General features: G+C 29.6%; 3 protein-coding genes and 2 pseudogenes across 4 annotated transcripts; 1 reads left to right on the forward strand and 4 right to left on the reverse strand.

Moving 5' to 3' along the window:
• Positions 1 to 8,787: 8,787 nt before the first annotated feature.
• On the reverse strand, positions 8,788 to 9,588 carry LOC110264810 (uncharacterized). Its single transcript, XM_021107089.2, has one exon. It carries the CDS (start codon positions 9,393 to 9,395, stop codon positions 9,075 to 9,077), a length of 321 nt encoding a protein of 106 aa, XP_020962748.1. The 5' UTR covers positions 9,396 to 9,588; the 3' UTR covers positions 8,788 to 9,074.
• Positions 9,589 to 26,363: 16,775 nt separating this feature from the next.
• On the forward strand, positions 26,364 to 31,024 carry LOC107609143 (cyclin-dependent kinase C-2). The gene is made up of 12 exons (XM_016310989.3): positions 26,364 to 26,735; positions 27,357 to 27,438; positions 27,611 to 27,701; positions 27,778 to 27,807; positions 27,990 to 28,099; positions 28,181 to 28,253; positions 28,334 to 28,454; positions 28,559 to 28,676; positions 28,836 to 28,975; positions 29,071 to 29,128; positions 29,728 to 29,798; positions 29,995 to 31,024. Exons 1-12 carry the CDS (start codon positions 26,626 to 26,628, stop codon positions 30,539 to 30,541), a joined length of 1,551 nt encoding a protein of 516 aa, XP_016166475.1. The 5' UTR covers positions 26,364 to 26,625; the 3' UTR covers positions 30,542 to 31,024.
• Positions 31,025 to 32,420: 1,396 nt separating this feature from the next.
• LOC107609658 (putative serine/threonine-protein kinase PBL3) lies at positions 32,421 to 35,946 on the reverse strand. Of its 2 annotated transcripts, none has more exons than XM_016311666.3 (5): positions 35,751 to 35,946; positions 34,675 to 35,124; positions 33,977 to 34,113; positions 33,761 to 33,884; positions 32,421 to 33,111 (listed from the first exon to the last, which is right to left on the reverse strand). In XM_016311666.3, exons 1-5 carry the CDS (start codon positions 35,803 to 35,805, stop codon positions 32,699 to 32,701), a joined length of 1,179 nt encoding a protein of 392 aa, XP_016167152.1. In that variant the 5' UTR covers positions 35,806 to 35,946; the 3' UTR covers positions 32,421 to 32,698. The 2 variants fall into 2 exon arrangements, with proteins under 2 accessions (XP_016167152.1, XP_088350036.1); XM_088493910.1 differs by lacking the exon at positions 35,751 to 35,946 and adding an exon at positions 35,356 to 35,509.
• A 13,012-nt stretch (positions 35,947 to 48,958) lies between these two features.
• LOC148550218 (uncharacterized) lies at positions 48,959 to 49,930 on the reverse strand (annotated as a pseudogene).
• Positions 49,931 to 62,911: 12,981 nt separating this feature from the next.
• LOC148550219 (uncharacterized) lies at positions 62,912 to 65,484 on the reverse strand (annotated as a pseudogene).
• Positions 65,485 to 72,089: the final 6,605 nt, after the last annotated feature.

The raw sequence follows: 72,089 nt of genomic DNA on the forward strand, positions 1-72,089 counted from the left end.
ATTTGTTATAATCATTTAAAATGATCTGTTCAAATAATGTTTTAATTTTAATTTTTGATTTAACACCCAAGTCAATCACCTACTTCGAAATTGGTGTACATGTAGCAATGTTATCCACTCTTATAAGTTATAATAATACTTGTTAGAATTTTAAATCTTATAGCATCACCAAATTTTATTTAAATAATTCTTTTTTTTTTTGATAAATTATATGAATAATTCAAATATGGTAACATTTTAATGAATTCAAACAGATTACCTAGCATTTTAAATTACCACAAATATCTGGCCTCCCTCGTAACTCCTTTTTTATGAATATTATAAAACTTATGGTATATTTAGTTTTAGAGTTAAAATAAAATAAAAATAATTCGTCTAAATGATTTTATTAGTGGAATTGTATAAAAATTATATCCAACACAAACACATCCTTAAGTTAAAATAGAGAAATTAACACAACAAAAAGTAAAAAACAACAAAGAATATACTAATAATAGTTTTAAAAAATAGGGGTAAGGTATTTAAGAGCTTTAATAATAGCATGTGTTGTAAAAATATTTGAAATTTTTTATTTTTATCTCAAAAATTTTAAATAATGTAAAATAAAATATTTTAAACATTAGGTATGAAACTAAAATTTGATTCAAAGATTTTTTTTCCAAACATAAATGTTATTTTATTAATATAAAATAAAAGTGTTTTCGCAAGAAAGTACAAAAGAATTGTGTATTTTTATTTATCACCAATTGTGACTGAAAGACTAAGAGTTTAAAAAAGAATAGAGTAAAAGTAAAGAAAATTAGAAGTGTTCCAACACAGCGCCGCTATGAGGAAGGTCTTTTGTCTAACGTCGAATTGAGCCGTTGCCTAGGATAAGACTCGTTGCCACCAATTGAAAAATGTCTCTTCTTCTCTCATCCATAGATCAGGGTTATTAAGTTTAGACTCCATATTATTGAAGACAGGGGGCATTGGAATGAGAAATTGATTCAGCCTTCAACATGCATCTTGGACAAGTGGCAGGAGTGGATGCGAATCGGCTGTGAACTTGTTGCAACACCGGAAGTTTTTCATGAAGATTTTTCCATAGAAAAATCTTAATTTTATGTGATAATTTCAACTCTCAAATGCTATTTCAGACTCTGTTGTGTATATGAAGTAGGAGAATGAAAAAATCTATAAGTAATTTTATATTCTGACCCAACTTTATATATACCATATTTTGTCCAACACCAATTAACTTCATCCTCCTCTTTTGTTGATTTGATTGAAAAAATTTGATTCAAAGATTAAGAACTAAAATATAAAACTAAAAATAAATAACTACGATTTGGTTGGTTGTGTTATAAGCAACATATGGTTATTTGCTAATCCACGTATGCAAGGGACTTAATTATTATAATTAAGAACATATTCTGTTTGTGCTTAGTCATGACCGTTCATTTTCTTCATTATTATTATTTTATTTTTCAGTTATTCAAATGTGTGATAATATGTACCGCGTGAAGAACATAAACAACAACTCAATTGAAACAATATCATCATCACTAACTATTAAGACCATCCACATTTTCAATCAACATTATTATTTTATTTATGACAATAGATAAAATAATTAATAAACATAACGTAACCCAATTATTAATTAGTTATACTACTATACTATATTATACGGGTAGCAGTTACCACCACTATAATTTCTAATGCACGTTGGCTCCAATATCTTCATATCAAAAAGAACATATTAATCAATTTAGGTCGATGGAGTGATCACAATTCATTCGTCTATTTAAATAAATGTCAAAAATTTGAATTATGTTTTGTGTATACAGTAATTTATTGACCAATAATAAACCTTTAAATAAATTTCAGATCTACGACGAATTAGTATTTAATTTGTTAGACTAAAAAATACCGTAAACAAATAAAAAATTCAAAAACACACCATATATAGCAGTTGACTATTTTACATTGTTTCCCACTTTTATTGTTTTGTTGACAAACCAATGTCTAATCATATCACTTCTTTCTTATATTCTTCTCCATTTTTCTAAAAAATTTTTTCTAATTATTTTTTAATAAATCTACTACAACAATATAAATTTTTTTTAGGGTTATATGTGTAAAAAAAGAATTAAAATTTATTAAAAAATAAATTTTGACACTATTTTAATTATAAAAATATGTTAATAAAAATTTTGTCAAAAATAATATTTTTAATATATAAGTAATTGTGAAAAAAGTTTAAATTTTATTTTGATAAATATTAACGGTCAAAAATAATTTATTAGAAAAATTTGAGAATATATTTTCTGTGATACTTATTAACCGTCAAATATACTATTTATTTTGATATTTATTGACCATAAAATATTCTCAACAAAATTTTTTAACAAAGAATGAGATGAGATCTTGAAACTGAAGAATAAATTGAGATTTTAAAGATAAAGAATGAGTAGTATGATCTCAAACTGAGAGCAGTGTGATGTCAAAATTGACAGAGCCCAGAGAAAAAGAGAAATAGCGGAGTAAATTGAAAACAAATGAGTATCAAAATTGAGAAATAATTTTCTATAGTCAAATTATTTATTAAAAAATATAAAAAATTTAATATTTGTGATATTTGTCAAAAATATATATTAATTTTAATATTTAATTATGATGTTAAAAAATAAAATATTAAAATAGCTCTCTTTTTTTATAGGGACCTTTTTCTCAAATTAGTAGTTCTATTAATTATATCCTGTTCGAAACTATATATTATATAAGAATTTCCTCTCCATCAAGTATTTTTTTATCTTTTTTTTAAATTACGTCTTGTCTATAATAACTATCGTTACAGTGACTATAATGATTATGTAATTTTGACAATATTTATAAAATATTGTTAATTTTTAGATCATATCTTTTATTATTTGACAATATTTTTTACATTTTTTTTCAAATTAAAAATATTTTCAAGTAATTAAAAATTATTATTTTAATTTTAACAATATTTTTTAAACGTTGCTAAAGTTATATAGTCATTATAGCTACCATAATGGGTATATATACTACTAATCGAGCTTCATAAGACCATAATTTTTTTAGACTAATTTAAAAAAAAAATCTAATTATTTATATTTCTCTATGTAATTCTACATTACACCAATTAATTAAGAAAGTAGTGGAGCTCAACAACCATGACAATAATAATAGATTATATATCTGCTTGTAAATTGAAATCATGGTGCTTTGATATAATTATAGCAACTTGAATCAGCATTATAATTAATAATTAACAATCTTATTCCAAAAAGCTTATAATTTAAAAAAAATAAAGGTCATGAAGTCAAGGTATCATTCTTTAAATTTATCATCACTGTATTCTTATTAGGCGACAGATTGTTCAATTAAAGTATTAAAAATGTTATTCGTATATTAAAATCAGCCACTAATATATTTATTTATAAATATATGTATAATTTAATTTATTTTTAATGTGTATTTATATTTTAATATATAATTTATAATAATAATTAATTTTAATAACTAATTTTGATATACATGTAACATAATTATTAAATATACTTGGTGTAATCAATAATTATATGAAGTAGAAATTAGTTAGATATTAAATTAATCATTTTAGAATGTTTGTTAGAAGTTTGTTAGAAGAATTGTACAGCTGGCTCTCCTCTGTTGGTTGATTAGTCTAGATCTCAATTTGTTAGCCAGTGATATAGAAAAAGAGGAGTGTTAGGAGGCAAGTAAATTTTGTGATTTGTAGTTATTAATATAATTGGTTATTATTAATGTTTTTAATGGTGTGAGATTTTATTCAATAGTGTGAAATTACTCACTTTTCTTTTATTGATTAAATGTTGATCGAATTTTAATAAAAGTGTAAAAAAAATTTTGGTTTACTTATACCCTTGGTCCTTATAATTACTAAATTGGTAATTAAATTTTTATATTTTTTTCTTTTAATTTAGTCCCTTTATTATTATTTTTAATTTTGTAATTAGATCTTTTATAGTGTAAAAAATATTAGAGTTAACTAAATATTTATCCGCAAATAGAAGATATATATAGATAAGAATCTAATTAGATATTTTACTACATATTTTTTTAGAGAAATATTATGTTAATTTTAACGATTTTGACATGAAAATGACTTAATTATAAAATTAAAAACAGTATAAAGATTCGGTTGAAAAAAAAAATATAAAGACTTAATTATAAATTTAATAAAACTATAAAGACTAACAAAATAATTAAATAAAAAAATTTAAATATTTCTCAGTATTTCGGTAATTTTAATTGTTAATTTCAATTTATATATATGTATGCTCTTTGTAACTTTATATTTTTTGATTGACTATTATACAGTGATGAATTAATCTCTCATTTTCTCTTTTCGCTGCTTCTCTTCTTCATTCAATTTTCTTCTCGTTCTCAATTGTCATGCATTATTCTTCACTGACTCACATGTGGACAATCGTAACAAATACGTTGTATGTAACATTATTGCACATTGAATCAAATTGAAATTAAAGCTATCTGGAAAAAAAAAAAAGAAAAGAAAAAAAGGTGCATGTCTTAACTCTTAGCACTATATCGGATATAAAGTTATTGCAGCAACTTAGACAGAAGAGGAGGTAGTTGAGGATAGTGGATTTATGAGTAGGTCATTAGTTTTTGGTAATGATAATAATTAATGGCTCTCACCATGCCCAAATGTAATTAATTAGATTAGTTAGATTCTCCTTCTTCAAATTATTTTTATCAAGTTGTATATTTTTCTTATGGTAGAATTAATTAAGCATACATATTTGTAAAGTATTAAATTAGTTCTTACATTTAAGCGTAATTCTGTTTTGGTTTTTAAAATTTAAAGTGTCATATTTGAATTAAAAAAAAATTCATTTAATTTTAATGTAGTCCCACTGTAAAGTCAAAATTAAATAACTAATGAAATGTTCAATATGACAGCAATACAAGAACAAGATCGATAATTTGAAAAATAAATACAAATTTCAAAGGCATAAAATTAACTGTGATGCATCAATATATTTATTTATTATTTTTATTACAATTTAAATAAAATATTTTTTATAGAATTAAGAAAGATGATAAATAAATGTATTGATGTATCAACGGTTGATTTTGTATTGTACTTATTCTCCAGATTATCGACCTTATTCTTGTACTGCTTTTATGTAGGATATTTCATTAATTATTTAACTTTGACCTCACGGTGGGACTACATTGAAGCTAAATGAAATTTTTTGGATTCAAATACGAGACTTTAAACCTTAATGACCAAAACAGGACGCCCAAACGTATGAGACTAATTTAGTACTTTACCCTTAATCTATTGCAAGGGTTTTTTGTGGTTACAATTAATCTATCAGGAACATTTGAAACAGCTTACTAATAAATCATGTAAAACTGTTACTAAAACTCTTTAATTAATACTTAATGTATTTTTTATTGATTAAACTACTAAAATAGTATCCAAAAATTCACATCGCTTACAAAAATAATTTTAAAAGATGTTAATGACAAATAGGTCTCCAAAAGATTCAAAAATACGACAAAACAATTAGATATTAAATATATATTCTAAAAAAATTTTAAAGATCATATTTTGATACAACATTTTGCAAGCATTATTAGAAAAATAAAATCTTTTCATCTTCAAAATTTGTAATTTTATGTCAAGTGGATTTTTTTAATTATGAATTATTAAATTTTTTTACAGATCAAATTTTGCTCTAATTTTTTTTATTCACCTTTTAAATATTTATTAAAATGTTGATCCAACATTTGAATTAAATAGATAAGTCATTTGCTAATAAATATGAAAGTTTTTTGTTATTTAAAAAAAATAATATTTATTCATTATTTTTGTCACATTATTAAATTATTCAAAGATTATGTTGTTAATAATATCTTTTAAGGATCTTTTTGTCAGCATTTGAACTTTTTAGATAACAAATTAATAGTTAACTCCTTTATTTTATAAGAGTAATATTAAACACTACTAATGATCTTTTGTTATAAACTTTTAAATTTTTTTAAACTAGAGTATCATATGTATACTAGCTACCATCCAAATGCATAAATCAACCGCATAAAATTACTATGTGTAGTGCTAGGTAAATAATGACTATTTTAAACAATATGAACAACCACTAATCAAATAAAAATACATTACACCTTCAAATTAACTATCTAAATCTTAATATTAAAATAACCATCCGTTAACCTAATGAAATGAACATTTAATATATCTATTATTCACATTGTTTAATATTTCCATTATCTACCTATACTTTTCCAATTACTATAAATATGATTTCATCAAACGTAAGTATGATTTACTTTAATAATCTATATGATTTACCTTAATAATCTATATCATATGAGTTACCTTAATAATTTACATCTATATATTATATATTAAACTCGGATACACGCCAATGAGTAATAGCTCAAATGGCATAGACTCCCCATACTCAATTAAGAGATTGCGGATTCGAGTCTCCTATCTTTCCAAATTTGCCAATGAGTTATAGCTCAAATGGCATAGACTCCCCATACTCAATTAAGAAGTCGTGGATTCGAGTCACATATTTTTTCAAATTTTGCCACCATACTCAATTAAGAAGTTGCGGGTTCAAAAAGTTAATAAATTATAATGTAGGTGTGCAAGAGTGGGATTGTACTAACCTCTAGAATATAATCTATTATTCCCATATCTTGGAAAATGATAATTTGGTAACCTAAAGATCAAAGGTTCTCTTTTAGTGATAACTTTAATTTGGAGAATTGTTGATGGTGACTGGGCTTTGTATCCATTAAACTGATAGAAAATCTTTAATTTCCCTTAAAGAGTAAGAAAGAAAATAAAAAAAAAATAAAAAAATTCAGAAGATAATATTTGGAGATTCCCAAAAATCAAATACACAAATTAATAACCTTTACATATATATACATATTTAGAATAGTTTGAAGGTTATATATGAAAAATGTGAAATTCTGTGGACACTAATAATAATGGATCAATTGGTTAATTTTCTACTATAGATCACCAACTCCCTTTAATTTGTATAATAATTAATTAATCTAAATATTATACATGTTAATGTTTCCTGCGCCGCCCACACACTTCGACCATGATCTTAATAAAATTGAGAAATTATATTGTCCGTACTACTAATATAGAATGGGATGATTTACACTGCAATATCATGAAATTCATGATTTAAGAGAAGCCAAGGATTATTTATTAGCCAATAGAATTAAATTTATGTTACTTATTCTGGAATAATTCTCCAGGTACAAGCGTTTTTTAATACAAATCTTTACAAGTCATTTATATTAACGCGTTTCGAATCGTACTGTATGTTTTCACTGCATCTTCTTCTTCTTCTTGCTGCACGTTCTTCTTCCTCTTCCTCTTCTTCTTCTTCTTTTCTTTCGTTTCTTACCTTCTCTTTCTCCTTCTTCATTTACGTATTTTTCTCTCTGTTTTCTTTCTTCGTTATTCTCGATTTCCATTGTTTTTTGACATCAAGCTCTGAAATCGTTTTTGAATAAGAAGAAGAAGCAGAAGATGAGGAGGAGAAAGAGAAAGAGTTCTAAATTATGCATAAGGTGTACTTCAACGAATTTTGTGTGTATTTCTTAAATCCTTTTGGTGTAGTTTTGTAATCTTTTGGGTGTATTTCTGTAATTCTTTAGGTGTATTTCTGTAATCGTTTGAGTGTATTTCTGAAGTTTCATTATCTTCAAATTTGGCAAGAAACTCGTTTTCATGGAGGAAGAAGAAGAAGAGTCGTTCATAATGTATGGTGAGTAGTGCGCTTTGGAAACAGTAAGTGGTTGAATAACGTGCGTTTATTTACTCTTGAATGTGAGAGTGTAATGCATGTGTTTTGTTGGACTTGTGCCAACTTGTAAGACTTGTAAACCAAAAAGACTTGTATATGTAGCAGCCCTCCTTATTCTGTAGGTTAATAGTTAAATTAATTTTTAAAAGATTACAAATTTATTAATTTAATTTTTGAAAAATATAATAGTGATCATTTTGCTAATTAGATGATAATGTATAGTAGTAGAATAGTTATGTCATATATTATAATTTTTTTTTCTCTTTAAAAAGCTTTATAGCTATTAAGTAGAATTACATAATTCATATCCTAATTCCCAACTATTTACTTTACTTTTTTTGGAGGACTATATTAAAATAAAAATCAAAGGAGAATTCTATGACAAATTAAATAAATATTGTTTTGCATCAAAACATACATGATGATGCTACGCCATTGTATATTTTAACATAATTAAAAAGTTAAAATTATATATGATCAAAGCTAGATTTAGAATATTATCTTGATCCCACTTAATTAACCTAATTTATTTGGCTAAAGTGAAAACAAGTTGAAAATTCTACCAACCCATATCTCCTATTTTATATATTCAATTTGTTCATTTGGATTATTACTTCGCTTTTTCATATTCATTTCCATTAATTTATGGCATTCTTTGAAGCCCCAACTTGACAAATATTTCAGACACCACAAACAAACAAAAATAAAAAGACCCTTTCCATATAACATAACTACCTTAACTTTATTATTACAATAATATATATATATATATATATATATATTCACTTTTCACCATTTAGTAAATGTAAATAAGGAAGCCATAGCTATTTATAATTTGAGAAAAACAAATATGTGCATTAATATTAAGAAAGATAAATATAAATTAAGAAATGGAAGAAGAGAGAACTTCATTTAATTTCCAAACATATATATACCTTTTTATTAATGAACAATGGTGTATACTTCTACATCTAATAGCAAGAAAAACAAGCAATAATTTTTCTATAATAACATATATTCAAATATTCAATCACCTTAATTAAGTATTTCATATATCTTCCTAATTATAACAAAAACAAGAAAAAGAAAATAAGAAAAAAAAAGTAGGGACAAAAGAGAGGAAGATAAGAACACAACAATTATTAATTAAGCTACTATATTCACATCTTTTTTTTTTTCTTTCTTTTTTTTCCCCTACATCAAAATTGCATATCTCATGCTATCACTTACCATGAGATGATTCATCTCAGAAATCTGAGAGAATTCACCAGTAGTAACCCAAATCCCATCAGAACCATTAACCCTAGGATGAGAAACACATGATAGTATTGAAATTGGTGCTTGAAGTATGCTATGTATAATTGAGAATCCACCATGCCCTCTTCTTCCATTTTCATGTCCAAAAACATGAATCTCAACTCCATTCGCGCCCTCAAACATGCTCTCATCGGCCACTTTCGAACTCTTTTTCGTACTCTGGAGATTTCTCGCCACAGCGGCCAAAACGCGCCACATCTTATATCCTAAACCCTAAATTCTACGAATATGTGTACAATAAATGTTGTACTATATGGTGTAGAGCTCTTGTTTAGTATTTAGTAGGATTTTGAACTCTTAAAAGAGAAGTTCAAAGGGTTCAAAGGATATAGAATAATGTTGTACTACTTACTAGTGCTTGTGTTTATCTCACACAAAAAAAAGCTTGTTGGTGCCTTTGAGTTTTAAAGTGGCAACTAGGATCAATTGCAAACATTTCTTCTTTTCCCATTAATCAAAATGTGGGGCCTATTAAGCCCAACTTGCCGACAAAGCTGCCTAATTGTACAAAAAAGTTGACCTTTTTATGTTAAAATGCCACACATGTTCTCATATTTTTGTACATTAATTAATTAAATAAATTGATTCATTCACTTTTATTATTATTATTATAATTAATTAATTAATTAATTAATTAAGATGGAGTGTTAGATTAATAGGATCTTGAAACCTATCTTATAATGGATGAAGAAGTAAATTAAAATGAGGATATGTTATATATATATGACTCTATTTGATAATTACTTTAGAGAATATAAACATAGAAGTATTTAAAAAATATATATAAATCTATTTAAACATAGAAATGAATAAATAATTAAATAGATAAAATATTTGTTTTGAGATAAAATTTATTTTAACTTTTATGCACAAGATCATTTTTTTTTAAATAAAAATTCCAACATTTTCTGCTTTATTTTTTTTATTTAAATTATAGTAGTGTTGATCAAATACAACTTATATGTAAAAATTAAAGAAAACAAAAAGGTGAACACAAGAACATTTCTCTTTTATTTTTCAACATTGTTTTGGATTTGAGGGGATTTGCTTGCTTTTCCCAAGTTATTCTTGTACACCAATTTCTTCATATATATATATATATATATAAAACTTTGTTTTAACAAGGCATAAAAAGAAGGAATTTGAAGGTATAGCTTTTTAACACTAGAGATAGAATTGATCATTCAGGTATGCAACTTGATTATTAAGGGTCCCCTCATCACTTGAATTGCCTTTGATCACTAAAAAATAAAGTTAAGTTGTTGCTTCAGATCTTATCGGAATTGGGTATCATAATCAATCATTTGATTAAAAACTTCATCATACAATCATAACCGTAGATGATGATCACAAATATTATCTATCTATATATATTGGTTTTTAGTTGTTTTACTAGAAAGATCAATTAATTAATAATCAAAATAATGCAAAGTAGTTTTTCTACTTTTTCTTTGGTGTGATCCCCACAAATGGTAGAGTCAATAGAGGTACCAAAATTGTGATGGAGACCCATGTGGTGGTGGGTATGTCAAATGTGTGTACTATTGCTCCACTAAGGAACATAACCCTCAAATACTTTATTTTATTTTATTTTATTTTATTTATCAACTTTAATTTGTGGAAAACCTAATTAAATATGTAGATAGATAGATGAAAATTAATAATACATACATTATTGATAAATATATTTCTTCTAACAAAGAAGAAAAAGTCTTCTCATATTTATATAGGTTAAAGTCAATGATAAAATATATTTGATATGATGATTGTTTTTAAGTAAATGACACTATAATATATCATTTTTTTTTAGTATATTTCATTTAAATTTGTTAAAATTAATCATTCATATACGTCTTCCTATAACTTAAATTTTTTTCTGAGAAATAATTTTATCATATGATATCGAAACTTTTATAACTAAAAGATAAAAAATGTAATTATTGTTGACCAAAAAAATTAGCATAAGATCAATAAAAAAATGAAAAATATATATACAAAAAAGTCATACAAATCCAAAAAAAAAAATTGCATGAGAGAATGTATTAAAATTATAATTTAATTTTGATACACTGTCAATGTAAAATAACATGCATCAAATCACGTAACGCCGCATCATAAAAAACAACTACTATTTTTATTGACCGCGTGAATGATTATCCAAAAAAACGGATGTAATTGCATGACTATGTAAAATATTTTACACTCTTAACGGATCAAAATTAAACTCGTTAAAATTATAGTCATCCATATACCTTCTTCTATAATTTAAACTTTTAGAAGGAGTAGTTTAATGACATCATTCTAATTTTGATACTCTCCTACATAATTAATATTACAAATAATTTTATATGAAACATTAAGAAACTTAATTAATGCTATGTGAGTCATGTAACTCAATTAAGACCACAATTTAAAAGGTTCATATTTGTGAGTTCAAGATGCGACTATATATACTATAGAGTATCCTTAAGTAAACCACAAAACCCTTTTTTTTTTTTTCTTTATCACTATTAAGTTAATTAGTATATATATATATGTCCCTACTTGACTATAGTTGGATTTTGAAAATTATAGTTCATATGATGATACATCCAATTAACATGCTGATCACGATTCCACACTATACATTTAAATCATAAATAATATATACATGATTGACTATGCTTAATTGATTAATAGGGTCATCCCAATTAGGGTGACATAGCACTAATATAACATTATTCCATTTATGCATAATAACACATATAAGATAGAGGTCTTTAGTTTTGTTTTTATGGGACTTTCCATTATTGGCTTTGAATGGCATCATAGTCTTCACGCCAAAGACCTTAAAATTCCTTCAACATATATACTTTCGTCATACCAATTACTAATTACCAAACTAAAACCAATCATTAAGGCAGGCTTGTTTTGGATGGAGGTGATAAAATAGGAAAAAAAAAAAAACAAAAGTTTTATACAGGGTTAAGTACTATTATAATCTTTAAAATTTTTTATTGAAAATTAAAATTGTCCATGATATTTTATTATTTTTTTTTTGTTAAAAATTGTTCTTAATATTAATTTTAATTTTAAAATCATCTTTTAGTTCCAAATCTTTTTTTAAAGACAAAATTGTCTTTCGTTTAGGTTTTTTTTTTATTCCTGCAAAATTTTTCATTCATTATTCATTATTCATAAATCATAACATAATAAAAGAAAACACTTATTAAGATGATTGTTTGAAAGTCTGGCATCAACACAAGTTTAATAGCAAAAAATTTATGATGAGGCTTTAAGCTACCATCTTAATAAGTGTTTTTTTTTTTTTTTTTTGTTACATTGTGAGTGATTAAATATAGATAAAAGATAGATTTTGCGAGAATGAGAAAAAGAAAAAGAAACGAATGGAGAATTTTGTCTTTAAAAAAAATTTAGAATTAAAGATAATTTTAAAACTAAAATTAATATTAAAAACAATTTTAAACAAAAAACTAGAGACGACTTTAATTTTTAGCAAAAATCATAAGAATTAAATTAGTACTTAACCCTTAATTTGTATATATATAATCTATGTATTTCATACATAAACAGTATAAAAGGATTTTACAGAATGATTTAATTATACATTGCTATATTATCATAGATAATTAATTTTTAAATTCACTACTTAAAAAATCATCTGAATACATAAATTTAATTGGATAATTATATGAAATTACATATATTATCAATACATTAAAATTAAAATAATATGTTTATCTCTTTTATTATGAGGCATTTATATCAAAATACAATATTAATATGCTGATTTCTTTTTCATGTAGTCATTATAATCTTATGAACTTGAAACCATAATATGATTGAGTGTGAGATTTTTGAGAGATCCTGTAAAGTCATAAGATAAAATCATATAAAGTAATAATCATATAAATAAGGTGAATTCGATTAACTATATATAAAACGTGGTTAAATTATAATAATAGTATAATATAAATCTTCAAAAAAAAAAAAAAAAAAGCCCACTACCTCATCACATACATAAAGCACTTTATTGCAATCCACTATTATTCTCGTGACTATATAAATTTTAAACATTGTAAAATGGCCAATAATGAAGTTTAAATTTCCTGTGGGGGTTTACCATTTTATATACATATATAGTCCCTCTTTAATTTGGACTTTTTTTTTTTTTAATTATCCGCAAAAAGTTTCACTTATTTAATTTGCATTGAAGTATATATAAATTAAGGAAGAAAAAAAAATTTACGTGTTATTTTTATAAAATAAATTGTGATCTATCAAGTTAATAAGTATTTTAATTTTGATATAGCGACGGTATAAATAGTTCTAATAAACACTGTTATTTAATTAAATTTATATATTTAGATTTTTTTATATAATAAATTTAACAATTAATTATTTTAATAATGTAACAATATACAATTAGATATTTATATAAAATTTAATCATGAAAATTAAATTCTTTTCATATAATAGTTTCTTTAAACATAAAATGTATCGATTGATAAAAAAAAACCGTCATGTTTTATGTTAAGATTGAACATAGTCATAAACTACTTAGAAGAAAAGGTGTTGACCAAAAAGTGCTGAATGGCTGGATCCAAATTCAAAAATGTATGCAGACATATTCTGTGGACGAAGAACTTTCTATATACTTACCTCCTTTTTACCTACCAACTACCTCAGCACGCGTTAAAAATTGTATTATTTGAATAGACTAAATTATTAAAATGGTACCAAAAGATTTTCATGGCTGATCAAAATAACTTTACAATACATAAATAATAAATAAAATTTTAAAAAATTTAAAAATATGATAAAAAAAATTAAATATTAAATATATATTTTAAAAAAGTATTTTAGAGATTAGATTTTTATCTAATTTTTTGTGGATATTATTAAAATAGAAGTTTTTTTTTAATTTAATAATTTTATGTCAAATGAATTTTTTTAAAAAAAATTATTGTGAATGATCAATATTTAAAAAAAAATTAAAAAGAAAAATTTTAAAATCAAATTGTGTTTTAATTTTTTGTGTACCTTCTAAATATTTATTCAAATATCACTACAAAAATTCGGATGAGATGAATAAATTATTTACTAAATAGAAAAATTTTTCGTTACTTATAAAAATATAATGTTTATTAGTTAGTTTTATAGCATTTTCAAATCATTTTAAGACTAATTTATCGTACATATTTTTAAGAATTATTCTTGTCAACAGCATAAATTTTGGGTATTATTTTAGTAGTTTATTCTATTTGAATTCAAAAGTATATTTATTGTTGGTGTTTGAAAATATTATATATTAATTAATTATTTTATTAAAATTAGGTTATAATTTTATATTGAATAAATATTTATTTAGACAAATATTTTATAGATTGTATATTAATAAAATTCTTACAATAACTTCAAACGTCCTATTTCAATTCCAAAAAGTTTTAAATTAGTTCAATGTGGTTCTACCATTAAATTTGACATTAATAGTTAATGAAAGACGATAATAATAACGTTACTAGTTAAGTCATATTTTAAAAAAATATAACAAAAACCTTCTTGTAAAACTTTTTTTTTCTCAATTTTCTTGTTGTATAAAACTGCAAATCCTAACAATCAATCATCAACACTTCAAAATTAAAGGAAAAACTTTTATATTAGTGATAGTTAGTTCATCGATTTTACTTATATACTGAAATCAAATGCTATTGGCTCTTTAATATGCAAATTATTTGTGTCAAATTTAATGGTGGAACAATATTAAATCTGCTTAAAAATTTTTTGAGATTAAAATAAGATGTTTAAAATATTAGAGACTAAATTAAAATTCAGCGTATGTTGAGGACTAAAATAATATTTTATTACCTTATTTTTAATTTCAAAATTCTTTGACATATATATATATATTAAAAATATGACAAAACTATCAAACTGAACCTAATAAAAATTTTCAATAATGTATCAAATGAATATTGATACAAATATGATAAGATAATAAAAAAATATTTTATATATATTAAAAATTAACTACTAAATTAATTACTATATATTTGTATATATATTAATTCACACATTTTTTAAACAATAATTAAAATAATCAAATATGTCATAGTATAATACTCAAACTTGTTAATAATAATATAATAAAATTTCTTATAAAATATTAAATAAATATGTCCTTTTATACACAATAATTAATTAATGGTTGGTTTTTTGTGTATATATAATATGATTAATATAATTTAGATAAAACCATTGTTCCATTAACTAAAGAGATAATAAAGTTGTGTAGCAAAGAACGAAATTTGTTTAATTAAGGTGGGGAAGAATAATAATCTATTAAGTATTAATAGTAATTAATTATTAATGAATATTATCTTGATACAGTTGCACGCGGTAATGTGATGAGCACACTGGTTTGATGGTTCAGTTTAAATCTACTTTTCATTAAGGCTTTACTTTACTTTAAATAAAAAGAAAATAATGATGATAGCATTGCATTGCTCCATTCATAATTGACATTAGTGCCATAACCACCTTAAAACAAATGAAGATAGGGTTTCAAAGTCAAAAGTCAACTTTCACAGGCAGGCCAAGTTTGGGGGAAAAGTTTCTATTTTATTTTATTTTATTTTTTTTAAGTATTTATTTTTATTTATTATTAAATTCACCATAACCGCCGCCCTCCCTTTCCTTAAATACTAAATTCCACCTATTATTCCGACAAATTTCAGGTATTTATGAAACACTAAGCTAGGATATATTGTAATCAAATTATATATGGTTTTGGAGAATAGTACTGTTCTGGGGGTTATTATCTGAAATCGGTGGATTAGGCTTTGGATAGGAAGTCCAAATGTTTAAGAAAGGTGGTTTTTGACGCTCTGTTCGAGTTGTATGTTTTGAGAAATAGGGGGTGGTACCTACAAAGATATTCTGATGTTTAAGTCAACAAAGAATTAAGTAAGTTTGAATATATTAGAATTTAGATATATCTTAGTGTCTCAGCATATTTATAGGAGATGAGCCAATAATTACTGTTGAAATAATTCCACTTCTGATGGTGGATAGTCGTCCCTTTATCTTAGGGTTGTTGATATCTCCCTTTTAGAAATAAGAGAGAGATTTACGAAGACAGTTACTTAGATAAATGTTAGGTTTCTGCTTACGTTGACTCCGACCTCTTTGAAGAGGTCGGATAGACAGTGAAAACCAATTTTATAAATTAGACCTTTTAGTTTAGGAAATTTATAGTGTACAGATCGATGAGCATACAGAGAGCGTACAGAGATTCCATTATTCCTTCTGCTTGAGTTCCTAATCGACACGTGGTCATGGTGTGGAGGCATGGGGATGCGGGCTGAGAGGGCTGGCGAATAGGGGGCTCTTCAAGCGCGATGGCTGGCTTGCAGCAACTGTAACAGCGCCACCATAAAGGCCGTGGAAACGTGATGGGTCTTTGGGCTGGACGTTGAAATCCCGAGAAATGGGCTCATTCATACTCTTGCTTGTCAATCTTTGCTTCCTGTGGACTGAGAAATGAATTTTTGGACTGAAAATAAATGGGGTCGAAAAAAAAATCGATGGAGTGAAATAAACGCCGGAGGGAGATGGCCCAAAAGGGTAAATGTCCGTAGAGTGAAATTGCAACCCCATGGTCTTATGATAAAGTTACCAAATTTAAAAGAAAAATACAATAGAATAAAAAATAATCCAATGGAGATAAGTGCGCCATTACATCTAGCAGGTTTAGCAATAACCACCTATAAGTGCGGACCTCCTCATCCTCCAACAATGCGAACCCAAATATAGTTGTTTGTTTGTGGTGATTTGATCCAGAGAAAACCACCAGTGGCTTCTTGTACTTTTTAGATCGGTACGTCGAATCAAAGGCCAAGACGTCACCAAAAAGCTGATAATCCGTCATCATCTCACCGTCAGTCCAAAATAGGCTGCCCAAACGATTGTCCGGGGTTCGTGTGTATCTCGCCACGCTCCTCATGTCAGCATTTGCCTTTCCCTCCAAATAACTGATAGTCGCCACGGCGTCACCGTCGATTATTCGTGCAACCCTTTGCCCGTGAACATAATTATACACATCCCGTTTGGTAAATCGGAGCATGCCATACCCACCAACTTGCCCCGCCATGTAAGCCATTGTTTTCGACGTTGCGATCCCAAATTGCTTCCAACTATCCACCTGTGCCTTGTCACCCTCACTCATCTTCCGATTACTAGGAAGGAGACGTGCGAACACTGCTGGGGCAAGCTCGTGGTTGTGTTCGTCTACGATGGTGCTGACCCTCCACACACTATGCTGCATATCATAGTAAATCTTCAACTTTGCCTTGCAGTCCGTGCGACTCTCCAACCTCTCCTCCCTTACTCGCTCATGACGGTCGTAGTGCTTTGGATGTCTTGTACCTTGTCGATGACAGAAAAAGTCTCTCCTAATCAACACCCCATTCACACGAGCTACATCTCCCTTCCGAACTCCGAAACCCCTTAATTTAGCGAATTCCTTGTAGGCAGCGTAAGCATCCTCCTTAGTTGCAAACTCTTTTCCCAAGAAGTCCTTCGCAGCGACTGGCCGGCGGAGACAACCCTCTGCCACATCATCTGCATCACCCGACCCATCACCATCATCGGCACCACCTTCACTATTTTCCCCGCTAGCGCCACCCGCACTGCATTCGAGGTTCTCCTCGTCGTCGTATGTATCACCACTAGGACAATAATGTCCACAACTATCATCGGAGGCACTCCCAACCGAGTCTTCGCCCTCACTGTTAAACGAATGACTGAAATCCATTGGAAACAACTTGGTAACCTTCTAGCCTGGTCACATACAAAATAGACAAATCATGCTCACAACCACGCCGTTAGTACAGTCAAAACATTGACCAATGCTATCATAAACGGACTATATCTTACTCCACAAATAAGGCAAAACCAATGGGTCTAAACATACCTCACCAACTTTAGTGCATATTAAATAAGTTAAATTTCGAAAAAATTAATAACCTACCCGGCACCGTAACTTTATCTGCGTTCCCGGCAGAATTGTAGCCAAAAGGATAAAAACCCTATCCAAATTTTATCGCCGCGAATTAAAAAAACAAAAAAAGCAACCGGTCATATAATATAAAAAAAATCACGATCTAATAAGAAATCGGTTACAACCATCTTTTCGTCTTATAGTCCATGGTTTCTCGCTATGAAACAAAACATTGAAATTACCATGTCGATGTCTCTAGTGTCTATAAAGGTGTCCTTCCTTAGTAGGTTGATACAACTCCTTACTTTCACAAAATCACCCTAGCAAAAGTCCGAGACATCAAACTTATTACTAAACCACGACAACTACCTATGGGGCGGTAACAGGAACTGACCTCTCAACAGCCATGTATAGATTATGTTGCCTAGATTGCTAGCAGTACCTGTTGCATTAACAATTTCCCAAACCCACAATACATTGAACTTACTAATTTCTCACTATATACTATTTCTAAAGAATCTACCAATTTGTTCATACCAGACTTCGTCGAATGCTAACAATGATCTAATTTAGCTTACTCTTTTACCAACTACCCTAATCCTTTAACCACAACATCACAATTCAGATTTTCACCTCCATGCCAATACCAGAACATACAATTTCACAAAACAACTTTCAGACGCAATACTCAAATTCAACCTAACCTGATAGTATTTCGAGACCCGAGCTCAAAGCTGATCCTTCACTGGGCAAACCAGCTCCAACCTTCGACTGACAGGCACCGTGGATGACGAGCAATAACACCCACTACAGGACAACCACACCTCAGAGGCATGGCGGCTGTGATCACCACCGATCCTTTGTTTCCATCGATCCTTGGGTACCACGCATGCTCTGGAGAATGGCGTCGGTGGAGAGGTCTTTCACCGGGAGGGCGCAGCCGTGACAGACGAGGAAGCCAACCGCCGGAGATAGCAACAGTCACCAGACCCGCGGCGGCTATCTTGGTGAACGCTTCTAGGGTTTTTCCGAGTGACAGGGAAAGACTGATCCACCCACACCAACAACTCCCTTGGTTACCCCAACTTGTTTTGCGAACAAACCTGAAGGTCCAACAACACCACTAACGGGACACTCTACAACGAAAATCCCGTTCTGAATGGCGCTATAAAGCCGGCTCACCAAGCCCTTGAATGAGTCTCCCCAGCTACTTGAGACAAATCTGCTTTCAGCCATACATAGACAACACGTGTCCACAGCAGATTCAATAAAAATAAGAATATGTAAATCTATACAAATATGCATCTTTACAGTAGATCGACCCTTTAGTTTAATTTAGATCTAACTTATCATTTGGGTCAGGATATGAATAAATGCTATTTTAATAACTAAATTATTTGAATTAAGACAAAAATGTGAATATCACTTGACTAACATTACTTTGATGCGTGCAAAGACTAAAGTCAAACAAAATAATCATAGAAATTAAATCTAAACCAATAAATATTTTTGTGAATGTTTGAACTTCAACCAAAGTAAAAAAAAACTTACAATATTTTCAGGATAAACAAAAATATGGAGAAATTCTATTTAAACAACCAAATCCTACTACTACAAACAAATAAGTTATACATTAATTTTGTTGTCTTTTTCAAATAAGCTTTTATAATTCTCTCCATGTATATATAAAAGCACCATTAACATAATTAGTTGAAATTGACCTTTCAATAAAAAATATTATAAAATTTTATATATACACAATATCAGTGATAAATTTAAAAAATTTTGTAATCAACTTATGTTAATAGAGTGATTAGTAATATAACATTGAGAGCAAAGTTAATAAAATAATAAGACAAATAAATATTATTATTATTATTATATATTATTTAAAAAATATTCAAATTTTAGTGAAAATATTTGTTCTTATTATTATGATTATGATAGGTGTATATTAAAATCAGTTACCAATATAAAATATATATTAAAATATAAATACATATTGAAAATAAATTAAACTACACAAGTAATTATGCACAAATACATTTGTAGCAAATTTTAGTGGATAAACAATATTTTTGATTTACTAAACAATCTAGACACCTGTCACTTAGGCTGTGTTTATTTACAGATACTGAGATAAGGATATAGAGATATAAAATTATATTTAATAGATTAGATATAAATAGAGATATTGTATCCAGCTGAATTAGTGTATTTTGTGTTTAAAAAAGACACAAAGACACTAAGAGACAAAATTTATTTTTCATTTTTTTCTATTATTCTTGTAAATTTTTTATAATTATATATTTTTCTCAAGTTTTTGAATTAAAAAAAAGAATAAATTGGACTTTCATAATTTATTCTAATTTATCACCAAACAAAATATAAAAATACTAATTTTTGTATCTTTATTATTTATATCTTGTTTTTAGTATCTTATCTTGTCATGTTCTCCCAACCAAACATAATCTTATAACTTCCTATTTTTGGTCTTGACCTATAGCTTCTATTGTTTTTTTTTTTTTTTGTCATGGGCTAAGCCCAAAAACTCTACCCAAACCCTAAAACAACTCGCCCACCCAATTCCAATTTCATCATCTCCCTAACGGGAGTTATGTTGTGGCCGAGAAGTGAACTCGAATCCATGGCCTCAATAAGAAGACTATGTTATCCACTTTCGGACTGAGCCAAGATCTGAAAATCAAGTTGCGAATTTGTTGATGAGGTCTGAATCAGGTCACTCTGCTGGCTTTACTTCGGTATAAAGCTCCATCGCAGAGGTAAGGATTCCTCTTCTAGGATGACACCAGGCTTGGCCGCCCAGATAATGATATTGGTGCTTCTCTCCGAAGAATGCATACAACACTGCGTAGTAGATCAATGCACCACTTTTGACTCAATTTATCTGATTTGTAATTGATAAATTTGCTATGATATGTACTAATTGGTTAGCTTCTCTTCGAATCCAAGTGAATCCACATTTGTTAAAACTTTTCTATAGTTCAAAGATATCTTGCAAAATCGGATCAATCTCTTGAAGGCTATTTTTTTATTTAATTGCCTGCACCAAAGGTAAATAATCAGATTCAATTAGTATCATATCTGGCTATAGATTTCTTGCCAAAATTAAAGCATTTTTTGTTGCTAATGCTTCTGCTGCAATACTGGACAGTTGTGATTCTATCTGTGTTTCCCACAAGAAATCTTCCAAAGCTGTCCCTTGTAGCTACTGGCGTTGCTCCATCACCAGAAGCTTTCTGGAAGGCTGCATCAACGTTCAGTTTCAACCAATTTCTTGGCAGGGGTCTCCAAGTAACTTTAATTCTTCTATTCTCTGTTTGTTTCTGAACTGCTTGATCAATAGTTGCTCTGTACTATTTTTCTACTATTCTAGCCTTGACAATAGCCTCCTTAGGATTGATCTTTTTAGTGTTGAATATGGCTTGGTTCCTGGTTTTTCATATCTCCCATATTAAAAAATCATCTTTCCTATCCTTTCCTCTTTGTCAGTTTTTCCTTCCTCCTTAATTCTTCTAATTTTCTGTAAAAGCCATTCTCCAAAGCTTGTGATGTGATCCTGATAGGGACAATATTGGCATTGGCTACCAAACCAAGCTACCCTCTTCCATGGACATAGTAACAATGTATGTTTGATAGTCTTAGACTCCACGAAACAAATCTGACACATAAGGAAGTTGACTATATTCCTTTTAAACAACCTTTCAATAACCGGTACTATATTATGCGCTGCTCTCCAAATAAAACTTTTAATCTTTTGGGGAGTTTGGACATTCCATATCTCCATCTATAATTCTTCTAAATTTATACTCGATGAAGCTTCTTCCATTTTGTTTCCTTAGCTTTCCTTTTTAGCTATGTGATATCCAGTTCTGACACTGTAGTTTTCATCCTTTCTATATGGCCAAATAAGTCTATCTTTTCTTTTCAAAATGTTTGTAGGAGTCTTCAGAATTTTTTTTTTTAAATATCAGTAAAAACCCCTTCAATCTTCCTCACATTCCACCATTCCCCTTCCTTCAAAAGTTCACTAACATAATTCAACTCTATTCCTTCTTGTCTTTGAATTTTTCCTTCGCCTACTACCCACTTATCATCCCAAACATTAATTCTTGACCCGTCATCCACACTCCATCTCCCATTTCTGTGAAGAAAAACTCTTCCTTTAATTATACTTTTCCAAGCCTAAGATGCATTAATATAGCATTTCGCATTCTAAAAATCTCTATCGGAAAAATAGACTACCTTTAAAATACGTACCCATATTGAATTAGAATTTTCTATGATTCTCCAAGCTTGTTTTGCTAAAAAAGCTAAATTTTGGCCATGAAGATCCTTGAAGCCTAGCCCTCCATTTCTTTTACTTGCACAAATCTTGTCCCAACTTTTTCAGTGTATACCTCTTTTTTTTCAGAATTGGCCCACTAAAATCTTGCAATCATAGCGTTTAATCTCTGACGGAATACTTTTAGAAATTCAATAACTGTCATACCGTAGCTAGGAATAGCTTGTATAACAGCTTTAATAAGGACTTCAGGCTTGGTTTAGGAGCTTTTCTTTCCATCCTTCGACTTTTTTCATCACCTTCTCCTCTATCCAATTTAGAGCTTTAATTTTTCACCTGTCCCAAATCCCTGGCAGCCCTAAATACATTCCTGAATTATCCCAATACTTCATTCCTAGGATTTTCTCTATGTTAACTCTGGTTTGTATGGGTATTTGACTACCAAAAATAATCTCCGATTTATCTAGATTGATCATTTGACCTGATGCCTCTGTATACTTATTAAGAATCAAAATGAGATTGTAAATTTTCTCCTCTTTTGCTTCTATAAAAATAATACAATCATCCGCAAACAGAAGATGAGTAATTGGAGGGGCTGTTGGTGCGATTTTGAACCCTGAAATTTCCTTTCTTTCTCTTGCTTCCTCCATGAGAATAGTGAACACTTCATCCACAATTATAAAAAGATATGGGGATATAGGATCGCCCTGTCTCAGCCCTCTTTCAGGTATAATTTTACTAGTGAGCCTCCCATTCATTCTAACCTTATACGTAGCACTTCTAACACACTTCATTATTAAGAAAACCCACCTCTGGTCAAAACCAAAAGCTGTCAATGTAGACTCCAAAAAAATTTACTCTAATCTATCATAAGCCTTATTCATATCTATCTTAATAGCTAGACTTTCCAATCTATTCCTACTTTTTTTTATTAATACTATGAAAAATCTCTTGAACTATGATAATATTATCCTGAATCAACCTACACCCACTCTGGATTGGCAAAATAACCTTATCCATGAACCTTATAATTTTGTATATATATAATTACAGTAACTAATAGGCCTAAATTGATTAAGATTTTTTGGTTGTTTCACTTTTGGAACAAGAACAACAATAATTTCACTTACCTCTTCTGGCATAATACCTTCATAAAAAAAGCTTATAATCACAGCACAAACTTTATTTTTTATTGTGTTCCAGTGACTCTGATAAAAAAGTCCATTTAATCCATTTGGTCCAGGGGCTTTGAGGCTGCCCAAGCTAAAAACAGCTTCCTCAATCTCCTTTTCTGAAATTTCCTCCATGAGTTGTTCGTTCATTTCTTGAGTAACTCTTTTTGGAATCCTATTTATACAATCTCTGAAATCATATTTGGCTGAGGATGTAAACAACTTTGTAAAGTGCTCCTCCACTATCTTCAAGATTCTATCATCTCGTGAAACCCATTGGCCCTCCTTATCTTTTAATCTTTTCACTTTATTTTTATTTCTCCTTTGAATCGTTATCGCATAAAAGAATATGGAATTTTTGTCTCCTCACTTTAGCCACTTTAGCTTGGATCTCATTCCCCAGTATTTCTCTTCTTGCCTTTATAACTGGCTTATCCTTTCCTTGATTTGACACCTCCGTGCTTGCTGTTCTTCATTTAATTCTGCCTCTTGAAGCTTCTGTAGCTCAACCTTCAACTTTTTAATCTCTATATCAGCTCTAGCAAAAGTGTTCCTACTCCAATTCCTTAAATTTTTCTTGCAGTTTCTCATCTTCTTCAGCAACCTATCCTATTCGTTATTATTATGCTCTTCTTTTTTTCAACTCATCTTAATAATCTCCTCACAGTTTTTATGGTTGTTCCAAAATGCTTCAAATTTGAACGACCTATCCACCTTATACTTAGGCTGTAACCTCAAAACAATGAGCGTATGGTCTGAACTCACTGCTGGCATAGCTATCAAACTTGCATTTGGAAACTTGTGCCTCCATTTCCAGTTAACAAAGCCCTATCTATTCTTTTCTTAATTATTAACCTATTTCGAGGATTACTAAACCAAGTGAATTTTCCTCCTTTTAGATTCATGTTCATGAGAGCATTAAAATCCATAAAATTTTTTGAAATCCACAATCTGTTTTCTCGGCTGCTCATGCATGCCTTCCTTCTCCTCTAGAGCTAAAACAACATTGAAATCTCCCATGAAGAGTTTAGGTTCATTCTTGTTAAGATTGCTTGTTGTGAGCTCCCCCCATTCCTCCCTCCTCTTGCCTGGTTTTGGGTTACCGTACATGAAAATGATTTTTCAATCATTTCCTTTTCTATCTTTAATGTAAGCTTTAATATAATAATTAGAGTAAGAGTAAACATCAATATTAATATTTTCATTTCATAGCAAACATAGATCTCCAAACATACTCCAGAGTTCTACATAAAAATATTTATCAAAATGAAGCCTTCTCTTAATTTTACTTATACTACTATCCTTACCTCTTGTCTCCATGAGAAATACAATAGCGAATTTTATCTATTTACACAAATATAAAAGTTTTGAAACTGTCATGGGGCTGCCACCCCTCACCAGTTCCAACTAATGATGCTCATAGCTGAGGGTGAGGCTTGATAAGGCCCGCCTCCTCGACCATGAATTTGTTTTCTACTTTACCTTCCATAACCCAGTTCCTATCCACTCCTCCAACGTTCTCCTCCTTCTCTCCACCCTTGCCTTCTATTGGTTCATTTTGTAGGTTTAATTTTGGACATGGGTTCATTTTCTAGTTTTTTCTTTTGTCAGGGATTTCGTAGTTTAGTTAGAGCTATCTAAATAGCAAATCTGAAACATGGAAAACATATGCAAACTCATGAGAAAAAAAAAAAAAACACATGCGGACCTTTTTATTTTACATATTTTGTTTTTCCTTTTTTTGGTCTTTTATTTTGGGCCTTACCCTCGTACATTTCTCAAACAATGATGTTCTAAATTCAGACTAAAAATCTTTCGCAAATGGGCTTTAGAAACTCTTCTCAACCATGAGCTGACATTACATTTAGACTAGAGGTGGCAGCTGAGGCTTGGCACAGATGGAGGATTTCTACGCCTCTCATCAAGCTGCATCCGGGTTCAAATCCCAGCTGAGGCTGGATGTTGCAAGAACCCATAGTACCCATGTAGTGTGTGTGAGTGTGTTGTGTGGGTGTGTGAAACATGGGGTTAATGCCTAGGATTGGGGGCTGTCCAATCCACTTGACCAAAAAAAAAAAAAAAAGACTAGAGGTGCACATGATCGGCCTGTCCCCGAATATTTTTAGGAGTTAATTTGGTGTGATTTCATCGAATTTAGAGTTGAATAAGGGTCTCAAAAATAGATCCGATCATTATTTTGGGTGAAGTCCAGGTCAAGTTGAACCCGGCTTCACCTGGCCCATGTGCACCATAAGGAAACTAAAAAAGATATTTATGTTTTAAATTAATTTTAATATTACGTTATATTAATTATAAGCTTATTGTTTTATTTTTAATCACATTTGTTGAATTAGAAAATAGATCAAAAAAGCATCAAATTAAAATTTATAGACAAATTCAAGTTCAAATATGAATATCAACTTTTCGTTGACAAGTTTCTTCTTTACAAATAAGTGAAGTTTATTTATAAATTATTGTTAAAGCTTTAAAGACCCGGTTTAGACCCGATATAGTTGTAACCCGAAATGTTTAGATTTCATCGAATTTAGAACTGGGTTAGAGTATAAAAAATAAATCCGGTATATATTTAGAACCGGGTCTAGTTTATGACAAATTCGATTTCACCCGGCCTGAACATCCCTACAATTAGACCCAATTAATTTGGGCCTAACGAGTCCAAAGTTTAAAAAGAATGAAAAGAGAAAAAAAAAAAAAACACCGCAAGAATTATAATTCAGACAGAAAACCGAAAAGAGAAAATAGAGTAAGAAATGAAATAGTAAAGCACGCCTTTATGCTCTCTGTTGTTTTTGCTTTTTATCTCTGAAAATTTTTCCAAGTGAAGACGTCAACAAGAAAAAAAAAATCCCTACAGAGAACCCTAAAAATTGGATTGAGGAATTTTAGTTCTTCGGAAGGATTAGGGTTTTTTTTCCTCAGGTGGGAACAATGTCGATTGCAGCCCCAGGGCAACTGAACGTGAACGAATCCCCTTCTTGGGGATCCAGAAGTGTCGATTGCTTCGAGAAGTTAGAGCAAATTGGCGAGGGCACATACGGGTTTGTTTCACTTTCATTCCTTTTAACCTTTCAGCTATCAGAATCTTTTTTCTTTGTTTTTTTTTCAAAAAAAGAATAAAAATTCCCTTTTTTTGGAGTGTGTATGAAATTTGTGGATTCAGTGGTAATTACTTGCACCACTTTACCAAGAACTCGAGTTTTGGGTCGCTGATGCTTCGCTGGAGAATCGTGGCACTTTTCTCTATCGAGAGGGCGATGATATTTTTCACGAGATTGAGCTGCCGGAGCCATAATTCTTCAAGTGCTTGTAGTGTTTGTGTGCTAGTATGCTGATTATTCATGTGTGTTACCATTATTGGAATGTTAATGTGTAGTACTAAAGCTTAGTTGTAATTTTTCACTAATTGTTGTTAGGCATTTTGTATAAGCATAATTGTAATTGGTTTGATTGATGTTTGTAAGTTTTAAAGTTTTTAAATCATGATTTGTATGAAAGGCTCTTTTTCTTTTCCCTTTCCGAAATTCGTTATCGATATAGTTGAAATGTGTAAAATTTCTACTTTCAGATGAAGATTATTTACTCTGTTAACTTACCATAAAATCCATTGCTAATATTATCATAAGGTAATTGATCTTTGCTTCCATATATTATACTTGCAGTCAAGTTTACATGGCTAAAGAGATCAAAACTGGTGAAATTGTTGCTCTGAAGAAAATTCGAATGGACAATGAGAGAGAAGGGGTATTTCTATATATAATTTGTTGTTTATTATGTTATAGGTGCATAACATTCTATATTGGTACTTCCTTTCACTTGTGACTTACTAGCTTTGTATCTTCTCTAACAAACTTATACATGCAATTCTGTAATATATATTTATATCTGACTTGTATTGTAAATTTTGCCATGGCAGTTTCCTATAACTGCTATACGAGAAATCAAAATTCTTAAGAAACTACACCATGAAAATGTGATCAAGCTAAAAGAAATTGTCACTTCTCCAGGTGCTGTTTTAAAGAACTATTCACTTGAGTAAAGATTGTTTTGTTTAGATCTAACATTGTCTGTTTCTTCTTTCAGGCCCTGAGAAAGATGAACAAGGGAGGCCAGGCAAGTTATTCACTCTCATGTCGTGTTATTAGCCAATTTCTTTATTTACAACCATAAAGTTGCGCATAAGTTTTGTTTGTAAGAATATATTTATCAACTTCTTTTGGATATCCTTAGTTTATCTATGTACTAAATTAATTCATCTGCTATTCATATTTGTTTTGGCCTTTTGGGGGCTACAGACGGTAACAAATATAAAGGGGGCATCTATATGGTCTTCGAATACATGGACCATGATTTGACTGGTCTTGCTGACCGTCCTGGGATGAGATTCACAGTTCCCCAAATTAAGGTATTGCGTTAATACGAGTGTTACTTTATACTGTTAAAATTGTTTATTTCATGTTTCCTGAGTTACTTTTTCCTTCTGAAGTGTTACATGAGACAGCTGTTGACGGGGCTTCATTATTGTCATGTAAATCAAGTACTTCATCGAGATATTAAAGGTGTGTGTGTGGCCAAAGTTTCGTCTTTAGATCTAGTTGAATATGTCAAATCCCATTTGATGTATTATGTTCTGTTGCAGGCTCAAATCTCCTTATAGACAATGAAGGAAATCTGAAGCTTGCAGATTTCGGACTGGCACGGTCATTTTCTAATGATCACAATGCAAATCTTACAAACCGTGTCATTACATTATGGTACAGGTAAATGTTGTGACCTGTGTTTTCATGAGAGTTCAGTGGGGAAGAGGGGGTTGGACTCTTGAGATTGACCGGTGCATATATGGATTTTGTCATTGTAAATTTAGACCCCCTGAGTTGCTGCTAGGGACAACAAAGTATGGGCCAGCTGTAGATATGTGGTCTGTTGGGTGCATTTTCGCTGAACTTCTTCATGGGAAGCCTATCTTTCCTGGAAAAGATGAGGTTAGTGATATTCTGTGTATGATATATGAGTGGATTAGAGGTGCATTGGATCACTAATGTTAAATTGTTATAGGGAATATATGATCTTGTATATCTTCATGGCAACAATTTCTTTGTATAGCTTAGATGTAATGTATGTTTCCTTTGTAATTATTGCAGCCTGAACAACTAAATAAAATATTTGAGCTGTGTGGAGCACCGGATGAGGTGAACTGGCCTGGGGTTTCCAAGACTCCTTGGTATAATCAATTTAAACCAACAAGGCCAATGAAAAGACGTCTGAGGGAAGTTTTCAGACAGTAAGTAGATAACATGAGTTTCACTGATGAGTATATACGCCTTTATTGTTTTATATTTTTTTAATTAACTCTTCTCTTCGTATTGTGAATTCTAGTTTTGATCGTCATGCTCTGGAATTGTTGGAGAGGATGCTGACACTTGATCCAGCTCAGGTATTTGACATTCAGGGATCTGATTTATTTGTTGTAGAGTTAACTTGAATTGCTACTTTATGTGCTCCATTTACGTGTCATTCCGGTTGCCTTACATCATTTAATATCATTTAATTTGACAAATTTAATTCGGTCTACTATTTTTGTTTTAAATTTTTATGTACCTTACATATTTACAAATCTCAAAGCTAAGCTAGTGATAAAAAAGAATAGATGATATAATGTTGAAGTGAATTGAGTTTTGAAAAGTAAGGGTGCGTTTGGTTTATGTTTTCATTTTTAGTGTTTTCTGTTTTCTGGATTTTGTGAAGGAAAAAGTGAAAATAGGAGGCGAAAACAGAAAACAGAATTTTATTGTTTTCACTGTTTTTACTCTTTCTTTTCACAAAATCTAAAAAATAGAAAATACTGAAAATGAAAACACATACCAAACGCACCGTAAATATTTTTTCAGATATGGATTTGTATGTTAAAAAAGATATCTGTTAATAACATGACAATTTATCTTTCAGCGCTAGTTGTGCTTTTGTATGACTAGTTCCTAATTCCCATAAGAATCTGCATGCTAATATTTACTGGTCAATTTTTCTTGTTTATAGAGAATTACTGCGAAGGATGCTCTTGATGCTGAGTATTTCTGGACTGATCCATTGCCATGTGACCCCAAGAGGTATCTTAAACTTTAGTTTTTCCTTTTGTTTTTCTGAAAATATTACATTTCCTGGAAAGTACATGATCTTGAAATCGATATAAGATTACATGCGTGTCCCATTGATCCCTCCCTTTTTGACTTTTGTTGTTCTTGTTGTGTTTTTTTTTTCTGGCCAGTATACTTAATGTTTCCACATCTGTTATGTTTTCCTCAGTTTACCCAAGTATGAATCATCACATGAGTTTCAGACAAAGAAAAAGCGTCAGCAACAACGGCAAAATGAAGAAATGGCTAAGCGCCAGAAAATGCAGCATCCTCAGCAGCATACTCGTCTTCCCCCCATTCAACAGCCGGGGCAACATGCACAAATGCGATCAGGACCTAACCAAAATTTACATGGTTCTCAACCCCAAGTTGCTGCGGGACCTAGTCACCATTATGGGAAGCCTCGAGGTCCATCTGGTGGGCCAGGAAGATATCCACCAAGCGGGAACCCTGGTGGAGGATACAATCACCCTAATCGGGGAGGTCAAGGAGGGGGTGGCTATGGCAGCGGGCCTTATCCTCCTCAAGGGCGAGGGGCACCTTATGGTTCCAGCGGCATGCCTGGTGGTGGTCCTCGCGGAGGAGGTGGTAGTGGCTATGGAGTCGGAGCCCCAACTTATCCCCAGCAAGGGGGTCCATATGGTGGGTCTGGCACTGGTCGTGGCTCAAACATGATGGGTGGAAACCGCAATCAACAATACGGATGGCAGCAATGAAAAAAAAAAAGATTTTCTTTGAATGGTCTCTATTATGTTCTGATTTGACATTGGTCTGATATGTTTGATTAAGAAGCGAGTTATAGAAAGATCAAACAAATCAATGGATCAAGTTGTTGAGAAAAAAGACATGGTTGGTCTCTGGATTATAGATTATTGAGATATAATGTTCTTATTACCTTAAGTGACTGAAAGCCTATGTCATGCACCTAATATAATGTTTTTGGTGCTGTGTCTTTAGGGACCATGAGAAACAAAGACATGGCTTTTGATGTTTGTTCATTGCATGCCATAGATTCATTCACCAAGCTATAGGTATGAATAAGTAGCATAACTCAACATGTATAAGAGATTCCACTTACTATAATATTCTTCCTGGGATACAACCTTGTAACAAATTTTGTTTTTTTTTTTTTTCCTATTTAGGGAATGTGTAAATCAAGAAATCAACTAGTATGTTCAATATAATGTGTTCTTTGTTTTTCATTTTTTTTGTTGGGGGGGAGGTTAAATAGAACTACAAAATCATGAAAATGGAAAGAGTGCGGTTGAAAATTGTGATTAAGCTTAGAAGGCATGCAATTAAGAGTGAAGAAACCGGAGAAATGATGCATCCAAACGAAGAATCAAATGTAAATGTTAGGGGTCAATAATAGTAATAATGATGGATTACTAAGTCCTTGTGCTGGAAATGGGCATAGATTTTGTTGAAAAAAGGTAATTGGAAAATATAATAATATTTTGAATTCATACCCAAAACACCAAGGAACCATGTCTAAAAAATGAGGAAAATGAGAAAAATGTTAATGTAATACAGTATGATGATGTAATATGCATTAATTAAGTACATATGAAAACCAAAACATCAGATCATAGAATTTTAACAAATACCTCATTACTTAAGTCTCTAACCATTCTGGCATGAGCTGCTGCTTGAGCAAGTTGCATGCTAATTGTACTCCAACTTCTTTTTGTTCTCGTCTTGTTTCCTAAAATGTAAAATTCATAAATATTTTAAAGAGATTATCGGTGCCTCTCTGCTGGAGAAAGCTACCGAATCTTTAGCCAACAAAGAATGTTTTAAGCATAAAAACATTAAATAAATCTTGAAATACTAATTTTATTTTTGCAAAAGAAGTTGCAATTTTCCATATAATTCATAACAATGCTATAAGAATAAAATTAATTATTTAGACTTGTATAATTTAAAGTAAACATATGATCAAAATCCAAGAAACATATGATCAATTCAAATATAATCTAAAGCAAGAATAGGATTTTGGTAAATTCTATCCTTCACAATCACTAATCTCAGAAAAAAAACATTTGACAGGAATTAAGTTATCTAAATCAAACTTTCAATTTATAATAATAATAATAATAGTTGTAGAAAGCAAGCAGCAGTTTGTTAACACACCTTCACAAACAATGAAATGGATATAACATAAACGTTAAGCTGAATTTTTACCCTATAAAATTTAAATGAATAAATAAATTGTACAATGAAATTGCACACCTTCACTATGAACTCAGGTTCTTATTATTGAAGACTTCTTGTTATTGACAATGCAGCCACTGAAATACAAAGAAAAGGATATTACAAAGTTTATTGATGCTGAAACATAGAAGAAAACTGCCGATTAAATTCAGCAATCAATTTTAAAGGTTCCATTAAAAAAAAAAAAAAGAGCTGCCCCAGTTGCATACCAAGAACTCAACATCAACAAATTCAAACTTAATGAGCAGTGGGAGTAAATTTTGGTGTATGGCAAAAAGAGCTTTATTAATTTTGAAAAGAATATATATCCACTACTTTTATGGTATGGACTAACATTTACTTATAATATTCTTCCTGTGATACAACCTTGTACCAAAATCATGAAAATGGAAAGAGTGCGGTTGAAAATTGTGATTATAATGAAGGTGAGTGATTACATTGAGTTATAGAGCTTAGACACACTGATAAATAAACTGATAAACTAATATACAACTAGCTCTCTCTAATTAACCATTTTGTTACAAACTTTACATACTATACTCTGTCATCATACATTCATGCTTGAAACAAATTCATGAAATACCCTTCTTAGGGGTTAGGCAAGGTAACACTTTCCAATGAATAACCCTTAAAAAAAATGAAAGCATATGTTGAGAAGCTCATAGTTTTTGAGCACTTGAAAGTGACTTTTGGGAATGATTAGAAGAATGTTTGCTGGTTGCACTACTCTCAGTTGCCCTTTTTGGGGTCCTTGTGATTGAATTTGTGGATTGAAGTGCTTCCAATGCAGCTAAAACATTCACCATTTGTGGCCTATATTTTGGATCAGCATTCAGGCACTGCAAGGCGAGTGCGGCCGCGGCTTGAGCTCCTTTCCTAGAGTACTGTCCACCCAACCTGGTATCCATGATTCTCAAAATCCTTCTGCTATCACTTAGGAATGGCCTCGCCCAATCCACCAATGTTTCTTCTGGAATTCCTTCTTTCTCGTTTTCGACTACACGCCTTCCGGTTAATAACTCTAGCAAGACAACGCCAAAGCTGTATACATCACTCCTTGGGGTCAAATGACCTGTTTGTTTTGTCAAATGCAAAAGGCTCATCAAATTTTTGAAATCTTACTTGTGATGAAACTACTCATCTCAAAAGCTTAAGCTGATAGAAGAAAGCAACATTAATAGTTATATCTCTAACACTCCCCCTCAAGCACGGGGACATAGGCTTTAATACCATGTCATGAAACCACTTATCTCAAAAACTTTAAGCTAATAGAAAAAGACAACATTAAGGTAGCATTTGTTTTGGGAGACCGAGACTCAATATCATGTTTGTTGGTTTAGAGACTGGTACTAAAATTTTTGTCTCTATCTCCAAAATTTCAGTATTTCAGTATCTCCAAAATGTAGGGACACAGGAACTAAAATTTTTAGAGATGGAGATTGAAACTTTAATAACATTTTATACCTAAAATATCCTCATTTCAATTAATTAATTCCAATTTTACTCTTTGTGCAAATTAAATTAGAGTTTCATTCTTCTTTTAATTTCTGTCTCCCACTTTGTACCAAACAGAATACTCAGATTTATTTCAATTTCTGTTTCTTAGTCTCTGTCTTTCGGTCTTAGTCTTTCTGTCTCTGTCTCTCTACCAAACACTACCTAATGATTATATCTCTAATGATAGTAAGTCACATGTATTTTGAAAGGGAAGGAAAATTTACCTGTAGCTACATACTCTGGTGCAGCATAACCATGAGTTCCAATAATTCTGGTTGAAACGTGTGTATTATCTCCGGTAGGACCGTCTCTTGCCAAGCCAAAATCCGAAATCTTCGCATTGAAATCCTGCATAAATTTTGGAAATACTCTTTCAGAATGAAACAATAGTGTACAATGTACATTCACATTTCATAGAATCACAGACTCAAACTACTTACAGAGTCTAGTAGGACATTGGAAGCCTTTAAATCGCGAAAAATGATATTTGAATCGAGGGAATGCAAGAATGCTAATCCTCTAGCAACAGCTATGGCGATGTTGATCCTCATAATCCATGGAATCGGTTGAACACCTTCTGCAAAATGGTAACAAAAATATACTGAAAATGAAAATAGAAACCGAAAAGTTTCTAAATATGTTGAAAATAAAAACGAGGAAATAGTCAAATTAGTACTCAATCACCAAATTAGTCCCGGTTTTTTTAATCAAATTCGTCTGGCAAAGATTTTAAGTTAGTCATTTTAGTACTTTTGTCACTTCCGTTCATCAAAATTTGTTGATGTGACACGTTTAGTTACACCAGAGTAGTCCTAATTGACGGCGTGATTTATAAAATTAGATCAAGGATTCTAGTGCCTCAGGTCCTTCCTTCAATTAGATTTTGATTTGATCTAATTTTATAAAATTATCATGCTAATAGTCAATTAATACTCATATGTGTGTTGTAATATCACTTAAGGTGCTATATTAATAAATTTTGGTGTCGTCAACAAAGAAAATGACAGAATGACTAACACCGCTAATTTAAAATATTTGAAAAGAGAATTTGATTAGAAAAATCTTTTGGAGACTAATTTGAAAAATAAGTAATCTTTCAACCACGAATTTGAGCATTCAGCCAAGTAAATACACTTACTTCTGAATAAATGGTTTTCCAAACTTCCTTTCTGCATAAACTCATAAACTAGAAGCCTATTCTTCCCTTCCAAGCAATAACCAATAAGTCTTACAAGATTTTCATGGTGAAGCTGCCCTAGATAGTTCACTTCTGCAAGCCATTCTTGGTGTCCTTGAAAGCTTTCTGGCTTAAGCTTCTTTATGGCTGCTACTATACCAGTCCCTGGTTTTGTGGGAGCAAAAGTGTTCTCATCTATCCACCCTTTGTACACAAACCCGAACCCTCCCTCGCCGATCAAATTCTCTCGCCGGAAGTTCTTAGTTGCCTCCTTCAGATCACTAAAGGAGAAGGACTTAAGGCTGCTAGAAATTGTTCTCTCAATAGCATTTGACACTGAAGTTTGAGCAGAAGATTTTTGTTTGGGAGGACTTGAATTCTGCTTTGGCTTAGTTTGAGATTTATTACTTCCTGATTAGATGAAAATCAAAGTTAAAATCAACCAATTTAACAACTTAACCATATAACAAAATGCAGCAAAATTGTGATTTTGGTTAATAATAAATAGAGTTAAAACCTTAACTAGGGTATTAAAATTCCAACTTTAAAGCACAAATTGAATGAAATTAGCTCAACTAATCACAAACCTTAATTAGAGTATCAAAATTGCAAAATTTCTAATGAACAATATGTTTTAAGAACCTGCTAGAACAGTGTGAAAAAGCCACATCTTCATTTTTCCAACCAAATTTTAAGTTTTTAATAACCATGGTACTAGAAAACACTAAAAAGGTTTATAGTATATTAGGTGAACAAAAAGACAAAGAGTATCAACTAATCCCAGAAACCCAAAGGGAATAAGAACATTAAAAAACAGAGAACTGAGTAAAACAAAAAAGGATTATTTGATGAACATTGGTTTTATCCTTTAGGAACCATCGCCATCTTTCTTTCTTTCTTCCCCTTTTGCGTGGAAAACAAAGCAAGAAAACCATAACAAAAGCATCATGGTACGACAGAAAATACAAAGACACAGAGACAGAAACAAGAGAGAAAAGTTGTGGCCTAAAAAAGAAGGAATTGAAGGAAGAACTGACCAAAAAGGGTTGTGGAAGAAACATGAGCAACTGGTTTTATGAAGCAATTTCCCATGATGATGATGATGATCTATGATGCAAAGTGTTTTATGTTAGAACAAGAAAAAGGGTTTGTATAATTGTATATGTAAGATGAGAGTAAGAGTGTGAAAAAGTATGCAAAGAAATACGTGTGAAGTTGGAAGAAAAAGTCCACCATGGGAGCTAGGAAGAGAGGAGTGGTTGACAAGTTACCATAGTCAATGGGGTGGGAAATTCACACCATGCTTACACCATTCATAATACAAACATAAAACATGCTCCCACATTTCATATATCACGGTCCTAAAAAGCCCAAACATATTTCCATCATTTATAAATATCAATTTTATTTTAATGGGATGACAGTGTAGAACAATTTTATCCCTGTATCGATTCATACAATAACAAAAATATTTGACAACAAAAAATTAACTAAAAATAGCCAAAATTTACAGTTACAGACTCAAATTCCGACTTTAACAGTCTAATTACAATTCGGCCACCAAGTAGGCTCAAAATTTCGATACCTCTGATATTTGAATTAGAATTTTTCTTATCTTCTAACAAATTAGGAGATAAGATAAACAACCAAGCCTATATAAAAGAGAGCCGGGTTTCCAAATTTGTCATACACACCGACACAACTACCTTATTAATCCTACCTTTGAAAGTGATTTTAACTTTATCGTCGGATACAAGTCATTTTTCATTTTTTACACAGTAGAACCGGATATTTCAGATAATTCACCAATAATTATCTTATTTAATATTTATTAATTATTATTAAATTTAATTAATATTAAATAAAATAAATTTAAGTTATTTTTGTTTAGTCTCTCTAATTTTATCGTAAAAAATAAATATTTTTTATATTAATTATATAAATAATTATTTAAAAAAATAAATATAATTAAATAATTGTATAACTTTTTTATATGGAAATACATTAAAACGAAGTGTTTGTTGAATCTAAAAATATGCATAATTTTAATAGATGGATGGGTATTGAACTTATCTAAATTTTTTCTTGCATAAAAAAAAATCTTGTAATTTATTAGGTATTAAAGGTTGTGTTGGATGGTAAGAATAAGATAAGATAAGACATTAAAAATAAGACATAAAGAATAGAAATATAAAAATTAGTGTTCTTATATTTTGCTTAGTGATAAATTAGAATAAACTCATTTTTTTCATTCGAAAAATTTGAAAAAAAATATAATAATAAAAAATATAATTATAAAAAAATAACAAAAATAATAAAAAATAAATTGTGACTCTTGTTAGTATTTCTTAGCTGTGTACATGAGCCGACCCAGATCCAAATATTTTGGAACTAATTTGGTGTGATTTCACGTGTTTAGAGTCCGGTAAGGATCTCAAAAATATATCCGGTAATTATTTAGAGTCGGATTTGGGTCAAAGCGAACTCGACTTCACCCGGCTTATATGCACTCTAAAGAGACTAAAAAATGTATATATGTTTTAAATTAATTTTAATATTATGTTATATTAATTATAAGTTTATTGTTTTATTTTTAATCACACTTGCTAAACTAGAAAATAGATCAAAGAAGTATAAAATTATACTTTATGGATAAATTCAAATTTAAATATGGATATCAACTTCTCAGTAATAAGTATAATTTTTTTTTTTAAGTGTATCATAATTTTTTGACATAAAATTTATCAAGATTTTGACAATACCGGTTTAGACTCAGTTTTAGTGTGACTCAAAAGTAGTAAAATTTCATCGGATCTAAGATTGAATAAAAATTTCAAAAATAGACATGGTCATTATTTAGGATCGAATTCGGATCAAAGCGAATTTAATTTCACTCGACTTATGTACACTCATAATATTTTTGTGTCCTTTCTAATAAGATAAATATAAAATACATTAATTCAGTATTTTTAGATACAATATCTTTATCTATATTTTATCTACCAAACATAATTTTATATCTTTATATCTTTATCTTAATATCCAACAAACGCCGTAAGAGATTAAATTTACAACAAATTATATATCCTTGTTAGCATAAAAATGCTTTGCAATGAGAAAAAGTGATTGGACCTATTTTTTGTTTATAAATTGATAGATATACAATTAAATTAGAATTACAAGGCTCGTATACTCACGATTTACTATATCACACACTAAATTGATTTGCCAACAAGTAAATGCATTGTGAAATATGAAAAACATTATCTTTGTATACAAGAAAAAATGGTATTTTCTTCCTCTACTTATCCTATTCGTCATCAACTTTTTCAATTGTCAACATCATTTAATGGCATAAGATCTTTTAAAAGAAAATCATTTCTTAGCATAGGATCTAAAAATTTATCCTAATGGATGGAACATGTTACTAATAGAGTTCCGATAAAATATACGATGAATATTAGAAGTTAAAGTAGTTATATAATTTTAATAATACTTAACATATATTACTCAAATTAAGGTCATATTATTTTACTTTTTAAATTTTTTATTTTAATTTTTTAAATTAAAAGTATTTTAAAATATTAAAGAATGTTATTTTAATTTTAAATGCTGTTAAAATTATGTAGCCAGTATTGTAATTAGGACTGAAAATGAGTCAAGTTAGCTCATGAGTCAGTTCGAGTTCGACTCGTTAATAGCTAAACTCATGAGTTCATGAGGCGAGTTTGAGCCTGGAATTAACTTCATAAATTAAATGAGTCGAGATTGAACTTGGATAAACTCAATTCATTAGCTCGTGAGCTGGCTCAATTATATATAATATTAAAAATATAGATTAAATGTATATAGAATATGCGTATTAATAATTTAATATATATATATATATATATATATATATATATATATAATAGTAATATATAATTTTACATATATATATATATTAATGTTTTCAATTATTTAAAATTTTATAGTTATTTTTTATTCATAATTTTAATGTAGGATATAAATAAAAAATTTATAATTATTAGATAGATAATATATAAAATTTATCTTTTTAAATATTTTTTAATATATATATTATAATTTATTGATATAAAACGATAGATTATGTTCCTATTATTTTACCTAATTTATAAATTTTTGTTGAGCCAAATTTAAACTCACAAAATAAACTCAATTATTAATTAATCGAATCGTGAACCAAACTTAATTTTTATAAACTGAGCTTGAATTTACTCTAACTAGACTCTCTTCTAATTGGAACTGTAATAATAGCCACCGCATTCTATAAAATATTAAAATGCTTTGATCAATTCAAAGATTGAAGTATGGGCCAAGCTTTCCTAAATTTGGTTCTGGCTTGGGTCCTACCAGCTTTTAAATTATGGGACATAGTTTTGACTTCCAAATATATATATATTCATCTTCCTCAGTCTATGAACATAATCAATGTTGACACAGGAAATAGGAAGTTAGGAACAGCATAAAAAAAGGGGAAAAAAAAAGGAAATTGATGCTCTTGTCAATCTTATCTTATTATAATTCTATTTTAGGTAAACACTTTCACATTAGATATTTTTGTCCCAGCAAATTTTATTACTTTAAAAATTTCCGAAATAAATTAATCTCTCAGTAAAAATAAAATTTGTCTAATAATAAATTTTTTATCTAATTATTTTATAATAAAAATATTAAAAATTTATTTATCCCATATACATATTAGAACTTTTGTTGAAAACGACAAAAAAAAAAATCAATCTATTATGGGAAAAAAGCATAAATTTGTTTGGAAACCAATTTGTAGTCACTCATTTATTTAACTTTTTATCGTATGCTTCTCGATTCATAAAGAACATCCTTTTTTATGTTATTTTAGCATGCATATTAAAAGATACTCTGAAAATTAGGGGTGTGCATAGTTGGGTGAAATTGGGTTTGATGTAATTTAGATCTGACTTAAAATATATACTGGATTTATTTGTTAGACTCAAATCCGGTCATAAATCCGATGAAATCTATATATTTTCGGACCACGATTATACCGAATAAAAATCGGGTGAAAATTGGACCGTTAACATTACATTACCTTGTTACCTTCTTATAAGCTAGCATATGAAAATATCCAAATTTTCAAGACTCCAATCATTATTTGACATGATAAAATTTACTTAAAAAAATATAATAAGAACCAACTCTTCTCTAAAATTAAAGCATAACCATAATCAATATTAATATTGTCTAATAATATCAAATATTTAAATCAATACAAATAACACAATATTATGTATTAGTAAAAAATCTTATGCATTTTAAACGTAAAACATTAACTTATAGTCTTATAATAACTAATAACACAAAATATTAAGATTTACAATACTTAAATTCCACATAAGAATAGTCATCATCCATCACTAATAACACAATAATTGTGTACGATGATTGGGCTAACGAGTCGAATTCGGGTGACCCGAGCCATGGTCCGGACTCGACTCGAAATAATGACCGGGTCTATTTTTTAGGCCCTTACTCGACTTTAGACCCAGTGAAATCATACCAAATTAACCCCTAAAATGTTCGGAGTCGGGTCGGGCCTTCATATCGGGCCATACACACCCCTACTGAAAACTATATAAATAAAAAAAAATATTGTTTTGAGAAAAATATCAAACCTAATAAATTTTAAAATAATTTTAACAAGTTGATAGGAGTTAATAAACTATGGGAATATTTTCATAAAACTAACTAATACTTTAAAAATTTTAATTTTAAAAATGTAACTATTCATAAATATAGAGTATTATGTTTAACTTCTATATCTCTTTAATTAATAGTAAAAATTCATGTACAGTTATAAAATTAATAACTAAAAATTATTGTAAAAAAAATTTAATTGCAAAGGAGAGACTCAATAACTTGAATTTAGAAAAAAAAAAGTTTTCTACCAATTCTTAATGTGAAAAAAATATAAAAATAAGATGTAAATATGTGATTGAATTAACTTCTTTCGGTGCAAATTCGTCTATTTATATTTATATATAATTTTAAAGAGTAAGTAACTAACTAATTATAAATATACTAACATAGCTAATTCTAATAAATTAATAAACTTCTATCTTATTTAACATATGCATCACATATTAAATTATATTATAATTTTTAATTATTAATTTCATATAAAAATAATTGTGAGTGAATTTTCCTTGAAATTAACAGGGAGAATCACCTGAGTCTATGACTAATGTGAAAATTTCCCAAAAGATGCAGCTCTTGTTTTTGGACTTGGAACTCGGTTTGAAAATACACGCTTTCCCAATAAATATTAAACTCCAATGCCCAAAAAATTAATAATAAAATAAAAAAAAGAAACTAATAACATATTATCGTTGACAAGTTCCGCGATTAGTTTTTTGGGGAAGAAATATTGAAATTGATTATACAAAAAAGTTAGTACTACATTAACAATTGCATTAAATAAGTACATTAAAATAACTATAAAAAGTCAAGAGCAGAGAAAATTTTAGTACTGTATTATAATACATGTTGACATCATTATTGAAAATAAGAAGTATGATTATAATTTAATTTAAATTGTTCTTGGTTATAGGATTATTAAAAATGATATAATTCAAAAAGATTAATATATATAATGGTTTATTTATTGGATGAAGATTAATAAATCTCATTTATTAAATTATATACATATATATAGTGTATATAGAGATATGACAATTGAACTAACTCAATTTGAGAATTTCTAATGGTTATAATTATCGTATATTTGTTAATAGGATATTCTCAAAATGAACATGGCAATAGAGTTTTTTTTAACCTGCGACTTTCATAGTAATTAATAATGTATATTGGGTATGATTTAAATTAAATATTTGTAGAATTAATGATTAGTTAATAAATATATTGTTAATTACTATGACAGTTGCAGGTCAAAGGAAACTCTATTACGATGTTCATCTTGAAAATATCCTATTGACAAATATACGGTAATTATAACAATTAGTAATTCTCAAATTATTCAGTTGAATGGTCATATCTCTATATGTACCATCTATATATATAATTTAATAAATGAGATCTATTAATCTTCATCCAATGAAAATCATTATATATATATATATATATATATATATATATATATATATATATATATATATATTGATCTTTTTAGATCATAATGTCCTTTTTAATAATCCTATAACCAAGAACAATTTAGATTAAATTATAAAAGATTCATCTCTCAATATTATAATCACTATCATAATGATAAATCTCTAAATTTAATCAAAAATCTTATTATATTAATATTTTAATATAATAAACAATAACAAATTATTTGACATATGATTAATTGAATTGTGATCATATTACTTATTCCTAACAATCTCCTACTTGCATGAGAGCCAATCATGATAAATTATATTTTGGACATACTATTATCTCAACAATAATAGTAGAATATACTATATAGTAGCTTATAATTTTATTCCGAATTTATATTTGTTCAAATAAAATGTTTAGCTAATTCTATACGTCGAACCAAAATTTTTTTCTATGATTATTTTGAAATAGGACCTTTTAGCAATGTAAAATACTACAACGAACTAAATTAAAAAAGAGAATAAAAAAAATAAAAACAATAAGAATATACGAATAAAAATAAAGGATAAAAAATATATATATATATCAATGATATAGAATTTGAATATGTAAAGGTCTTATGTTTATTTCCAGTTCATTTTGAATTTGGTAGTTTAACCATAGAATTTCGTTCTTTCTTTATTTTTGGAATATGAGTATGTGACTCGTTCTAATTGATCTTATTGCAAATTTCGTTCGAGTGTCCGAAAATAATATTCTAAAGCTTTTGTATGTTCTCCTATACTTGTGTAAATAAGGCCTATGTTATAAAGTATATAACTTCATTCCCATTCACATAAGAATGAATACTATGATTTGCGTTTCAAACAAACATAAATATAGGATATCTTCCGTCTTAAAATTTAAAAATTTACAACTTTTGAAAATAAAGAAACAAAAAATTAAAAGGACAAAAAGATTGCTACTAATTTTATTATGTTTATTATCCAATTAACATTATTGTATTACTTGTAAATAATGATTTTCTTTGTAAGTTGTTCATAAAATAATGTATTTAATAAGCTACACACTTTTATATATCTTTATCATAAATACAAAAGGAAATGTTCTTATCTTAAATTTATACTTTATTTTGTTACATTATTATTACAACAAATTTTTCTAGCAAGATAGCTGTTCAATATGAAATGTCCCAATCTTCTTTACTTCGTCACAATCTTCCATTGACCACAACGTATTAATAAGAGTCCACAATGACACAATAACTTTGGTGTTTATGTCATTTTTTATTTTTTTAAATGATAAGCCATGTGATCTTTGAATGTATTTTTTCTTTTGAAAAAAAAGATAAATTAATCCTTGATTTTTTAGGCTATGAACATTTAAGTCTCTAAAAAATTTAAAAATATATTTAAATTTTTTACTTTTTCAAAATTTGGACATAGTTTAATTTATTTAATTTTAAAAATTCTCTCACGTGTACATCCGTATCAAATAGGTTAGTACAACCGGAATAATATTGAGTCAGGTCTAAGTGAATATTAGAGATCAATATGTTTAGGTTTTAAAAAGTTCAGAAACTTAAATATATTTTTAAATTTTCGAAAACTTAAATATATATATGTGGATCAAAAAGTTAAGAACTTATTTGTCTTTTTTTCTTTTTTCTTTTTATACCATATCCTTTTAATTTGATTAGTCAATAATTAATTTATTATAAATTTAAATTTTATTTCAAAACTTATATTGGTCAATTAATTACTGCAAATACAAGTTAAAATTCACATTTTAAATAGGCAAATGAATTAATTACTCGAAAAACCTATTACGGATGAAACTAATTAAAGATAGGAAATCTTATTCAAAGTGCCACTCAAGAAAATTCTAGTTGCATCTACATTACAATTGTTTGGCCAAATTCAACTAACTTCCATATTTAAATTCATCCATGGGATTGGGCTATAACCAAGTCTCTTCTAAATAGTTTTTAATAACTTAAGAAATTGAGTAGTCACTAGAGTTCCCTTAAGATTTAATAATCAGGTTATTGTTATAGAATAAATAAGGAAGAGATAATAAAATAAAGTATAAATAGAAAAATACTATTATCAATATTTATTAATACTATTATACTACTATAAAGATAATATATTAATATTATATTAGTAGTATGTGAAAAGAAAAAGTAAAAGTGTTTTTATATTGTAATGCATATGAGAAAGAGAGAGAGAAAGTATTTGCTTTTTATTATTGTTGTGTGTCCAAAGCCTCAGTCTTATTCTTCTATTTATACATGTGCAATATTACACTTTTTCAAATGTTGGAAAACATGCATCGCTTATTCTTTAATGTTTGTACTTTTCAATAGTACTTGAATGGAAGAATAGATTATGTTGAGTAGGCATTGAATGGATATATAGACATCCATATTGTAACACTTCTCCTTGGATGTCCATTTAGGATTATGCCTCATTAAAACTTTATTAAAGAAAACCCAATGGGAAAAAACTTTAGTGAAGGAAAAAGAGTACAATATCCTTTGTGATGGGACTGTCTCATTAAAAACTTTGTCAAGAAAAATCCAATGGAAAAAAACCTGACCAAGGGAAAAAGAGTACAGTCTCCCCTTATTGCCGACATCATTTAATGTCTCGAAATCGGTGCATCCCAATCTTATGTACCAATCTTTCAAATGAGGATTTGGGGAATGACTTTGTAAATAAATCTGCCAGATTATCACTTGAGCGGATCTGTTGGATATCAATTGTTCCTTGATTTTGAAGATCATGAGTGAAGAAGAATTTGGGAGAAATATGCTTTGTTCTATCACCTTTGATGTATCCGCCTTTAAGTTGAGCAATGCATGCTGTATTATCTTCAAACAGGATAGTTGGAGCTATCTTATAATCAATCAGTCCATATGATGACAGAATATATTGGATCAGACTTCTGAGCCAAAAACACTCGCGACTAGCTTCATGAATCGCTAGTATTTCGGCATGATTAGAGGATGTTGCAGCAATTGTCTGTTTCATGGACCTCCATGATATAGCTGTACCCCATATGTGAACAGATATCCTGTTTGAGATCTCCTTTTATGTGGATCAGACAAGTATCCAGCATCTGCATAGCCAACTAATTGTGACTTGGATCCATAGGGATAAAACAATCCCATATCAACTGTCCCATGAAGATATCTAAAGATTTGCTTGATTCCACTCCAATGTCTTCTGGTTGGAGAGGAACTATACCTTTCTAGTAAATTCACAGCAAATGATATATCGGGTCGTGTATTATTAGCAAGATAAATTAGCGCTCTAATGGCACTAAGATATGGTACTTCAGGACCAAGGATATCTTTATTCTTTTCTTTAGGACGGAATTGATCATTCTCCACATCCAAAGATCTTACGATCATTGGGGTACTCAAGGGATGTGACTTATCCATATAAAATCTTTTCAAGATCTTCTCTGTGTATGTTGTTTGATGAATAAAGATCCCATTTTTATATGCTCGATCTGCAGGCCGAGATAAAATTTAGTCCTTCCAAGATCTTTCATCTCAAACTCTTCTTTTAGAATTTTTATAATTGTTGGAATCTCTTCAGGAGTTCCAATTATATTTAAATCATCAACGTACACAGCAATTATAATGAATCCAGATGCAGATTTCTTTATGAAAACACATGGACAGATATCGTCATTCTTGAATCCATTTTTAGCCAGATACTCCGTAAGACGATTATACCACATTCGTCTAGATTGCTTTAGACCATATAAAAGATCTTTGCAATTTAACTGAGTATAACCCCTACGAATATTTATTGGATGGTTTAGATATCTTCAGTCCTTCAGGAACTTTCATATAGATATCACGATCTAAGGAGCCGTATAAATAGGCTGTTACCACATCCATTAAATGCATATGCAATTTATGATATGCAGATAAACTGACTAAATAACGCAATGTTATCGCATCCACTACAGGGGAATACGTTTCTTCATAATCTATAACGGGCCTTTATGAAAAACCTTGTGCCACAAATCGAGCTTTATAGCGCACAACTTCATTTTTCTCATTTTGTTTTCTCACAAATACTCACCTGTATCCAACATGTTTTACATCTTCTGGTGTACGGACTACAGGTCCAAAGACTTCACGTTTTGCAAGTGAGTCTAATTCAGCCTTCATGGCTTCTTCCCATTTTGGCCAATCATTTCTTTATCGACATTCTTCGACTGATCTTGGCTCAAGATCCTTACTTTTATACATGATATTTAATGCCACATTATATGCAAATGTTTCATTGACAATTGTCTTATTTCGGTCCAATTTCTCTCCTGTAAAGACATAATTTATCGAGATCTCGTCATTTTCACAATTTTCAGGTACTTGAACGTCTTCTGGCGTTAAAACTATATCAGAATTTTGGACAACTGCAGGTGTCTTTACTATGTCTTTTTCAACAGGGATAGTATTTACCTCTTTTCTCTTTCAAAGATTTTTGTCTTTAGAACCGACAGGCCTGCCACGCTTCTAGCGTGAATTTGTTTCAGTGACTATTTGTCCTACTGGGTAGGGGTGTGCATGGCCCGGCCCGGCCCGAAGACCCGGCCCGGCCCCGAGCACTTTAGGGGCTAATTTGATGTGATTTCATCGGGTCTAGGGCCGGGTATGGGTCTCAAAAGTAGACCCGATCATTATTTCGGGTCGGGTCCGGGCCATAGCTCGGATCACCCGAAATCGGCCCGGTGGCCCGGTCATCATACACAATTAATATTTTGTGTTATTAGTGATGGATGATGGCTATTATTATGTGAAATTTAAGTATTGTAAACCTTAATATTTTGTGTTATTAGTCATTATATATAAGACTATAAGTTAGTGTTTTATGTTTAAAATGTATAAGACTTTAGACTAATGCATAATTTTGTGTTATTTGTATTGATTTAAATATTTGGTGCTATTAGGCAATAGTAGTATTGATTATGGTTATACTTTAATTTTAGAGAAGAGTTACTTATTATATTTTTCTAAGTGAATTTTACCATGTCAAATAATGGTTGGAGTCTTGAAAATTTGGATATTTTTACATGCTAACTTACAAGAAGGTATCAAGGTAATATAATGTTAACGGCCCGATTTTCACCCGGTTTTTATCCGGTATAATCGTGGCCCGAAAGTGTATAGGTTTCATCGGGTCTAGGGTCGGGTTCGGGTCTAACAAATAGGCCCGGTATATATTTCGGGCCGGGTCTGGGTCACATCAAACCCGGTTTCACCCGGCCCATGCACACCCCTACTACTGGGACATCAATTCGAATTGGGGCATTTTCTGCTGGTATATACGACTTGGTTATCCTCTTTGTATCGAAAAATGTATCAGGCAATTCATTTGCTATTCTTTACAAATGTATAATCTTTTGAACTTCTAGTTCACATTGCCCTGATCGAGGATCTAAATGTATCAACGATGATGCATTCCAATTTATTTCCTTTTTAGGAAGCTTATTCTCTCCCCCTAATGTTGGAAATTTTGATTAATTAAAATGACAATCCGCAAACTGGGCTTTAAATACATCTCCAGTTTGTATCTCAAGATATCTAACTATAGAGGGAGAATCATATCCAACATATATCCCCAATTTTCTTTGGAGTCCCATTTTGGTGCGATTAGGTGGTGCAATGGGAACATATATCGCACACCCAAATATTCTTAAATGAGAAACATTTGGCTACTGACCAAAAGATAATTGTATAAGAGAGAACTGATGGTAACTCGTTGGCCTCAAACGAATAAGTGCTGCGCCATGTAAAATAGCATGCCCACAAACCGAGGTTGGGAGATTTATTCTCATAAGTAAGGGTCTAGCAATTAATTGGAGGCGTTTAATAAGTGATTCTGCTAACCTATTTTGTGTGTGAACATAAGCTACTGGATGTTCAACACTTATTCCATTAGCCATACAATAAGCATCAAAAGCTTGGGAAGTAAATTCACCAGCATTATCAAGACAAATTGCTTTGATTGGATTTTCTGAAAATTGTACTTTTAATCGAATAATTTGAGCCAGTAATCTCGCAAACGCCAGATTGCGAGAAGATAATAAGCACACGTGTGATCATCTCGAAGATGCGTCTATTAGAACCATAACATATCTAAAAGATCCACATGGTGGATGAATAGGTTCACATATATCGCCTTGAATCCTTTCTAGGAATTCAGATGACTCAAATCCAATCTTTACTGGTGATGGCCTTAAAATTAACTTCCCTTGAGAACATGCAACACAACAAAATTCACTAGATTTAAGAATCTTCTGGTTCTTTAGTGAATGTCCATGAGAATTTTCAATAATTATCCTCATCATGGTTGTTCCCGGATGACCCAATCGATCGTGCCAAGTTATGAATTCATTTGGGTTAGTAAACTTCTAGTTTACAATGGCATGTGATTCAATTGCACTAATCTTGGTGTAATATAACCAGATGAAAGTTAGGGTAATTTTTCTAATATAACTTTCTTATTTGAATCATGAGTTGTGATACATAAATACTCATGATTTCCCTCATTCATTATTTCAATATAATATTCATTTCGGCGAATATCTTTGAAACTCAACAAGTTCCTCAGATACTTGGTAGATAATAGTGCATTATTTATTATAAATTTTGTTCCTCCAGAAAATAAAATTATAGCTCTTCCGGAGCCTTCTATCACATTGCCTGAGCCAATAATAGTATTAACACATTCTTCTTTTGGCACCAGATGGGTAAAATATATATCACTTTTGAGAATAGTGTGCGAACTTGCACTATCTGCAAGGCATACATCTTCATTATATATCCTTGCAATTTTCTTCAAAAATAAATAATCATAAAATGAGTAGTATGCACAGTTAAATTGAATACTTGATCGAAATTATTTTTCTAAGAAACACTGTACATAATGTCATATACTAAAATTTTATTTTAAAATTTGACACATTTAATGATTTCAAAATTCATAAACATTAATATTTCATTATTTATATACATCACATTTAAAACTTAAATACATAGAAAATAAAACTTAACAATAAGTTCTTTACATTATTTATTTACATAGATACTTAACAATTTCACATATTAAACTATTCCATCATTGATCAAATGACCAATATTTTTTTCAGAGTCCTCAAAGAAATCAGATACATCATAATGAGTGGTGGAATTTTCAGCATCATTTGAAAGAAAATTTGTTTCCTTTCCTTTGTCATCATTTTTCAAAGATGCTTAGTAAAGATCGACTAGGTGCCTTGGAGTACGACAGGTACGTGACCAATGGCCCTTTCCACCACAACGGAAACACTTATCCTCTGTTGATTTATTTTGCCCAGAATTTCTTTCTTTATCCCACTTCTGGTGAGATCCTCTCTTGTGAACATAATTCCTTTTCCTTCCATAATTTTTCTTGTTACTAAAACCTTGCCATTTACCTCTTCTGGGGTAATTTGCCGCATTTACTTCACGAAATGGGGCAGCACCAGTTGGGCGCGCTTCATGATTCTTTAAAAGCAACTCATTATTGCGTTCAGCAACAAGAAGGCAAGAAATTAACTCAGAATATTTTTTAAACTCTTTTTCTCGATACTGTTGCTGCAGGAGCACATTCGAGGCATGGAAGGTCGAAAAAGTTTTCTCTAACATATCATTATCAGATATCTTTTTCCCACATAATTTCATTCGTGAGGTGATTCGAAACATTGCAGAATTATATTTATTTATAGATTTAAAATCCTGCAGACGCAAGTGCGTCCACTCATATCAGGCTTGAGGAAGTATCACCGTTTTTTTATGATTATACCTTTTGTCATAGTCTTTCCAAAGATATGCAGGATCTTTTAATGTGAGATATTCATTTTTCAATCCTTCGTCAAGATGACGACGAAGAAAAATCATGTCTTTGACTTTATCCTTCTGGGATGCATTATTTTCAGCCTTAATGGTATCTCCAAGATCCATTGAATCAAGATGGATTTCAACATCTAGTATCCATGATAAATAATTGTTTCTAGATATATCAAGAGCATTGAATTCAAGATGAGAGAGATTCAACATAATGAAAAATTGTTACATGAGTCTTCCTAAAATTTGATCAGAGTCTCGTGCTGATAACGTGTTGTAGAATAAATAAGGAAGAGGTAATAAAGTAAAGTATAAATAGAAAAATATTACTATCAATATTTACCAATACTATTATACTACTATAAAGATAATATATTAATATTATATTAGTAGTATGTGAAAAGAGAAAGTAAAAATGCTTTATATTGTAGTTCATATAAAAAAGAGAAAGAAAAAGTATTTGCTTTTTATTATTGTTGTGTGTTCAAAACCTCAGCCAGTCAGCCTTATTCCTTTATTTATATATGTGCAATATTACACTTTTTCAAATGTTGAAAAACATGCATCGCTTATTCTTTAATATTTATACTTCTCAATAGTATTTAAATAGAAAAATAGATTATATTGAGTAAACATTGAATAGATATATGGACATCCATATCATAATAGTTATAACTAATATTTGTCACCCTTTTTCTCTAGTACATAAGCAAATAACACAAATTTTTATCTTTGTTAATAAAGATTTAAGTTCAATTTTCATTGTCGTCGTGAGAATCCACTTTAACAAGTAATTTATTTATTCTAACTTTTAATTTATCTCAATTTTATCTAAACTTTTAGTCTTAAAATAATAATAATAAAAAATCTTCACCCATTTCAAAGTAAAAGTCTCCGATTTAAGCTTTTTAACAAAGTCTTCACCCATTTTAAATTTAAAATATCTTTTTTAAGTTTTAAATTTCAATATGCATGGTTCTTCTCTCTTATATGGCCTATACATCTACTAAATGAGCTGTCCAACTTTTAGCAATAAATAACAAGAATTTAATTTTAATATTTTATCAGCATAAAATAATTTTATAAGTATATCTAATTACGTAATATCACATAAATATAAATAATTTTTTTTATATTAATTGAATAATAAATAATCATTTAAAAAAATAAATATAATTATATGACTGTATAAAATATTTCATATTGTCTGCACAATAAAATTAAACTAAAATAACAATACATCTACATTGGTATTGCCACTATTTTAGTATAATTAAGTATCAAATCATATCATGTTATTTGGTTCCTATTTTAGTATAATTAAGTATAATTAAGATACATTGGATAAGCATCCAAATTTGGAAGCCATGAAAAACAAAACAAAAAGGGGTATACTGACAATAGAATCTTAATTGGACATTTTGGATTTCAATTCAGTTCCCAAATTTGCATAAATGTGGTCTCCCCTAAATATCTAACAATTAAAATTTACATTAAATTTAGTATGCTTGAATTTAACAAATGACATCAATAAACTTATATATCAAAATCAATTTTATACTATTGGAATATTCTAGCAAGCACACAGACATTTTGTTGAATTGTCATGTTCGCGTGTCGAACATATTTTGGATACGACATTTACATTCGTCCGACACGCATATCTATTGTATCTAACTGTGTCTTAATAAAAAAGTAAAAAAAATTTTTCGAGACACACTTGCACATACTTAAATACTATCATGTATCAGCATGTTCAACCTTATTCTTAATATGTATTCTTAAAATAAATTTAAAAATAGTATATATTATTATTTATTAAAATAAAAATATTTTATATAATTAAAAAAAATAAAAATAATTAAAAATTTAATTTATATTTTAATATCAATAAAATATCAAAATATCATTATAATTTATCTAAAAAATACTTTATATTTTATATATATACGTGTCCCTATATCTTATAAGATTTTAAAATTTATGTGTCGACGTATTTTATATCATATTGTGTCTTATATCTGTCTCAATATCTTTGCATGATAATTGATAGGTAATGTTTAACTTTAGTTTCTTTTGGTGTACATAATATTATTTTAGGGTAAAATATACTTTTTGTCCCTAAAGTTTGACAAAAGTTTTAAAAATATCCCTAAATTTTATTTTATTTGAATTTTATCCCAAAAGTTTTCAATTTGCATCAAATATACATCTAACGACTAATTTTTCAAAAAATTTAAGACAAATTTCAACAACAATTTCGTTATGATGGTTTATCAGTGACTAAGAGAAACGGGGTTGAATCTTAGCCCCCTTTTGTTGAGTAACTCTTGCTGCCCTTTTAAAATGCTTTAGGAGATATTTCTCCTTTTTGTCTCGTCACTAGTTAAGAGACATTTTCTTTTTGTCTCATAACCAACAAGGAGATATTTTTCAATTTTGTCTCCTATGAACAGATTCAGAAATTGAGTAGAAGAGAGAGAGAGAATCACACCAAAAAGTATCCTGATTCAACTGCTAAGTGCAGTGCAGCCTACATCCAGTTTCTATCACAACAATGATGGAATTTCACTATAATCAAACAGATTACAGACACTAATTCTCCCTAGGAACTACCCTTCCTATCCGGGACAAGTCCAGAATCTATCCCCAATCCTGAACTTGACTTGGTCACCTACCAAGCTTTCAACTGCTAAGTGTTAACCCAACTTGCAAGGGGATTCCCACAGTATCATGAAACACAACACAGATGTACAAAGGACCTCTAGGACATCTATGGCTTTTTCTTTTAATTTTGTATACTCTACCTTTTTTCGCTCTATGGTTTTTTCATACAAATCTCACTGTTTGCCTTTTTCATGAGACTCAAGATAGACAAAACTAAACAGAAAAATACAACATGAAACACATTGAAGGAGAAGAACTTCTGTTAGCTTGGGTAGCTATGAGAACTCTGTGCTTTCACTCTTTTCTCCTTGCTCCAAGCCTTTGCTGTTCACCCTTATTATAGAAGGAGAAGCCTCCAAGGTTGAAATCGGTCCAACCGAGCTAATCTTCTTCTTCTTCAACACAAAACCGGTTCGGCCAGAAAGAGAAGAGAAAGAACCGAATGTAAAAACCAACATGCAGTTACCTCTTCCACATCCCTTCTCACCAAGCTTCATCAATCTGGGCCTTCCATCTTGACTTGCTCCCCAAGAAGGATTCCTAGCCCTTGATGAGTCCTTGATGCTTGATAGCTCCTCCTACTCCACTTTTGCTTCCTCCTTCACGTAGCTTCTCTAGCTACCTTCTGTGATGGGTGACCACAAGTAGAGACGAGCCATGCTTTAGAGATCTTCTTCTCTAACCGAGCCGGATCGTCTTCCATTTTTGGGTATGGATAATTTGAGACTTTCTCACCATTTCTTACCATAAGTGGCAAAGATCTCAGCCACACCCTGCTGTGGATCTTCTTTCTGCAAGGGCCATCATCACTTTGGCCTCTTGCTTATGCATACCCTCTGCTTCCTTCTTCTGATTACTTTCTTCTACCATCTTCTTCTCTAACAGTGAGGTGACCGAATGCAAAGAGAGAGAAGAGAGAGAAGAGTGAAAAAGCTTTTAAAGGAAATAAATAAAGAAATTAAAATCAATTACGTTTAATTAAAAACCCACTTTCTTTTTTCATGCCTTGTAACGTGTAGAAATTAAATGCCACCAAATCAATTGCATTTTCTCTCTCATGTTACCAATATCTGCATTAAATCCATTTAATCAAAATTTGAATTCCATCACCCATAGAGAATGACATCCGTGGAAAGCATGCTTTCAATTAGAATTTGGATTCCACCAAGGTAAATGGGTAACGAAGCATGCTTGAGATTCTTGGACTTCATTCTTTGATTTATTAACTTTGGTTTATGGGCTTTTGATTTGGGCTTAACTCAATCTCAAAATTCAGCCACTTATATTTGAATTAATTTTGTCCAAGACTGAATTTTCTTTAATGATCCATTTGGGCTTGTGATTTGGGCCAATTTGGTTTTCTTTTATTTCAAAGCACACCCACTTATATTAATTTTGCACATGGCTTGGCTTGATTAATAACAAGTGGGGCTCATATTGCCTTTTGACCCAATATATGAAATCTGCACACTAACAAACACATTAAACAAACCTATTGGAAGCAAATAACAATTTAATAATTTAATAATGTTTGATCATCAAATTAGATATTAGTTTTCCAAACTCAACACATTAGAATAATCCTCAAATCAAGCATAATTTTCATACATTATTATTAGATTAGTCTTAAATTTTTTGAAAATTTAGCCGTCGATGGTATATTTGATGCAAATCGAAAATTTCTAGGATAAAATTGAAACAAAATAAAACTTAATGATATTTTTAAAACTTTTACCAAACTTTAGAGACAAAAAATATACTTTACCCTACTATTTTTTTATTCAATAAACTTTATTATTAATTTCTCCTTAATAAAATGTGTGCAAAAATAGTTGTCTTGTGTATCATATAAAAGATGTAATTAGTAATTACACACAATTGTTAGTTGTTATGCATGAAAATTAATGAGATTAAAAAATATACTTCATCAAATTAAAAGGATATCTCTGTACATACAAAATAGAAAATACTGTATTGGAACTTGGAAGTGCTTCTAGAGTAAAGATCTCATTAACTAGGAAATTGATTTACTAATTTTGAGTTCACATTTAGGTTTATATTTTATTAACAACTCTCATGTATATAAATAACAATTCACATATTCGAAGTAATCCTGTTGATAAAGCATCTATTAACATAAAACATCTTTTTTATAGTTTACATGTTTTCACATTATACTTTGAAATTCTATTCAGATTCATGAATATATATATATATATATTAAAAGAGAAGAAATTTAAACTAGTTTCAGATCATGCACACTCATAACAGAAAGAAGAGAAAAACTCAATTCATATGTGTTTTAAGAAAAAAATTAACTCATTTTGCAACATATAAATACATAATACAAACAAAGGTAAGGATTAATATTATTTCAAGCCTTGAGTTGAATAAGTTCTAGCATAAAAGAAGAAAAAGATCGTGATAAGACAATTAAGAACTTCACAAAACAGTCAATACACACAAATGAAAAAACTTTGAATCTGCAAAAATAGAGGAGAAAAGACTCTTCGATGTTGCAGAACAGAGGAATCACTGGTTAGGGTTTGTAACAAAAAGATGAGAGATTTAAAATTTTCTAAAATGAGTGAGAATAAAATGGTCCAAAAAAATGTTTTAGATCTGTGTCCATCACTCAATATCCGTGTCTCATCATTTTCTTGAGACATGAATTACATGTATCTTGTGTATATTTGTAAGTAAGCGTGTCTCATCATTTATGTGTCTCACAAACTAAACAATAGACACGTCCCACCATATCTATATCTTGGCATGTCAAAGGATATGACTGTTCAACTCAAATTGATTTTTTTTTTCCATGGCATCTCTATTTAAGAATTTTTTATTGGTCAATGGGTTGTTGTATGCACAAAACGAGATTCGAATCCCCAATATTTGTTTAAACTAACTAGTGAACTAACCACTAAACCAACCTAATTTGGTTTATTTTATTGGTCAGAGTTTTCTTTTTCCTTTTTGTTTTTGGTCATAGTGTTGGTCAGATTTTTTTTTTTTTTTTTGGACTTACGGTCATAGTTGAATATACAAGTGAACTAGTGAAGTTTTTCCTTGTCAAATCCCAAAGTTATTTTTGGGCTGGGTTTTTATATGTTTTTCGGCTATTATACAAACAAAAATTGCAAAGCCCAAAGACCCAAAAATAATAACTATACTACCCAAGACTGGACATTTAAATATTTAATAATCATTCAATCTCTAACCAAAAAAAAAAAATTCATTCAATCTTTTTACAATTTCCATTCCAAATTTTCCCGAAAATCCTAATGGGATCACTTTAGGTGTTGGACCTAATAGGGATAAAAAATCATTTTCCATTTTTCCAAATAATAGTGACAACTCACAAATGGAAATCCTATAATTTATGTATGTATTAATTATTAAGCATAGATATATCCAATAATATCCAAAACATAACCACCCTAATAATAGGTCATGGTACCATTGAAAATTAGTGAATTGCTGAGTTGTTTCTTGCCATCCCCAATTTCCACAATTAAAAGAGTCTTCAATTCAAGTTCAAGAATGAAAAGCTACAACACATATAAGTACGGTAACAATATTTTCCAATTTTTTTAAAATACAAATTTAATTCAGAGTAATTGTAATGTGCTAACTATAAGGTACTCCATTTATTTTAGTAAGTTTTTAAATAAACATAGGACAAATTAAGGGAAAATGTGACAAATTAATCCTTGTTTAAAAGAATAAAGGATGAATTTCTCTGAAAAAAATTAATTTGTCATTTTCAAATCTTGAAAGACAATCTAATTCTATAAATTTAAAAGTTAGAGACTTCGAGGGTTGGAATATAATTAAAATAGAATTATTAAAAGAAAATATAATTAGAAATTGTGAAAGATGAGATTATTTGAAATAATAGATCTTTGTATTTAATTGGTATCCCATGCATATAGGATAGTAGATTTCAATTATTTTTCAATTATTCTTCAACTTTTTTCTCCAATATCTTACTCTAGAAATTGTGCACTAAATTATTTAAAAATTGAATGGGAAAAAAAAAAAGTTCTGTATGAATTGTTATTATTATGTGATCCATCCACTTTACAGTAGATAGATAAATTTACAGATATAATTGCTACAATAATAATACCTAAAGACATGGGGGAAAAATGACACATTTAATATGATTCAACCTATACCAACTAAAGCAAAACATACATTATGGTCTATGATGATTTTAAAAAATAGTAGTTGTTTTTGCATGTTCCAATAATGTTAGTTTGAGACTTTTTATTTTAATAAAATCTCATTTTTATATATTTTCTTAAAATTATTAAAAAAATATCTAAACTAACACAATTAAAAACCATCAATCAATGCTAAGAATTTTTTCAACACTTTACATGTGATATTTGCATCCTTTAAGGAAAATTATTATGGTCTAGTTGACTATAAACAAAAAAGTTTGATAATTTTTTTTAGAATAAAATTTAAAATTTGAATAAAAATAAAAATAATATTCATATACTAAGGTAGTGTTTGTTTGCAGATATTGAAACTGGAATTGGAAGATTAAAATTCAGTATTGTGTTTGGTGGTTAGAGATTGAAGCTAAAATTTTAGTTTTCAAACACAAAAATTCAGTCCTTTCAGTTTTTCTAAAAAATGAGGACAAAGAAAACTGACATTTCTGGAACTAGAAATAAAACTTTAATAATATTTATTTTTAAAATATTTTTGTTTAATTTTTTAAATTATAAATCTATCTATCAATTTTTATATTTATTTTAGATCAAACATAATATTTAGACATATCTCTCAGTTTCAATCTCTTTTTTAAATATAACATAAATATTCTTGGCATCGTTATAAAAATACAGATATTACTAATTAAATTTGTATTTAAATTTTTTAAATTAACAAAACTAAGAAAACGTGTATTTAATTGATAAAAAAATACTAATATTAAAATAGTGTTTAATACAAAGAACGTAGACGTAACAGCATTGAATAAAAATTCGGTCATGACTCATCATTCTACTTCTACTAATACTATTTCAGTATTTCAAATATTTTATTGATTTGAGATATCATGGGCCAGGGAATTCGCATATTAGAAGCATTCTTTTCTCATTTTCCTTCTATATCAAGAGGCACACATCAAATTTGTTTACTAATTGACCTTAAATATTTCCTTCCATATGTGTGGAACAGAGATTATGCTTCACTATATAGTTTAAAAAACAGTCATCACATTAATTATTTGTATAAAATATTTATTTAAAATATGTGAAATAACACACAATTTTATGTATAAATTGATTAAATTCATAAATAATGATTGATTTTTTTTATAGTATCTTTCAATCCAATAGATCAATAACTAATTTACTGAAGATCTAAATTCCATTTAAGATTTGTCACTTGTCAATAGATTATCGCATACACAAGATCAAATTCAAATTGTTAACACTTTTTTAAGCGAATTAATGAACTAATTATCAGACTAACTCAAATTGATTTATATAATGACTGATCTAATAATTAATTTTTAGTAGGCATATAATATTGGAAGAATTTCAGGTATACCGAGAATACTGATGTTCTAGTTGTTTTAATCGTTGATCTGAATTATAAAAAAATATATAATATATATTAATTAAAATCAACGGTTAAAACAATTGGAAGACCGGTACTTTCCTATAATATTTTTATAATTCAACAAAGCCCCATTAACTAATTGGTCCCAATTCAACTACTTACAACTTTATAATAAAAGCAGTGCACTACAAATCTACAATAATAATCACTAACAAATTACCATAACTCCCCATTTATTCAAATAAATTTTTCTGCAGTTTTCATTTTTTTTCTCTCTCCAATAATAATGATTTAAATGATTGAAGCATTTCTAAACCAATCAATGTACGGAATAAGCAAATCACATGGCCCTAGCATTGAAAAATTGCCCCCTATCAAAATTAGCAATTTTTCAGTTTTAGAATAATTTCTATATATAATGTGTAAGTTAATTTTATATTATCAACAAATATAAATTCTATGAGGATAATAATTGTGGCGGATAGTTGTAATAGTGTATAATTATTTAAATTAATTCGATAGTGTTCATTATTAGTTGCTCTCAATGCACAGAAATGGAATATTTTTATTAGTTTTTATTTAAAAAAAAAAAGGTGCTGATGAAGGAACCGACAAATCAACCTTGTGATTCGAACTTTCGAAATGCTACATATTGTCTTTTGATGTCGGAGATCTGAAAAAATAACTCCATGGAATTCAAGTTAATTACATATATATTTTTTTATTTAAAAATAAACAGCTTGTTAAATTTGATAATATTGTTTTTAAGGAATAAGATTTATCTGTAACATGAAAAAGATTGGGGGAGAATAATGTAATCAGTGGCGGAACTTAGTTCAGACAAGGGAGGGCTATGGCCCTCCAAATTTTTTATAAAAAAATTAGTAGTACTTTTTTAAAAGATAAAAAATAATTTAATTGACTTAAATATTTTACTATGACTTAAAGTATCTAATAAGTTCAATAAACAACACTCTCTTTATCTTTAAGTTCAAATATAAAAAATTAGATATTTTTTATTTATTTAATTTAATATTATTTTATATTTTACTATTTATTTAATTTAATTTTTATATGATAAAAAATAATAGAATATTCAATAAGTATTAATATTATTATATTTGTATAAATTGATAAAAAAATTTAATAAATATTATAAATTTTAATATTTGTCCTTCTAACTTTTTTTTTATATATTTTACATGATATATATTCAAATTTTTATATAAAATAATAATGAAAAATCAAAGAATTGATACATTTTTTAAGAGGAATGCTAATATTTAAGAAGGATTACATATAACTTTTACAATATCAACACCTGTTGATAGTTCTTCTACTTTAATAAATCACGAAAAAAAGTGAGATATAACCTTCAAAAGTTCAAAAAGTTACATCTGATGACTTTTAACCTTAACTTTTTGGAACGAGATCTTGAAAAACGACTTTAAATTTAGCAATATCACCCAAACCAAAGAGACGAGATTAGACGAGCTTATCTTAAATGGGGTCTATATCAAAAATATTTTGACAATTATTTTCTACCTGGCCTCCTAAAATTTTGTTTCAAGTTCCGCTACTGAATGTAATGATCTTGTCATTTCTAAATTAAAATGATGTAGAAATCTTGAATGATGATGAATTGCAGAAAACAAAATAAAGCTAAAAACTAGCTTATGAATAATTTTAAAATGTGATTATAAATAGAAGCTAAGAAGATAATTAATTTTTAATAATTATAAATTTATATATAATCATTTTTACCAAATTGATTCCAATTATAAAATATTAGAAAATATACAAAATTTTGTCCAAAAATTGACGAGTAATTTCTATTTTTTTTTTCTAGTAATTTTATCATATAAAAAATAACTTTTTTTTTCTCATGCAGTAATTCAAATAAAACTAGATAGTTATATTTTAAAATGATTTTTCAGCTAAACTATTTAAACACGTATTAATTTTTACATGATTAACTATACACAAATTTAAGCTCTTTATTACCTTTCTTTTCTCCTTTTTTAATGAGTGATACTCACATCAATCTCTAAGAAAATTTTAACTGAATATTTCTAATTATCAAATAAATTCTTAAAAATTCTTAAAGTTTTCAGATAATCTTTTACATAAAGAAACAATTTAATACAAAAATTGATTTTTCCATGAAATAAAAATTTATAAACTGATTTGATAATTCAAATTTATTAAAAATTTAAACTGTTTACCAAAAAAAAATTTGAAAAAATATTTCGGATTCTTTATTATTATATTTTTTTAGATAACAATAGGAGGTGATGAAGATTGGAACATGCATGCATGGTGGTCACTGGTCATGGCTCAGTTGGTGCACATGTTTGAGGGGTCCATCCACTTGTACCTCTCTTGGCTATGTTTCTGCCACCTTTCACAACCATTATCAACCATATATATTTAAAATTTTATTATTATTCTTCAAATATCAATTTTTTTTAAATTTAATTATTCTCTTAGTTTTTGTCAATAAGGTATACCTCAAATGTCATAGTCTTTTCATCTTTATTTAAAAATTTCAGATTCGAATCTCACTTTTAACTTAAAAAAAAAAAATACTCAGTTAGTTTTATAATTAGGTCGTTTCTAATATAAAAATATTAGACTTAACTGAATATTTTTTCGCATATTGAATGCATTCATAATTAAAAATATAACCAGATCTCTAATTGCATGTATTTTGGGAGAAACATTTTGTTAATTTTAACGTTTTGATATGAAAAATATCTAATTATAAAATAAAAAATAATATAAAAATTTAACTAAAATAATATAAAGATTTAATTAAAAATTTAGTAAAATTATAAAGGTGAACAAAATATTTAAACGATTTAAAATAAAATAAAAATAAAGAGCATACATATCCTAGTTGGGGAGATTTTCCCTTTTCCTTATGATCACTGAGCTTCTTTATTTTGATCTTATTTTTGGCAAGAATGGTAGCTCAACAATGACAATGACAATACAATAATTACTATTCCTTTGCATGCCCATTATTGTTTTGGTTCATGTCCTTTTTCTATTGATGTAGAAATAAAATTTTAAATAATTAAAATTTGGAATTTGAAAAAAAAAACAAAGATATTTTTATTTATTTTATATATATATAAATAGAGAGATATGTTAGGCACAAAATGATTGTTACATGTTGTATTTACTAGGAATCTTTGTTTATGTGCACAGGTTTTTGCAGAATGTTTGTGAGGGATATAAATATATATAGAAGCTAAAATTTATTTTTTGTTGTTTCTTTGATTTTTCATTCTCTAAGAATAAAGATGTGTCATTAGGTGTATTGTCACGTCACCAGGTTCAAATTATTCCATGGATTATTTACATACTGTGTTATGATAATATTTTACGTTAATAATTGAAGACATTTTAAGGTGTGTATGTTTGGTGTAGGTAGTATTTAATTATTTATTTATTTATTTATAACTTGTTTTTCTTTGTTTTGGAGGTAGTAGTCATATATTTTGGGAAAGAGAAAAAAAAAACTTTTGTTTATTCGTAAATTTTTTGCAAAACTCACTAATAAATTGGAAGCTTATTTTATTTTATTTGTTATGTTTATAAAATTTTATGTTAATGATTTTTTTATTATATAGTTTTGATATACTAGAAAATGAGCACTACACCACATCCGGCAAATAGCAGTAGTTATGTACAGGATTAACAGCGATTTTTAATCGCTGTCAAACGGATAGCAGCGGTTGATATATCCGCTAAAAGATAGCGTGCGGCTAAACCATTAGCAGCGGTTAATAGCAACCGCTGGTATAACCGCTGCTAAATGGTATTTTGCAGCAGTATAATTTTGCAGCGGTTCTTGCCGCTACAAAATCCACTACAAGAAAATAGAGTTATTTTAACACTTTATTTTTTAACTCCATAATTAAATGTCAAAATTAATATATATTTTTGACAAATATCATAAATGTCAAATTTTCTATGTTTTCTTGATGAATAATTTGACCGTAGAAAATTACTCATCAATTTTGACACTCATTTATTTTCAATTTACTCCACTATTTTTCTTTTTCTTTAGCTCTGTTAATTTTGACATCACACTGCTCTTAGTTTAAAATTATACTACTCATTCTTTATCTTCAAAATCTCAAGTTATTCTTTAGTTTTAAGATCTCATCTCATTCTTTGTTAAAATTTTTTGTTGAGAATATTTTATAGTCAATAAGTGTCAAAATAAATAGTATTTTTGACAATTAATAAGTATCACAGAAAATATGTTCTCAAAATTTTTTAACAAATTATTTTTGACAGTTAATATTTATCAAAATAAGATTTAAATTTTTTTCACAATCACTTATATGTTAAAAATACTATTTTTGACAAAACTTTTATTAACATATTTTCATAGTTAAAATAGTGTCAAAATTTATTTTTTTGACAAATTTTAATTTTCTTTTACACATTATAACCCTAAAAAATAATCTATATTGTTGTAGTGATCGTAAGAATATGATTGTTTGGAAATGACAGTGGTTGTTAACCGCTGCAAAATGTCATCTATTTACTTATTCTGTTAAGATATAGCAGCGGATATAAAACCGCTGCCAAATATAGAGTTACACTTTTTTTTAAAAAAAAATCCGAATTTATACTAAAATATGCCAATTCTTTTATTCTTTATACGTTCTTCCACTCAGTTGCTTTAATTTATTAAAGTAACCAACAGCCAATCAAACTACAACACACGAAACAAAACAAAAATATATGCAAAAGTGTATCATTATAATAGTAATTTGAATTCAGTGCATCGATGACTGTAAACTACAAATAAAGTCACCAAAATGAAAAACTACAAATAAATATCTCAAAAGTCATTATGACAGTGAACAATTAAAGAGTATTCAGATTCCAACATTGATAATTCAAATCATTAGTGCCCGCACATCATCTTGCATGGAATGAGGTTGGTGCACTTCTCAAAGAATCCAAATCTACAGCTATTTCAGGTGGCAAATTACCTCTTTGTTGCTGGATTATGTATCTTAACAAATTTTTCATTGTCTGTATTTTTGCTTTCTCCTCTGCTACCTCTGCCTCCATTCTCTGTCTCTTTGCCTTTTCCTCTGCTGCTGCTGCCTTGAGTTCTACTGCCTCCGCCTTAAGTTTTACAATCTCTATCTAATACTCCTCAATCTGTACATCGTAGTCAGACTGTTGTGGAATGTTACGAAAACACTGATTGCGACATGGACCAAAATCGAGTCCACGAACTCTTCCTGGGTGCTCCTTTCCAAGCACTTGTGCAAGGGAATCATTCTGTGAATATGTGAGATTCGGATTTACACTAATTTAAATTCAACGGTAGTAATTGCAAAGAGAAATTTGAAAAAGTAAAGAACATGATTTACCCCAACCACACGCGCATCTTCATTCATATACGAACCATTCTTTTTTTTATGACTCATGGTCCATCCCTCTCCTCTACCAATAGGCCTTCCCTGTCGTTGCTCCTATAACAATCATCAACACACAAGGATATAACAGACAACACTATATTACCAAAAAGAAATCAACAGTCTAGAACTGAATTTAAATTAATTACTTCTTCGTGTCTCTTTCTTGCCATCGTTTTAGAACCTCCGGTATGTGTGTACAGTTGCTTTGAACGATTAATGACATTTTTTCTACACTTCTCCTACACACAAGACGACAAACATAAATGTTATCGGGATAAATTACTACACTGTTAATGGTTTTATAAGTCAGCCATGTACAACTTCAGGAAACACAAAAAAGGATAAGGTGATGAACTTTTGGTAGTAGTTTTTCCACTATCACAATAAATTCAGCATATTTAGTAGTAATTCATGACGATTTAAAATAAAATTTAATGAAATGTCAACTAAATATTTGTTACCTGTGAGTCCTCGTCCAACCGATATTGAATAAACTTTTTCCAGTGATTTGCCTCTATCCCTGCTGGCTTACGCTTGAGGTTTTCCTCAAAAGTCAGTTCTTTGTCATAAACCTTATGGAACAAATGATTTCTTGCGTTCCTCCAGGATCTTCCTATTCTTTGTACAATTTCCCGCTTTATCCTCCCTCTTCCATCGTCCTCATAGTGGAAGACTCGCTACAAGTAGTTCAGATCATAAGATAACACAATAAAGATGATAACGATATTGACATTAGTGCTTTCACACCATCATTGTAACCATTAACTTTAACTCCAAATTCATTCTACATCACAGAACTTTATACACGATTCATATAAAGAGCAAGAACACATCCAATATAAGCATGCCTAATCACCTTCAAGATATGAACCGAATCCCCCTTGCTGGACCAGCTTAGTAGCGATCAAGAATATATCACTTCTTTAAATAATGATTTTAGTTACTAATACAATCTGTTAGAACTTTTTGGCAAAGAACCCATCAAATCCTATTAAAGGAATCAGGCTGAATCTCTTCTACAATAGCTTTCTACAGGCAGGGACAACAATAACAAAGTTGAAAGGTGAATGGGTTCTTGGTCGGGAGGGTTGAGGAGGAGCATACCAATATAGTAAGATAAAGAAAACATATAATAATTAACTGCCTCAAACAGACTTACATATTATCAAAAGACACATCATTAGACATGAATAATTCTCGGCAACAAAATTCAAAGAAGTGAACAAAAAGAAACCCAACATGCACTATCCTTCTCTAATTTACCAGACTAAAACAAAAAAATAGAAAATCAAAGAAATTCACCTACTAACGGAGAATAGCAGCACAGAAAAATAGCATCCCCATAGCTAGAAAATAATTAAATAATCTCTCAACAAAAACTTAAAACCACAAAACATTCAAAATTTTAAAGTTAGGAAGGTAACGGAATCAACTTGTGCAAATGTGTTCCATATTTATTTTCTTCTGACATTTTCATTTAACCAAAAGTCATAAATAATAGCTAGTCACTCTCTAATTGTTTACAATTGGAGCAGCTTTAACATTCTCATGAGATTTATAAGTTTTATCATTATTATTGTTATTATTATTACTACAATTATTAGTTACATTGCTATACACGAAGGACCGGGTTAATTGGGGATTAAGCTATATAATAACGTGCAATGTACACTATACAAAAAAGTCCTTATAAATTTATCGATATTCTATAAAAATCTGTATGGTCGATATCATGTGTTTGCGTCTTAATCTTTTCTTGTATTGTTCATTTAATAGATAAAAAAAAAAACATTTTACACCAAGCATTGGTAACGCCTTATTATAAAAAAAAAAAATAAGCATTACCTTAACCTGGTCAAACGCATGATCCTTGGAAGCCTTGCTCATTGTCTTCCAACTTTTTTCACAAATTGGTAACTGTTGAAAATCAAACCCCAATGTCCCTAAGAACCCGCTCAATAGGCCCGCTGCCTGACCAACTTGTTGTAACTCTCTATTATGGTTTAGTACGATCTTCTTTTCAGGAGGAAGTGCTAATGCCTCCTTAACAGTCAGCTCCATACAAGAAGTCACACCATTTTCTAACAGAGGGAACAAACTTTAAATGTTAGTTTACTAAGAGAATTAGAATGCACGGAGAAGAGTAAGTACACTTTCTAAGAAACAAGCATCAAAAGAATACCTATGACATCAACAACCCAATAATCGGTGTCCTTTTTTTTGCTGTTGGCAGTGCCTTGACGTTCAACTTCATGTGCAGAAAATAAGTCGTCGACATGGTCATCGAACGACTCGACCTTATCCGCCTCCGGGTCATAGTCTTCATCTTCTGAATGGTCATCTACAACTTCATGTAAATCTGGATGCTTTGTATTTGTCGCAGAAGCTCGAGCGTCCCCAATGTCACTTGACGGAGCCAGCCGTGTTTCATTGCGCGGTGGTCAAAACGATATAGCGTTAACATGGGATTGTCGAGCACCGTTGTCGGAATGCGGAGGTGGAGGCGCTCTAGCACGTCGCTGTGCACTTGAAGTATTTCCTCCCGTATCATGCGTTCCATCCGTGTGCTAAAAACAAAGTAGTTAGTACATCAACCAATTTTTTTCAGTATTCCCACAAATTATATTGAATAAAAGTCTATCCTAAAAAGCAAATGAACATTTGAAATAAGTGGTGCATTAAATAACTCACCGGAGTAGCGTGGGTTTGATTATTACGGGCAGCTACAGTTCCGGCTGCAGTACTAACGGTGTACCGAGGTTTTCTTGGCATTTGATTATTCCTTTACACAACACAAGGTCATGAGACAATTAACAAGAGAACGACAATGTAAAACTCAATAGTGCACAATGATTATATCAATTATATGAATCAAGTTTCAAACAATATAGTACACTATTTAACAATTTTGTTGTCTGAATAGTAATAAATAAATGAAATTAATTAATCAAGAAAAGTCTGGTATCAACTTTAAAGGTGCTAATATAGGGGACAAACTTGGTGGTGTTAAAGATGACACGACAACAATTTTTTATCCCCAATAAACACTTCTCCAAGTGATGTGAGAAATTAATGTAACTGCGACCTTGATTAAATCAAAGCAAAGCGATCATTACAAAAGTTGTTAAATAGAATCATAAGACCTCTAAATATCTATCGCATTAAATTTTTCCTAAACAAGTCATGTCCAGTTTTGAGGCCTTAATCCAAAAATTGGGGGTAAGATACAGTGAATATTGATACTTATTCAACTTTTATATAGCAACAATTTTTAGAAGTAAATCTAATTAATTTTGTAAATGTTTAAATGCAAAGTAACTTGACTATCTTGCAAGTAAATTAGCAGATCATCAATGACCAAAGGGAGAAAAATTAAGTATCAGAACATGTGGGACATTGCAATTTCAGGTTCAGACAATAAAATTGTAATAATTTTAACTCAAATATATACATGCATGAGATCTCAAATATTTTAACACTAAAGACACTAAAGCAGGAATGGTGAATGATTCATTATTAATTTCATTACATATTATATATACAGGGATTATTTCTTCCTTCCTGCCCATACTACGTACCTTGGATAAAGTTCACGTTCAAGTTCTGATGAGAGCTCCTAAAATCAACAGCCTGCAAATCAGATAGACACTCAATAATTGATGTGTTTCTATTTTGAATCAATAATTCATAGGTGTTTTAGTAAAATAAAACCCTTTTAAATAAGGATAAATTTGAGAATATATTATTATAAATTAATAATATAAACTAGTCTTATTTATACTCTGCCTTAGCTTATATATGCATATGCTTGAGTTCCATTCTTCTTGTGATCCAAGCTTCTGACGTGTGTGTGTGTATATATATATATATATAGTTAAATCCAAAACCTTATATCAATATAATATTCTATTTTATTAAAATAACTCAAGTAAACAAATAAAATTGATTTTGCTGTTCAGGCAGATGAAAAAAGTTTATTGTTTCTTCCACAGTATCAACTGTTATAGAACAGAAAATGTGTACACAGAAAGTGAAGCTTGCATTATTTAATTATAAGAACTTGTAGACTCAAACTGCAGATTTCGCACCCTCTTCAACTCAAATTTTTGTTTCCATTCAGCGGCCTCAGCTTGAGCAAAAGCTTTTCCTTCAGCTACTTGCCTTAAGGCCTTCGCAACGGCCAGAAGAAGTTTAAGATAAATAATTGGGGTTGGTTGATGGATACCTGTTGATGGCCGCCGTAGATAGACAGATTGAGAAGAGGTAAAAGTAAATAAGCCTTAGTAATAAAGTGGGTGAGTATGTAAAAATATCAAAAACCAAAACCCTATTTGTGGCAGCAACTCAACTAAAGTGAGTTCAGTTTTGCATAAATTTTATTCGTAAGTTAGAAATTTGAAATTTAAAAAATGCTTTTTGTTGATATTTTGCATAGTCTACCACTTTTTGGACCTCAAATAAGATTCACTAAAGAAAAACAAGTTAATTTTTGAACAAAATTTATACATAAATTCAAAGATTAAGAAATTTGTGAGAAACAATATCAAAAAACGTTTGTACCATTCACTACTGAAACTCTTAAATAAAGATTAATTTACACCCTCATAATCCCTTGCTCTCTCTCCATTCTAATGCAAAATAAGATGAATTCAATATGTAATGTAAAATAGTTTTATAAGTATATTCAATTACATAACATTAAATTAGTAAAAAATTTTGTTCCTAACCCCATAAACTCCCATCTAGTATTCGTTCCGAATATGATAGAGCAACTGCAGATCCAAAATCCAAATTGTTTGATAAAGATACATATTAATGCAGAGTTGATTTGGTTCAAAGAAAAATATGTCATCTTAGGAGGAATAAATGCTTACCAAGTAATGGTTGAATCCAATTCCGTGTATTTGCAAGGTCTTTGTAATTCTTCAAAAATGTATCATAGTAACTAAATAAAATAAATAAATAAAACTTATTAATATGACTCAGATTCTCTACCTAATACCTGACTCAACACAAATAAATAAATAAATAAAATAAAATAAAAATCATTAAGAGATGCTTAATAATATGAGTCTAAATATATGCAATGAAAACTTTGTTATGATGATTCAAAGATCTTGGAAAAGTAACTGAATTCAATTCATCTTCACGTACAAATTAAATGCTTATCTTTGTTCTTTAGAACTATGTTGCAGGAACAACAAAAACAAAATCATAGAGCAAATGCAAAAGTAAAAGAAAATCTGTTACATAGGAGAAACCATCATCAACCTAAGCATGAAATGCAGAAAGATACAAACAACATGAATTAAATACATAAGAATGAAAAAGGAAAAATGAAGGAAAATTCATTGACCTTAGGTGACTGAGCAAAAAATATAGAGCCAAAAACTACTGTTTCAGAATCACTTCAACCCTTTAACTAAATTTAAGAGCCTTCTTCTCAATGATTAAGAAGACATGATTATTGTGCAGAGGAATAAGCTCAGTATTCGTGAAAAAATTATACGAAATAAGAATTATAAAGTGGCTCGGGGTGAAGGAGGTGCAGAGTAGGTTAAGAAGACGGGAGACAGTGACTGCTAAAATATTGGGTGATCTTTTGAAATCCTAACAACTTCATCTCAATCAGATTATTTGCCGTTTACTTAACTAGCTTATTTGATTTCAAATTTAAAATTTTAAGTTATCGGATTTGAGTAGCCCGTCTCTCCTTCTAATTAATTTAACCTTTTATATAATTAATTTATCCTTTTATTTAATTATTTGTAACTGAAAAAATTTCTTATGTTAAAAAAGTGACTGTAAATCCGGTGAATGATGGCAAATTCGTTTTTTTTTTTCCTTATCTTCAAAACAAACTTGATTATTAGTTATATTTTAAAGGTGGTTGGTCATCTATATAATAACATATTTCATCCCATATAATTGTAAACTCAATATCTCCACTCTTCTTCTTTTTAAATGTTGGGAGCCAACACCAGTCTTCTGTGAGTTTCATCAATTTCCAACTACACATTCATCCAAGTACCACAATTTTCAATGTTAGATACTAATCGCTTTTCCAATTTTTAAACTCAAATTTTCGTTGTTCTTAATTTTTCAAGTAGGTAAAAATCTCTGTAATATAGTTTTTAAACTAATTTTTTCATTCGTATGACCATACTGGTTGTTTTATCCTATTAGCTCCGTTTTTGTTTTTAAAAATAATTGCTATGCTCCAAACTAAATCTTTTAACTTTATCGCGCGAAACTCTTTAGATATTAATTGCTTCACCTAATTTTTTAAAGAGGTTTCTAAAATCTCTCCTATACAATAAGAAAACTCCAAATTTTTTAATTTTGTCACATCGTGTCAAAGTTTTTAAATTACATCAAACAATATAAATAAGCATTATATAATGTGTAATTATTTTTGTTATCTCTAACAAATCTAAGTTGTTTATCTCCCACATCAAAACCGGAACAATCAACAACAATCTATGCAACAAATAAATAAGAAAGATCTTTATGCCTTTTACACACAATCATTTTACCTCTAATAGTGTAACTTTTTTCTATAGATTCAAATTTATATTTTAAATATGCAATAATTTACAAAATAAATTGGTTTCAATTTATAAATTAATTACATTCATATTAAATTAGTTGCAATTTTAAATAAGATTTAATAGTACTAACAAATAACAACAATAGTAACAAGAAGTCCTCAAAATCTCTGTTATTAAGAAGAGGCATTATTATAAAAGATACTCAAATAAAACACAATAAATAAAGTAGGGGACTCAAAATTATTTTCAAATATAAAAATAGTTTTACATAATATAAAATTATGATTTTGATTTTAGTTTGATTTTTGAAGTATTGTCAAAATTTATAGTCATCAATTACAGATACCATAATCATCGTCATATAATTTATCTTTGTACAAAGCTCCTAGCATTATTATACTTGAAGCCACTGATTAAGCTTTTATATGTCTTTCATCCAAAAAATAATAATAATTTTAAGAGACAGTGAACTAATTTATTTATTATGGACTAATTTATCTAATATTATCCATTTAGATATCAGTAAAGAATTCTTTACTGCACAAGCCTAACGGCTTTATTTTTGTTATTTTATTGAATCCAAATTACAGACATGGTATAACAAGGCACCAGGCTTAGCGTATCACTAACACAAAGTTACATAAACTTTAAATCTCAAAATAAAGCATGCATATTCAGTTAAATAAACAAAGAAAAATTAGCTCAGTAAACAACCATTATTATTAAACAAAGTGCACAGTTCAGTTCAGTAATTTCTAGCTCAATCACAGCTCAGAAAATTAACATATCAGTAAATCAAATTTCAGTATATCAGAGACATGCATCATAGCTTCACACACATCACAGCATAGAGCTTCACAGGACAAAAATTTTTTTAATAATACCCATTACGGATACAGAGACATGCAACACCATAACAGTTATTCAGCAAGTTAATCAAACCTTCATATCTTTAAAAAAAACATGGATGCTCGAAGATTCTGTCAACGTTGATGGAGGGGAGACAGAGCCACCGAGTGACCAAGGCAAGTAGCAGTGTTGGAGCACCTTCGGACCGAGTAACAAACAGAGCAAGCGATAGCGTGGGTGCGCGAGGAAGGCTTCGCGGTTACCACGGTGGCTGCTTAATGGAAGGGAAGGATGGTTGTGATGGAGGAGAAGGGAGCGACCTGAGGAACGACGGCGGCGGCACGCGGATATGGCTGGACGCGGGTGACGGACGACGCGCTGGAGGAGATTGGGTGGAGCCCTTCTCGTGAGGGCAGCGCTCTGAACTCTGGAATCTGGATCTCTTCATTTCTCTTGGAGTGGGCTGTAATTAGGGCTAAATGGGGGCCAAAACGGCAACATTGTGATGTTGCTTCCAAAAATCGGCCAGGGCCCGACCGGATCTCGGCTGGTTCACCCGTTTAATTTCGGTTTTTAAAATATCCAATTTTTGCTGTTTTAAAAAAAGAAAATAAGTCATCTTGAATATGCCGAAAGTAATTTTTGGTTAATTACCTAATGTTTATAAATATCTTTTACTAAAAATTTTAATGATGGCTTCAATTTATATTTTTTTGATTATTTATGTTCTATATAAGGAGAAACAATAAATTGGTTTTGTGGACGTTTTATATTGACGAACTCTTTTTTTCTATTTTTATGTTTGTTGTATGTGAAATATGTTATTTAAGATGAAATATTCCTAAATTATTGGTTTAGCATATAATCATCTTAATTTATTTTTCATGATGACTCGTACTGGAAAAAGAGGAGTGTGTTCTTTGAACTCCCGTACTGGAAGGATCATATGTTACGTCATAACCTTGATGTGATTCATATAGAGAAAAACATTTGTGACAATGTGGTCTTCACTATCTTAAACGGTAGCATCAAATCAAAAGATAATCTTAAAGCCCGCATAGATTTACAAAGCATGGGCATAAGGCCTGAATTATGGCCGGACGAAGGTGGTAAATATCCTTTAGTAATCTTCACAATGTCAAATCCACAGAAGGATGTATTCTTGAAGACTCTACAGAAAGTGGTCTTTTCAGATGGTTACTCGAGCAATATTGCTCGTTGTGTTGACATCTGGCAGCGCAAGTTGTATGGGTTGAAAAGTCACGA

Source organism: Arachis ipaensis, chromosome B7 (genome assembly GCF_059453495.1).
Source record: "Arachis ipaensis isolate K30076 ecotype BB chromosome B7, ASM5945349v1, whole genome shotgun sequence".
In the NCBI taxonomy this organism is placed as follows: Eukaryota; Viridiplantae; Streptophyta; class Magnoliopsida; order Fabales; family Fabaceae; genus Arachis; species Arachis ipaensis.

Bases quoted from the DNA above. Each gene is read 5' to 3' on its own strand.
- LOC110264810 (XM_021107089.2), bottom strand. From the start codon at position 9,395: ATGTGGCGCGTTTTGGCCGCTGTGGCGAGAAATCTCCAGAGTACGAAA.
- LOC107609143 (XM_016310989.3), top strand. From the start codon at position 26,626: ATGTCGATTGCAGCCCCAGGGCAACTGAACGTGAACGAATCCCCTTCT. The intron at 28,100-28,180 runs GTATTGCGTTAA...TTCCTTCTGAAG, and splicing joins TCACAGTTCCCCAAATTAAG to TGTTACATGAGACAGCTGTT. The intron at 28,455-28,558 runs GTAAATGTTGTG...TTGTAAATTTAG, and splicing joins GTCATTACATTATGGTACAG to ACCCCCTGAGTTGCTGCTAG.
- LOC107609658 (XM_016311666.3), bottom strand. From the start codon at position 35,805: ATGGGAAATTGCTTCATAAAACCAGTTGCTCATGTTTCTTCCACAACC. The intron at 34,114-34,674 runs GTAAGTGTATTT...ACCATTTTGCAG, and splicing joins GGAAAACCATTTATTCAGAA to AAGGTGTTCAACCGATTCCA. The intron at 33,885-33,976 runs GTAAGTAGTTTG...AAATTTATGCAG, and splicing joins CCAATGTCCTACTAGACTCT to GATTTCAATGCGAAGATTTC.